Source organism: Polyergus mexicanus, unplaced genomic scaffold, assembly GCF_030449975.1.
Source record: "Polyergus mexicanus isolate NDT 795.1 unplaced genomic scaffold, iyPolMexi1.0 SCAF_15, whole genome shotgun sequence".
Taxonomy (NCBI): Eukaryota; Metazoa; Arthropoda; class Insecta; order Hymenoptera; family Formicidae; genus Polyergus; species Polyergus mexicanus.
Genome location: NW_027223335.1, coordinates 2,469,865 through 2,541,953, shown reverse-complemented (window position 1 = coordinate 2,541,953; position 72,089 = coordinate 2,469,865). Strand labels below are relative to the sequence as shown.

At 38.9% G+C, this 72,089-nt stretch overlaps 2 protein-coding genes across 3 annotated transcripts in view; one reads left to right on the top strand and one right to left on the bottom strand.

Annotated features, from left to right (window-relative positions):
- Wg (Wnt family member 1 wingless) overlaps positions 1–5,909 on the top strand; it is a 19,794-nt gene extending 13,885 nt beyond the window's left edge. The window contains exons 3-4 of the mRNA XM_070307664.1: positions 4,704–4,978; positions 5,300–5,909. Coding sequence (XP_070163765.1) covers positions 4,704–4,978; positions 5,300–5,848 — 824 coding nt within the window. The 3' untranslated portion in view covers positions 5,849–5,909. The remainder of the gene's footprint in view (positions 1–4,703; positions 4,979–5,299) is intronic.
- A 24,116-nt stretch (positions 5,910–30,025) lies between these two features.
- On the bottom strand, positions 30,026–65,424 carry LOC138940027 (protein Wnt-6). 2 transcript variants are annotated; one of them, XM_070308502.1, is made up of 5 exons: positions 64,483–65,424; positions 50,213–50,433; positions 33,632–33,751; positions 33,100–33,299; positions 30,026–32,514 (listed from the first exon to the last, which is right to left on the bottom strand). In XM_070308502.1, the coding sequence occupies exons 1-5, from the start codon at positions 64,548–64,550 to the stop codon at positions 32,053–32,055; spliced, it is 1,071 nt and encodes a 356-aa protein (XP_070164603.1). In that variant the 5' UTR covers positions 64,551–65,424; the 3' UTR covers positions 30,026–32,052. The 2 variants fall into 2 exon arrangements, with proteins under 2 accessions (XP_070164603.1, XP_070164604.1); XM_070308503.1 differs by lacking the exon at positions 64,483–65,424 and adding an exon at positions 62,712–62,769.
- Positions 65,425–72,089: the final 6,665 nt, after the last annotated feature.

The following is a 72,089-nucleotide window of genomic DNA, read 5'->3' as shown; positions in this document are numbered from 1 at the left end:
CGTAGACATTTTTTTGCACATCAATAAATCCACAGACATAATTCTATTCTCGATCTTTTTCGCCAAAACTCCGATACTCGCAATCTTTTCTAATCTTATCTTTATGAGTGATATGTTCGCCCGAACGAGAAAGAAACGACGTCCCGGATATTTTCGCCATGTACCGTGAATATCGACATAATCCGACCGTTTACAGAATAAATTCAATCAATACCTGTCCGGTGCACGAGGCGCAGGACACGTCTTATATGGCGCGACACCGGGCATTTTTTGCCGCGGCGTTACGCCGCCATAAATCGCGGCCTATGATGGGCTACATGTGTCAACGGCACGCCACGGTTTCTTGCGAAAACGTGAGCCGCGACCCAATGGGTCCCCCTGTGATTTTTACATCTTGTTTGCTTCCAAGCAGTGCCCCGCAAGCCCGTCCTTGTTCCCGCGGGTCTATATGGCGCTCCGTGTTACTTTGCGGTCTTCGAGTTCCTCAAGACTGTCCTCTGCCTGTTCTCGGCTTCTCCTTTTGTCTTTTCTTATTTTCGCCGAATATCGTCAACGATATCAAGAATAAAATAAAAGCGAAAGAAATATTTTAAATGTCTGTTGGATTTATTAATATTCGTATAATTTCTTTTACGCATACCCATTATTTTAAAGATATATATTTCGAGATTAAAGAGATTTTCTCTCTGAGAGAGAATGTGTATGTGTAATTTAATTTAATTTATCTTCAAATACATATCTTTAAAATAACAGATGTACGTAAAAGAAATTATATAAATATTAAAAAATCCAACAAAAGTTTATAAAATAATTATATAAAATTAAAATATATATATATATATATTTATATATGTATGTGTATAACATATATAATAAATGATTATATTAACTTTATATAAAGCCGTAATGCATCTTTACGGTTGCATAATGCTTATCATCCTTGGACAAACAACTTAATTTTCTGTGCGTCTGTTAAGAATAATAGCCGTTTTATAGCCAAGTTGCATTTTTCTTTACGTTGACATCTTGAGTTGCTGAAATGACAATCTCTGTCACAGCGCGAGTAATAAATTCATCTTTCCATTCTTCGTAAACGTTCGTAATGAATCATTGTAAGCGATTTTCAGCGTGCAGCCTATCATTTGACATTACAGGCTATCATCTTATGTCTAATGGCTATATTACGACACATCTACATAAATCATCACGTCGCTGATATCACGTCATAGAAGACCACCATCGCCAGTACATCGTTTTAAATTCCACGCGTAGGTGGTTGCACCATAACTCGTTCTCCGCGTCACCTGACAGAAACTCGGACCGCGTGCGACAGTAGCAATAATTCCTAATGATTTTATCTGCGTGGAATTTCAGCCGGGGCGCAAATGTCCCTCGTAAAGATGCGCGACGATGTCGCTTAAAACAATCTTGAGAACGACGCTTGGAGAGAGATCGCGGATATTTGCTCTATCGCATTGAAACTGAAGCGTCAACCGTTCTTCCCGCGAACTATAAACTATCTAAACATGGAACAATTTTTGACCAAATTGAACTTATCAGATAATCTGTGATTTGAAAGATATGATAGGTAAAGAAAGGTATGGTATAATATACATTTGGAAATCTACTCTCTCTGTTACATAGATTAATAATTTCAATTACATATTACACGTTTTTGCGATAATTAAATTTTTTCGCAATAATTTAATAATATATAATTAGTATTGTTTTTGTGATTTGAATGTTTGTCAAAATTTAAAATAATAATCGAGAAAAATTTCATTCAAATTATTTAAACAAGCAACTAATGCGAAGCGTGAAATTTTCGATAAAACATTAATAAAAAAAAAAGATAATTATGAACTGAAAATATTTATGATAGTATTCAAATTTTTTTCTTCACAAAAAATTATCAAACTTACGTTATGTTTTATTATAAAGGTTTCGATATATACCGTACGTTTGGAGCCCGAAATATTTGGAAATCTGTCCGCTGTCCCGATATATCGCCGCGTATCTTCAGGGACAGATTCCGGACCATTGCTCGAGCATGACCAAGGAATCTTCATCAATGTGTGCGCGCGCGTGTTTACCTTGCGGGCGCACTCTGGCTGCGCCTCCAACTTGCTCATACTATTTGAACGAGTTGATAAAGCCGCCGTCGAACTATTTATCGTACGCGGAACGGCATACTCGCCGAGGGCAAACAATAGCAGTACCGGGATCATCGAGTCGCGCTTTTTTCCCTCCGTCTGATACTTTCCCTCGCGCCGGATCTTTCCTCTCGTCGCGCTCCTCGTTTATCTCCTTTTCCTGCGTTTCACTCTTCTGTGCGCGCGCGCGTGTCGATAACGGCATTCTTTCGCGTCTCTTGAGAAAACGCAACTCGCTTATCTACGGACGACAGTTCGATTGTTTGAAAATCGTAAAATCTGTAAAAGCCGAGAAAAATTGAACGGATTGGTTTCCGCGAACTACGAAAGAGGAATTTTTCAACGAAGCAATATAAGTTCATCGAGGGCGTTCACCGCCTCAAACGATTAGCCTCGTTCTTATAAATATGATTCAGCTAGCGCTGTGTAATCATAATCAGGTATTCTATTAGTATACATATATGCCGATATGGTATACGTTTCCATTTGTTAAAGAAACAAACGAGATAAATTAATTTTCATTATCTTGAATAAATTTCTCTCTCTTCTCTCCTACAATAAAAATAAATATATATAAATAAATATATCGCGTGAAATATTAATGGTAAAAACTATATTATATTATACTAACTAATATAAAAATTAACGAATTTCCTTCGTATGATATATTATATTAATAATAAAATATCAAGAAAGATGGTTTTTTTCCCCCCAAAAAATAGAAAATGTATCGAAATCTACAGAGAAATAGAGATATTACATGATTTAAAATACCTCAATGATAGTGAGGAATTTTTAAGGTTGAACAATTTCATTAGTCATACACGAACTTATTGAAATGATTGGAAACGTATATAACAAATATTTCTTCCATTATATTCAAGTTTAGTTAACGATCAAATCCTCCTCGGCTTCGTGCATTCTTTCTTGTCAGACGACAATCTGTAATGCTTCTTCGCTCTCATTGTCAGTTTTCAGAACAAACAACGTGACTTGTCTGAAGGAAACGACCACGAACGATATAATTCATGGCTCTGTCATGGTAGTCTCTGTGACATTATGATAAATAATATCCGGAACTGATCGAATTTAGGCTGTGAGAGGAAACGAAGCGATGTGTAATAGGGTGTAACGGTGTAAATCTCTCCGCTTTTCTTCGCTCTCTCGCTTACGCCAACGTTATCCTGTACAGGGATTAGGGAAAATCATCGTCATTCCTGCTCTCTCACCTTCTTCCCTTTCCCTTACACGATTTCGTCCTATCCGTTCTATCCGTGCTCCGTAGTGGTTCACTACCGTGAAAAAGGAAGCACGACGTGATGTCACTGTCTCAACGGAAAAGACACGTGACGAATTTGAAAACTCGTAACCGGAGTTGATTTGTCACGAATAATCACCTGGTCATCACTATCGCGTTGACCGAAGAAACATCCCTCTTATCCGGGGTCGAACGTCTTGTTCTCGTATTTTGCCATTTCGATACGCACGCGCGTCCAATCGGTGAAAAAAAATTTCTCGCCATGTTCTAATCAATCACTCCCCGATGGTTCGAGTTCAATATCAGTGACATAATTAGAGATGCCAGGTGCCAGATGATCGCACATATATTCTCCGTATATACAACATATTTATTATTTGTATTGTTACGTTGTGATATTTAACTATTATCCTGCAAGAAACGTCATATGTATACGCGAATAATTATCTATATTTAAATATTAGTGTACTCCTGCATTATTATTATTTAAATAAAATTAAAAGACATTTAAAAATATATAAAATTTAAAAAAAAAAATTGTAACTTGAAAAGCTAAAGCGCAATGTAATATCTTTTTCACTAATGGGACATTGCCTTGGGACGGTGCGAGCTCGCAATTTACGAAATCGTTTCATCCGCTCTTCCCTCGTGATATCTTCACCGGCACAAAAGGAGCCGGCAAACACCTGCGCCTTATGCAGATAAGGTCGAGGTGCTTCAGGTCAGCCCATTCAGGGTTAAGGTCACGTACCGTCTCCTATCTCTCGCTCTGCCTCTTTCTCTGTCGTTCTCCTCGTCCCACGATCCTCCCGTTCTCCCTCGCTACCTTCCACCTGCGAGGACTTCTCGCGCAGGTAGTCTCCTGTGGAGGATTGAGATGTTGTCTGACGTCATCGCTCACCTCCCACACAACCAAACACCGTGAGTGTCCTGTCTGCGCTCTCGGCGAGTATAAAAATATTCTTATCGTTTAGTCGAGAGAAGAATAAACGTGCCTACGTCAAGAATATACGGCACTTCTCTGATGGAGACAAAATCATAACTGCCAAGAGTTGGTTTACCGGGAAATTTGCAGAAAAATATAATATATTCAATACAACTTGGTATATATAAACAAAATTAAAAATTGAAAAAGATAATAATGCGACAATAAATTACGATAAAAGCGGTAATATATCATGAATTTGAAGAAACACGTCATTTTTCTCGCTATATTTTCATTTTTCCCGCTCTGCGAGGGATTTAGTTTGCAACACGGCACGCGTCATAAATTTTCCGCAATTTTCTTGTAGGATGCCGAGAGACCGCTTTCATCTATGCCATCACGAGCGCGGCTGTGACTCACAGTATCGCGAGAGCATGTAGCGAGGGCAGCATTCAGTCGTGTTCCTGTGACTATACCCACCAATCACGTACATCATCCGCCGTTCGGGATTGGGAATGGGGTGGTTGTTCGGATAACATCGGATACGGCTTCAAGTTCTCTCGCGAATTCGTCGATACTGGCGAACGTGGTCGCAACCTCCGCGAAAAGATGAATCTACATAATAACGAAGCTGGCAGAACGGTAAGAGAAAGATCTCCCTTATCTCCACATCTCCCTTAATTTTTAATATTATTTATTATATACTTGAAAAAAAATTTTTTTTTTAAATTGTTAGAAAGGTTTGAATAATCTTCTTTATTTTCTTTAATCTTAATATTCAAAATTTATAACGTATTACATTTTTTTTTCTATTTTACTAAGTTTTTAAATTTGTCGAGTAAATTGCGTTTATTCGCGTAAAACAACCAACCGCGACAAAGAAAAAGGACGTGAGAAAGAATTATATCATCGATATTAAATGGAGGAGAAAAATTACAGAGTTCCGTTTTCGTTTCGTTACAGCACGTGTCTTCGGAAATGCGTCAGGAATGTAAGTGTCACGGTATGTCGGGATCATGCACAGTGAAAACCTGCTGGATGCGGCTGCCAAGTTTTCGCGTGGTCGGCGATAATCTAAAGGACCGCTTCGACGGCGCTTCCCGGGTAATGGTCAGCAATTCGGATCGCGTTCGTAGTAATGTACACGTCAACTCGGCGAGCAACTCCGTGCACCAGCATCGGGACGGTCTTGCACGCCGGCAGCGTTACAACTTTCAGCTGAAGCCGTACAATCCGGAGCACAAGCCGCCCGGGCCGAAAGATCTCGTTTACCTGGAGCAGTCGCCGGCCTTCTGCGAGAAGAATCCCGCGCTCGGCATCCTGGGCACCCACGGGCGACAGTGCAACGACACCAGCCTCGGCGTCGACGGCTGCGATCTGATGTGCTGCGGCAGGGGCTACAAGACTCAGGAGGTGGTGGTGATCGAGAGGTGCGCTTGCATCTTCCACTGGTGCTGCGAGGTCAAGTGTCAGAAGTGCAAGACAACAAAGACGGTACACACATGTTTGTAAAACGGACTCGATCAATTTAATATAGAAGAAATCTTGATCATTTTCGAGACAAGTTTCATAGGATTAAATAATCCAAGTTCGAACGCTTGCTCTGTTTTCACAAAAACTTGAAGTCAAAGTACGGTATGTCGAAGACAAACAAAACTATCTTTCTCTCTAGCTCGATAGATTCTAATAGCCTCTCTAGCGGACGACTCTCAAGGTCTGATCCTGCGAGAGATCCCGCCGCGGGACTCGTCCGATGGGTCCGAGGTCGTAAAACCCGCGCGAATCCGCGGGGCCTCATCATCTCTACAGTATTACGTTCGAAACCACATATATTTATTACGTCGCGTGGCGCGTATTAAAGACTGAAATGGTGAAAAGCGTTCGCGCGATCGTAGATTCTTAAGATTTTTAGACGGGAAGATTGAGAGATGCGTAGAAGTAGTGTGTAAGTATCGGTGGAAGTACCGGTATAAATACCAGTGTGACTGGTCCATTACTATCCGTAAGAAAGAAGGCTCTGACATCTTAGAGATGTCACGGTGGTAGAAGAAAATAATTTAAGGCTACTGTTATTATGCATTCAGCACAACTGTCGCTCACTTGTAGTGTTCGAATTCAGTTTATTATACATCTCTCACTCTCTCATCATCGATACATCGATTACAACTTACATTACTATTTAATATTTGCATAATTATTATTCTTCCGTGGTAAAAAAAAAAAAAAAAATATTTATAACTACAATAAATAGATCACCGTAAAGAGAAGCCTTTAATTATTTTATCCTACTGCATATATGAAGTCCATATTTAACGTGATCGATTCAACGCGAGCATCGTGGTCTCGCAAAACATTATTTATTCTAAAGATATTTTTTCTGCGCTTTACATTAGCTCTTTCGGAGATATCAACAATCTCGAATACAGAGACGCGTATTTACGCGTATTGTACATAAATAGATTATAGTGATATATTTTGCAGCAATGCGAGCCGATCGGCGGCCGTAATATATGTACTTCTCCGTAAGAAATTTTTGTAAATAAAGAATGACTTTCACACGTGCGGGATGAAGATGACACCCGAATGATGTCTATTGGATGTCATCTAAATGTCAATAAATTATTTTTATATCTTTTTAATATTCTCTCTCTCTCTCTCTCTTTCTTTCTTTTCGTTTTCTTCTACTGAAAACCGGGATTTCGAGAATCCCGCAGGCTTAAAGACATCTATCACAAAATGCAGGATAGAAAAACTACTATGAATAAGAAAACGGTGATTCCACTATTGTGTATAATAGATGTATTAATTATTACTTATAATTTATACAAATGAATAAATGAAAGAATTAAATAAACAATGAAAGTGAAGTTTCATTTATTGTAATTACTCTTAATCCTATCTGCATTTCCTATTAAAATAAATATACTTAAAAATTTTTTAAATTATTTAAAACATAATTACAGGGTGATTCTATTGCTTTGTATCGAAAATCTATTAGAAATGTGACGATCGTGGTAGCAAAAAATCTTTGCTATTCATTTAAAAATGAGACAAGAAATAGAGATTTTTGAAAGAGCGATAGATTTTGATTCGCCTATGAAAAATACCTAACAGAGACGAAGTCTCCATTCGAGTGCCATTTTTTGATAGTGGCTCTCCGCGACGAAATCTATAAGCTGCATCTCGATCTTCGGGCCTCCCTCGATGCGGCGCGCTCTGTCGCGGCGCCATACAATATTTTCTCATTACACGATGCGCGCCGCCGTCGACGTATCCTCGCGAAATGTAGTCAACTGGTTCTCCAGCTGGACGACTTCATAACTCTTGAAGCCTGAAGTGAATGTCGTGGGAGGCCTATGTCCCGCCGCCGAGGACTGGTTTGAATCTCCTCAACCTCCCTCTTCTCCTCTTCCAATCCCCCCTCTCGCTCCCCCTCCTTTTTTCTCATCGCGTTCCTTCCTCCTTCATTCCTTGCCCTCCGCCGTTTCAGCGTTCGGCGAATGCTGCACGCGATGATAACGAACGTAGGAATCCCGCAGGAATCTCCGCGCGGGATAAAAGGACCCTGACCGCATACGAACAGGCATCCGCGCTAATGGTACCAACACTCCATTGCCGACCTACCGGCTCTCTCTCTCTCTCTCTCCCTCTGTTTCATCTTTTTTTTCCACGTCCCGCTTCCCCCTCATCTACCTTCCGTTGCAGCTTCCTCTTTCCGTTGCGTATCTACCGACGGACCATCGGTTCTTTTCTCTTTTATTCTCCATCCGTAGATGGTAGGTATTGTTCTGAGATTCGTAAATATATTCCAAGATCTCTCGAATATTAATCAATTGCTGTATTAATGTATTTATTTTTATTCTTCTTCCGTTAGATTAGCTGTCTAGCAAACTTATAATTTTATCGAGTTAGCCTTATCAAATATCCTAATAAATTATCTTTATACATATACAAAATCGAGAAAAATTAATTGCTCAATCTTTTTAATAAAATAAAAATAAAAATAAAAATCTTTTCTATAGTAATTCTACCATATATACCCAAAAGCGCTTGTACTCTTAATAATAAAGTTATAAATAAATCGATTAATAAAATCGAATCGCGCAACATACTCGACTCAGCGTTTTCCTTGCCCTATTATACAATAACCGATCAAAATTTCCGCTGTCGAATTCGAGTTGAGATCCGCACAATGCAATTCGCAATCAGGATAAAAATACCGGATGGAGGAAGGAGGAGGAGGGATGAAGTGTACAAGTGATAGTAAAACAAATTCTTGCCACGAGAGAGAGGGACTCTGCCAGCGTCCCGGCAGACAAGAATCTCGGGCAGCCGGACCACTTCTCACGGCGGCCCCTTTGATCTTACTTGACCCACCCACCCCCTCGGTTCCCCACCTCGACCAACGGACACCAGCAGCCTTTTCAACCTCCTCCCTTCCTCGCCCTCGCGAGTTCGGGTTTTTACCCTGAACCAGCTCGACGTTGAGCGGCAACCACCAACCCTCCTTCTCCGTCTCCTCCCTCTTGACCTCCGCGCATACTCAAAAAGCACGAACGCGTCCCGGTGGCGAGACGGGCCGGGGATTCATTCAGTTTTACTATTATTACGCATACCGTCACGTGTGCGGTTCGTCTTCCTCCGCGGAATGTGATCCTGGATCCCGACGATCCTCACCGAGACTCTTGGCAGGGATGTCGGCTTAATGAAGCAAACGTCTGGTAGACGGAGAGTGGCCGGACGGATAAATACGACATACCGTTGAAGGATTCTTCCGTGGTTCTTGAGTCCTGATGAACGCGTGCCAATTTCGTTCCGCGTATCCTCCTCGCAATCCACGGATTCCATCGATACGCATGCGTGACAAATTTCTATTTTTTTATTCTAAGAAAAATGACATTTTTTTGTATCTCAAAGAATCTACTTTGATAAATTCTCTTCCTCTTCCATTCTTCCAGGATATGTTTCTATAATATTTTTCTACAGAGGGAGAAAATGACCGAATAAAATATTTGTCATTAAAATTAAATTATTATATAAATAGATCTCAAAAATTTGGATAGTAATTCCGGCTGATTGAAAATAAAGTGTGTCATCGCGCCATCGGCGCTCCTTTCGCCGCTTTATCGCCATTTCAATCTTTCGCATGGTTCCCTCGCCAGCGAAGAGAAGAGCGATCTCTGTCTCCGACGATCTGATAGAGGCGACGAAAACATTTAGAGGTTATAAGAGCCCCCGGAACGATAAAATCGGGGCAACCAGGCGGACGGAACGACACGCGGCGTGTCGTGCACGAATACACGCGCGTGGCATCCTGATGGCCTCTCCTCTTCACGAGGAGCCACTCCACACGCGGAGGCACTCGATTGTCGTTCCCGTGCTGTGCATTTCGTATTCTTAAAGCGAGTCGGGTACAGGCGTTGATATATGTATAAAGAATTTTCAGCTTTCAATCATTATCGTCTGCAAAACCTGCCCAAAAAATATATTTCTATATATAATCGTAGTTTTCTGTTTGCCAGGCTTATAAATTCAAAGAGAGTTTATAACAGATCTAATAACAAAAGCTTATTAATTTACGTAATAGTAAAAATATATATATATATATAATTAATAAATATTAACTCATATATTTTTAGTTTTAAATAAAATATATATATATATATATAATTTGTAAAATAATAATAAAATAATTTATATATTTAAATTTATAAATTAATAATCGTTAAATAGTATCCAAAACATACGCACTCAATGTTTCAAATAAATGTCAATTGAAGAAATGAACACTGTAGATATTTAGGAAAAGACTTAAACAAATATGTACATTGCAAGAAAAACGCGACGAAGAAATCGAAGGAGAATCGTCCGACAAAGTTCAGGATTTGTGGTGTCCCTCGCTCTACGATATCTTTCGCTCTTCTTGAAATGATTCCCGATAAAAAAAAAAAAAAAAAAAAATTACGTGCACGCGTAAATCAACTAATTTATCGTTTTTGCGATCAAGCCGAAGGTGGCCCATCTTACTTTCCTTCATCGTTCTCGTCGTGCACATCGTCGCCGATATACAGGAATGACTGGAATCCCCTTTGGCGGGACCTGGGGCTCGTCGTCGTTGCTATCCGTGGGAAAGGATATCGGCTAACGTTCGGGACCACACCGTCGAATTATCGGCGTTTTGGCATGTTATAAGGCACATCCCGACCAAGAGCGTGCTTCTCCTACCTCCGTTCTGGCTTCCTTTCGTTCCCTCGATCGTTCCTCCTTCGACTGTCCACCTCCGCGGAACTGGCAAAGAGAATCTCCAGCGGAATCCGCGTCTCCGACGACTGTGGGAACGAAAGCAGCGGTACGACCGCTGCCTGAAACCCACGTGTACCAACGTGTCGGTCGACACCCGGATTCCTTTCGTAATTCTCTTTGGCCTTCCGCTCTCTTAACTTTCGAGAGAAATTTTTCTCTATCTCTTTCTCTGTAGCAATTGCCATCCAGTCGTCTTCAGTTGTCTCGTGCGGCGTTCGACGAAATTATTAGCGGATTAAGTATTCAAAAGAGTGTTCAAAAATATCTGAATTAATTGGCAGTACCTAGAGAGGATTGCGAGCAAGACTCAGTACGTTTATTGGTTCTCTCTGATTCTCTATGTGGACAATCGTTTTGACATTTTAATGTTTAAAAATAACATGAATAATAACGCTGTAAAAAATTGCCTGTATTTTGCCAAATAGTTTTTTCGCTTGTTTGAATTTAATTTAACATCTATTTTTATTCGTAAATTAATTATATAAATAACGATATTGAATATTTACCATAAATACTAAAGAAGTAGAGGAAGTGTGACCAATCGATATTTATCGAGTGAAGCTCGATGATAAATGAAAACATCTGGTACTCAGCACGGCGACAAGATTGAACGACAGATTCGATTTTACCTGTATGAATCTTGTCGTCATACTAATTATAAGGATAATTGTCATTTTGCAAAGCAATTCTAAATTTAATGAGGATTTAATTTAGGGAAAAAAAATGTCTATGAGAAGATGAATGTCTATATGAGAAGAAGAATGTCTATGAAAAGAAATATGCCTATAAGAAGAAGAATGTCTACGAGAAGAAAAATGCATTTGCGAAGCGCGTCTAAAAAGACAACACATTCGCTTCTAGCAAAAAACCCAATGTTATTCTCGCTCTTTCATCCATGACGGTCGCAGCAAGTAAGTAAGTCATTGAGGAACCCAAAGAGCACAACGGACCACCCTGGGCGATTCCGTGGATAATCCTTCGGGTACCACCGGGTAGATTTACGTATCGCGTTCGCTACGGGTCCCGAGGGCAATACATGTTCGTGGATCCTACGAGAGCTTCATTACTTTTTTCTGGCCAGGCGCGGAATGAATGACTTAATTCTCTGAAGATAGAGACGGAGAGTCTGCGACGCGATGTGGATGAACAGCGGTGAACGCGGAGGTGAGGACGAGGAAGAAGGCAAGGAAGAAAAGGATCAGGGCGCGTAATACGTCTCCAGTGGCCGTGTCCCCTTTCGTAAGATCGAGAAGCCGTGATGATGACGCCGTGAGTGGCGTAGCGAATCACTGAGGTGCCGTCTGGGAAAATCAACAATTGGCCTCGCTTTAATTCGAAAAACACACACAATGTCCTACTCTGTTCTCAGCTCGGCAAGTCCGTCGTTTTTCTACGCTTCTTTTTCGCGGCTCTCGCGACACTCGTCTCTAATAGATTCGCGGTAGCACGATTCCCAGACGGTGAAAGCCGCCAACTTAGCTAAATGAAATGTTTATAAACTCTATATTTTTTATATAAAAAAATTATATTTAATATAATATTTTATATATTAAATCTATGTTTAATATAATGATAATTATATATTATGTTATAATAGTAAAAAATTGATGTCACTTTTTAAATGCTATACATTACATAAAAGAAAGGATAATTATGTACCTGTATCAATTCAAAAACGTATATTATCAAAAATTAAATTTACCAAAATTATAGCTGGGCGCTCGTTGCTCGTATATAATCGCATCGCCGATCTAAAATTTCACCGTTGCGTCCCTTTGATAGCGTAATTACGGACTTTTATTGACCTACGAATTATGTCTTTCAGAATCGTTCGACATGATTTTATTAGCGCATCCCTTCGACGATTATTATATACATAATGGGCGACTCTCGGGATTGATCTTCGCGCGACTACGGTTTCGGAAATTAGTTTCTCCGAAAATTATAACGGTCACCAGATCCCGCATCAACGCCCGCGAGAGGAAGAGGGGATGGATCAGAGATATATACCTGTGCGATGGAAACGGCGCGTCTTTTTATTTAAGACGCGCCGCAAGGAGAGAGGAGCGACGTCGTTATTAATGTCGAACAAAAACACCGAAATACATCAGGCAGGCGCCGGCGGCCACCTAAGTAGCCGGAGGGGGCGGAAGAATCCGATGGACCGACACCAGGAACAGGATGATAATTAATGGTTTTATGATATTGGAAATATCTCGCGTCCGGTCGAGCAGAATTTATCGAGGCGTCAAAACAAAGACGCGCTTACCGTCGCCGATGGTGGGCCACGCCGTGATTCGTCGATATACGACTTTTTCTGCCCGATTTAGAGCTCGCTCTTTTCCCTCGGGAGGATTATCGATTCGCTCCGCGTCATCGTATTTGCTTAATACGGTGTGCGCCTTTGAATAGACACGGTAATCAGTTAATGCGAGAATAAAAGTGACACATTTGTGATAAAAACGAGAAAATACGCATTAAATGTGTAACTATTTACACATCTTCTCGTCGTCGTTAATTAACATCGTGAAATGTAAAGTAGATTCACTATTATTAATATCGCAATTTTAATTTTAGATATATGTTTTATCAAAATATTGATATATATCCTTTAATAAGATTTTACATCCTTCAGAGAATATATTATTTCTTACAATTAGTTATATGTATATGAGTATATTCTTATGGATTAATAAAAGTAATTAATTATATTGCAATCTAATAAAGAAATTCCACTTGTCAACCAACGCATTCACGCGTAAAAATAATCGTTTGTGCGCGTGAGAAAATCATGCGCGTAAAATTCCGTAATCTTCACTTGACTTAATGATTTCCGAAAGACTAGGCTTTGGAACAGAATCGGGTGCACTCAATTGCATGTGCCGGCGATGGACCACCTGGCCATTCGAGGACTCGATTCATTCTTCTGTCCATGTCTATCGAAGAAGAAGCAAAGGACCAATTCCTGGTAAATTAACATACGCTACTCGGATCAGTAGCTTTAGTCGTAGCCGTTCATTCTCGCTTCTCTATATTGATTTATTTTATACTATAATGTTACATACTTCTGCGAAGAAAAATTATTACATATGATTCTGAATCATAATCATCTTTTTCACATTTTGTTCTATAAAAAAAAAAACAAAAAAAATCGATCTTTTATTATTCTCTAAAAATGGCATAGAATACGCATAAGCTAAATCAATATAAAATTTTACGCATATAACGGTCGATATATCTTCCGTCAAACGTTTTGTCGGATTACAAATCGCGATGGTATTCAACCGTATCTTTAATCGAACGGTTTCGTCGCCAACGAATGTTCCAACAGGTGGCATGCTGCAACTGTCGCCGATTAGAAGACGAGACTCAGCGTCGCGGGCAACGAAAAATTACGATGCACGATTGCATTACGCGGCATGAGTAGCAACTCTCTCTCTCTCCAGGAAGCCATCGGCCCGTAGAAACATCCATATCGCCGTTGCTATATGGCGTTGCTGGTCCCGTGCACCTCTATCCCTTTCTTTTCATTTCCCTCCTTATGCTTTGGGCCAGAGAATATGTTCGTAATTTTTATATACGCGAATTAACGCCCTTCGTGCCCGGGAATTTTCAGCGCGTCCATCTCGAGATATTCCGATATCATTCAACCAAAAAACTAAAAGAGTTTACCGCCAATTTCACGGTTTACGATTTTGTCTTATTCCGTAAAATCTACGATTCTTCCTCTTCATAACCACCAGAGTATGTATTACTTCGCGTTATATGAGTCGCGTGTTGTCCGCAACCTTTGAGCGTCTCCATACTATCGGATCGAACGAGAAGAAATGGAGATAAGTAACGGGTATAACGGGGTGCAATCTATTCGCAATTATTGTTATCACTTTTACGCGCGCCGCGACGTACGCAACGTTTATCCGTAATGAGCGGCTGCGTTTTTCGCAGCATCATTTCTACGGAGAGAATCATGTAATCGTCCTACGAGTGCGCAATTAGATGTATCGACGTGTAACGAGCATAGCGGGCGGGCATAGTACGATCGTTTTTTTTTTTGCAATGTACAATATTATTGATTATTGTCATTATCTTTTCTTCTTCGAGACGATCGTTTGTAATCGTTAACCCTGCTTGTTAACATCTCACAAATATATAATAGATCTATCTAGAGTAGATTTTGATATGGAGATTTTTTTTTTGGTGTAGATTTTAATATTATTAATATATAGATAGATGCGGCAGTTTACACGGACATCTTATAACTAATCGAGACGAAGAAAGATTTGGATACGTTCTTTCGGAAGCAAGTTCTCTCAATGCAAACGGATAATCCGTTGCGAAAGAATGTCAAAGGATAATCGATCGCTTTTATCCCTGAACAAGCTCGACTAGTCACTCCCTACACATGGGTAACTCGCTCGAAAGAAATCGAGACTAACGTGTGTGTGATAATTTCCGGATCACCGTGAGATCAGAAGAGAATCCTCCGAATCTTCACCGCATTCAACAATAGATGAGGACACTGAGATTGATGATTATATCTGTACCAGTAACCATATTCGACGGAATTGTTGAAAGATTTCATAAATCGTACTAAAAGTGAGATTTATGAAATCTCCGCGTTATCCACATTTTTTTATTCACGCTTATTCTTTTTGTTTTGCGCGTACATTCTGAATATTAAAGTTATGAAATTTCGTAAATATATGCAAATCATATTTAATAAATCACTTTGAAATTTAAAAATTTTTCATCTACACAAAAGAGAGAATACGAAATATAGATTACATGAATACGAATAGAAATAAATCCGGAAGAATGTTATATGCATCACAATAATCACATATATCGAATGTAATGTACGTAATAAAAAAAATTGAAATATTTTTCAATTAATGGCTAAAAGATAATTAGAAGAAAAGAGATGGAGCAATAGTAAGATAAAATAATTTTTGTCAATTTTCTGAAAATATATCTGGAGGAAGGAAGAGGCTGCGCGCATATTGATAACGAAGAAACGCATGAACGCCTCGGGAAGCAAGAGGATGATTGGAGAAGAAGAGGAGAGGGAAGGAGAGGTGAGAAGAAGAAGCGAGAGACAGGGCGAAGCTTAAGGGCCTGGACGGACCCACCGCCGTGTTCCGCGAGGCTCGTAATTACGCGGCAAGGCCGCCGCGAAAGAGAGGCGTCAAAATCGCCCTACGATCCTCTCTTTCTTTCTCTCCTGCTTCTCCCCCTTCTGGTTCGGCCTCGCGTGATCTTCTGATCCGGCGGCCATTATTGAAATTGATATTTTATTGATGGCCCGCACCGCATAATCCACTGGCCCTTTATTGAGTTATTTCCCGATAATTACGAATCAATAAGGATAATTTAACGGTGTCTGAACGTTAGAGAGCTCGCCATCCGGCCCCTTTCGCTCTTACCTCATTCACCTTTCTTCTCCTCTTTCTTCTTCTCGTTAGTCTTATTTTTCCCTTTTCCGTTCATCTCCCGATGTCGTTTCTTTTTTTCTTTTTCTTATATCCGCCTGATCTTGCATCGCGCACGCGACGTAAACACGTATCTCAAAATATCTTTGGCAATTATTTCGATAATTTCGGCTTTTTTTTATGCTTCCTAATAAACATTCCATCTTGTGTATGCGCATAAGATATGAATAATTTACGATGTTAAAATAAATCGGAAATATGGCAATAATTTAAAATTATCCTTATCCTCACCATTAAATCTTGCATATAAAAGTATACTAATTTTCAATAACATTATATTTAACATAAAAGGAGTCTTCTTAAATACTAAAATTAAGAAGCATCCGTCCTGTTCGTGTCGTTTAGAATTAACCATGAAATTTCAGATAGTATTCTACGATACAAGGGAGTAGCATGAAAGGACGTATCGATAAGAGTACCGCCTCATCGAGAAACCGCAGGTGCTTCCTCTAGCCGAACGATAGAAAATATTTATTATAGCAACCGGTGGAAACGCCCTCTCTCTTTTTCTTTCTCTCTTCTCTCGGATGCGTTGGTGCTCATAAACGGGTCCGTTTTACGATCCCCCCAATGGTTTTTCGCTGTGCTTTTTGCTCCATACCGAGTCTTGCGGAAGGTCATCCATAAGAGGGGGGAACACAGGCGGGAGAGGCGGGGAAGGGCACGATGGAACACCTACCGCGATAATTACGTGACATTTTGTTTTGCGACCACGAGAGATTTTTTCCTCGCCTCCGTTCCGGCCTCGTGGCGGACCCGATTGATCCTTCCCCCTAGCCTCAGGTCGAGTCGTTTCGCATCCGACGAAGGGCAGGCAGCGAGATGAGGGCGTGAACGCAAATGAATTTACAATATTACAATCGCGACAGGGAAAAAAATTACGAACGACGACGATTTGTAATTTGCATGCTAACGCGAAATACCCCGAATCCGCTGGATGTTAATTCAATATGATTAAGCGGATAAGAGTCAAGTCACAAAAATGAGGTCAGAAAATTTAACGAATGCACAATTAACGGCTCAATTTTTAGATATCAAATAATATTCTCGAATTTGTACTTAATATTTAACGCATATATATATATATAGATTTTTTCTCAGATTTTAATTATATATTTGTACAATTTCAATATTAAACGTTTATGTAAATGTTATTTTAAATCGTCATGATCAAACATTTTTCCCAAAACTGCGTTACTCCGAAATACCAAAGGAATCAACAAAGACGATTTTGTCGAATTTCGACGGTTCAGTCATGGGTGAGACGCGTGTGCAACGACATCAACTGCGATCGGTTATTGACATACAGTTTAACAATCTTTAAAGCTGTTTTCCCGGGTAGTCGAGCGTGTCTGGCACGTTCAACTGAGAAGCGTCAGCGATGGCAACGGGCAACAACGACAGGAGCAATAGCAACCATCCGGCAACATCGATGCTAATTGCCGCGGCTAACTAACCGCTCACTTAACACGCATCGGTGGTACGTCATTGTGCTCGATGATGCGTGCAAAGAAAAGACAAACTTGCACGAGAATGATAGAATAAGGAAGAAAAATCCCAGGTTGATAATGTTTCAATCTAGCATTATTAAAAATGCTATATTTATTTTATTTAAGAATATTAATATAATAAATATATAATAATTACCAGGGTTGGGAACGTTACTCTATAAAAGTAACGCGTTACAGTTACCGTTATTTTTTGTAAAAAGTAACTCTTTACCGTTACTCGTTACTGATTTTAAAAAGTAACGCCGTTACCGTTACCGTTACTTAGAAACTAACGATCCGTTACTTTTTTGTTATGTTTTTGTTTTTTATAATGCTAAAATAAGCTATTAGATTATAAAATTATTTAATAATCAATAATAAATGTAATAATCTAAGTTACAATTAAAAACTCTAAATTAGTTAGCGTTTTTCATATTAAACTTATTTAATGATTCTAATTTTTTAATGTTAATATCTTTACTTTCTAATACACTTATCTTTATAGAAATTTAAATTGTAATTTACAAATTCCAATTTTGTCGAGAATTTTTATGCAAATTTCGCGATTGAAAAGAATATAGATACCGTTTCGCGGAGGATTGACTAAACAGAATAAAATCTTATTAATCTTAAAATACCGTTATAAAAACAAAGCATTATTGCCGCGTTCAATGGAAGATAACTGACCCAACGAATTGACCAGATCAAGATCCCTCCGCCAGATAATACGCCGGTTAATATCCGACCAAGACAAGAACAATCTTAAAGATGGAGAACGATCAACTTTTTGTTTCTACATCGGACCCCGCAAGATCAATCCGCAAAGAAAAGTTAAGTGATCCGTTGAATATCAGGAACCCCATTGTAGGAGGGAACGAATCCCGGATCTTCCAGACTACTCCCGATAGCAATGATTTCGGTAACGAATCAATGACAGTTACCACTGTTATTATCTTTAATTTACGAGATTGAAATTCGCGCGAGAAGAAATGTGTTCTTTTCCATTATTATTAAGAAATATATCTCTTTAATGTAAATTAAATGAATATAACAATTTTTATGAAAATGTGGTTACAAACGATTATATTTATGGATAATAAAATATATGCATAGTGTAAGGGTATTAATCGACGGGAATCAGAAAAGGCCGTTAATTCTCAAATGCGTATTTTTGTAGCGGGCGATTTATTCGTCTTGTCTTGTCGAAGGCTCGGGACTGACTGTCTCGTCGCGTCCTTCCTTCACCTCACCTATTTACATTTTTAAATCTATCTCGCTTTGTCCTTACAATAGTTATTGTAGCTAATGTTAAATGTGCAAATACAAATCATTCTCGGGTACCAACTGTTTGAGACGAATCGAATCCGATAACGGCGAAATTAAAAAAATTTAATTTGAATACTTTGCAACAATATATATTTAAATGCTACAGAACAAAATTATTTATATATATATATATATAAATAATAAATTAAAATAATATTAAACAGAATTATAATAATTTTAAGCTATAATTAATTTTTTTCTGTAGCATTTAAATATATTAATTTGCCGATATTTCATTGACATCGGGGTACCCATTCTATTTGTCTCGAAGTTTTAAAGTATACGCACATTTTACGTTATATTCATACATAATACTTTGTAACATAAAATTTTAAAAAAGTATAAAAGTTTTTTGAAATGATATATTAATTTGCGCATATATTTTATTATATATAAAATGGCATATTTTTAAAAACTATCCAGGATATGCTCCTAAAATGATTTCTTGAAAAAGAATTTTGCATAAAATATCTCCGATGTCCGGGTTCTTATTTTGCACTTTATAATTTCAACTATAAACAATTTCAAAATATTAGTAAAAAATTTATATATATATATAATTTTTTTTAAAGACGAAGATTTTGAAAATTGAAGATAAGCTATATATTTATCTGCGGATAGATTAATAAAATTCTAACGTTTTACTCCTCAAACTACGATACGATAAGCATCTCGATGATTAAATTCAACGATGATTTCCTATCTTCGTAATTAATAAAACATACCAACGATTCGTTCCCGGACTAACATCTTGATTTCTAAGCGCAGATTCTATCATATGTACACCGACACCGTAATAAATATCCCGAGATTCCAAGACTCGAGCCGATCGCTCTGACTATAAAATAATCCATTCAACGAAATAATTAAGGAAATATCATGAATTATTGGTATTATCGTACATCAGCAAATCCGCTAGTCTTCGGTTAATTAGCGCCAATTCCACATCCAAATAATCTTTCGCTATTTCCATGCTTCGGACTATTTCCGCTCTTTCGCTTTCTCTAATTAAAATTATGTCTAGATAAAGTTCTAATCTCTCTAAATCTTCTAAATGTTTTTATCCTTATACGATGCGATTAATTATAGAATTTAATTCCAGTTTTTATTACTTGAAATAACAACAGAGTAGTGCTATGTTACATTTGTGATCTCAAACTACGATAAAAGAATTGCTAGAATTATTATATCTTAAGAGATATTCCATTAGAAATGTCATCGAATTAAAAGAATATTAACATATTTCAAAATTCCGACGAGTAGATACAAAATAATTTCGCAAAGATAAATAACGTCCATTACGTATTATGAAAAAAATTACTAAATATAAGTAACGTAATATAATAATCTATATAATTAGAGCAAAATATTTAAATAGACTCTGAAAAATAATTTAAATAATTTAAAGAATGGAATAAAAAATTTGAGAATTCGACAAGCAGATATAGAGATGACAAGGGAACGTTTCACAAGATATTCATTAATTAACAACAAGTCATAATGAATGCAAGAAATTATGTCGCCATGCAGGATTTAATCTCTCGATAGACTTTCACCCATAATAAGCCACGTCGCGGCGGTGATATCGTTCCACCACGTGGGCGGTGGGTGACTATGTGCGTGCACGCGTATACGGTCACATTATGTTACTGTCCGTGCGTGTAATAGCGACGCGGCCGTTTCGGAGGAGCGCGATGATTCAGGACCTTCCTTGTGCCGTGTCTCCCGCCGGCTAAATGCTCGCATCCATATCGCGGCCGTCGTGGGTGGACGCGCGACATGAGCGAGAGAACGACGGGGACAAGTGCAGGACATGCCGCGGTCCTCCCTTGTCCATCCTCCACCACCCCCCCCCCTCCTGCCCCCATGAATAGCCGTTTAAGGAACGGGATAAAGGGGCTAATTAATATCGCATTTCGCGGGATTGAGCTGTCACCTGGGACGGTCGTTGCTGCTCTCACCATAAAATATCTCGATAAACGCTTTTTTGTGTGTGCATGTGATAAAACTTAACACGATATTGAACATTATTTCTTTTAAAATTGCATATTTTGTAATTGCAAATATTTTATCATTATATATTTTTTTATCATTACATTTCTCTTTGTAAGCCTTTTGCAATATATAAAAGTTCTTCGCTCTTTGCAAAGAAATCATATAGAACCATAATAAGCATTCGATGCCAAGAGAAATAAAAATTCAAAGAGATTATCATCAAGCTCCGCAACATTGTCCCCGTGCATTCTTCGCATATGGAAATGCTCATCGTAATTATTCTCGTATCAATGTCCATATTCACCCGCCACTATCATCTCGCATCGTCATGACGTCGTGTCACAGCTGATAAATGGTTAATGACGATCACGGAAAGCCGCTATCGGGCTCGTTCATCGTCGAAAGACGATCAAATGTGATGGAACTATCAGCTGTAGAAAAAAAGAGAGAGAGAGAGAGAAAGAAAAAGAAAAAAGTAAGAGACGTACAGGAAATCGTGAATTACATCCGAGTACCCATCGAGGCAAAGTCCAAGGAGGATCGACGAGAACCGATCGCGAGCCTAAACGCGGGCCGATCTCAGATTGAATCTTGCCGATAAGAGATCGATTTCTCCCCTTCTGCCACCGATGGAACAACCGCGGTGGGCCCGTTCACCAAAACGACTTCATTAGGAACCGGCATCTTTCGGATACCCCACGCGAGGACATGTACCGTAACTGTCGATCCGTCGTACTCGCGTTAATAAATGTCACGTTACACGACGAATATATCGACTCATCGTGCTGCGGAAGATAATAGCGGAAGCGATCGATATAATACTAGATCCTTTATACTTTTCCGCTTCGATACCAATATATGTTTATGGAGACAAGCGATCTGATTTATGTTCGTTTCGTGATCGCATCGAACTTACTGTCGGAGCGAAGTTGACAATACAAGATTCTAAAATTAAATAATGATAAATAATATAAAATATATATGGTATGTATAGAGAATTCATAAATCTTGCAAGAAATGAAATTTGATCTATCTTATAAATATGTAATACGTATAAGTGTATGTTATTATATAATATTAAAAAAAATATATATATGATTATATGATTTATAAATCTAAAGAATTGAAAAAAAGATTTTAAACTTTGCCCTGACTACTGCTATTCTTTAAACACATTATTGTGCATTGCGCAATATCAAAATTGAATGTGCAAATGCTTTCATTATATTGATTAACAGCTATTAATAAAATCGACGAGATCCCACTTGTCAATTATGCGATGAAACATATATTACATCCTTCAGTTAATGCAGAGAAAAAAAATATACCCCCAAGTAATAAAGTTGTCGAGCGAGCGAGCAACAGAGACTCGAGTGCGAAGAAAATGACATAATTCCCCCGGGACCGGAGAACGCGAATAGTATGTAAAAGAAAGATGAACGGAGAGGCAGAACGACGGAGGTGAAAAGGAAGATGAAGAAGGAGAACACTAGAGGCCTCGCATTCGACATAGGTAGGTGGTGAAGCCCCAATAGCTCTCTTTATCTCGTGCTCTCATCGTTCCGTCGTCGCCCCTCCTTAATTCACAGCCAGACCGGCTCATAACTCGCGTTTTACCTCGCGGTGTTTATGTACTTTTAATAATGCCTGATATCTCTCGTGAGAGGGGGGAGGGGAGGGGGAGAGAGAAGGCTCACCCGCCCCCGCCCGTGCCGCTCCCCCTCTCTGCTCGATGCATCCCCCCGGCGTTGCATCGTGCACCCCGCTGCGCCCGGATGTGTGGTCGTAATACGGATCGGACCGAGAAACTTTGGGCCTGTACGATCGGAGAATCGATATTGTCTCGCGATCGCGACGTCTGTCTCGTCCATATATGCCTCTCTCGCATTTTTATATTCCACTTGGCACGTTTGAAAACCGCAATATTATCTCGCAATATGACATTCATTATCAAGTAGCTATAATACACGTGTACGTTGAAACATTATATATTGATAATCATTATAACAGTGATTAATTTACACGATCTTTTGTAAGATAAATATACGTATCAAGCTGATATTTTAAACATGATGCACATGTGTGCGAGGGGAGAGCAGATCTAAATATATTAATATATACGTATTTCTAAAACTTTTTAATAATGTAAATCCTGCGATGAAAAAAAAATGATAAATAAAATTTCGAAAGGAATAGAGTAAGTATATATACATTGTTAATTTTGGAAATTTTGGAGATAAATACACATCGATGATACGTATTTAAGCCTCCACTTGTTTTTCATTCGCAATTTCGCAGTGCAACAATAATTTCACTGTCGTGACGAATTCTCTCCCACCCTCTCGCGCATTCCCGCGGGCAATCCCGTCTCTTCCCTTCTTCCCGCTCCGGCGCATGTTAACAGGACTTTAAAGTTTTATTAATAAGGATAAATCAGAGACGCCCTGCGGATGAAGTTGTCGGTGTGCCACGAGTCCAGCGCGTATAATCTGGCATCGGGTACACGAAAGGGGTCAAGGAGAGCGCGATGCGATGGCGCGTAGGGGGAGCACGAACATGTCGGTTTACGACCATTGCCCACAATGTCGTGCGCGCTTGCAACGTGCAGCGCATAAAGATATTTATCGTCCTGTCTCGCGTACGCGCCGGAGACGCGCCGACTCGACTCGCTCTCCCGGTCGCTTCTTCTTTTTTTTCAACACCCCTTACGAGCACCTCGCGCGGTGTCTCAAAGACCATATTGCGCAGTGGACAAAATCGGCGACCAGATTTCAAAACAATCAGCTGCTATAAATGATTAAAAAAGCTTTGCCGATTTAAACATCCACACAATAATGGAAATAAATTTTTTTTATTTATTTTTTATTTTATTATATATTCTGCAAGAATATTTAATGCTGAGCAAATTGCAAAAAATGACGTCTACGTGCATCAATAATTACCGAAAGTACTGTAAAATTTATTTACACGTGGTGAGCACCAAAAGCAACACGATTTTTGCAAGATGGCTGACTTAATCAAACAGTGTAGGGCTTAATAACGGATATGCAAAAAATTCGACTCTTAAAACATAATCCATCCTCCACAACACGCATTTAGCGCGCGCAATATCTCAAAGACGTAAATATAAAGAATCAAGGTGTTTCGTTTTATTTAAAAAAACGGATGCCCAACCTCATCGCCGAGAAGTAGTTTCACGTATATATCATTTTAGACAGATTCACGGCTGTCCAGAAATTTTGCTAATTATTTACACGGGGGAGTCCCCGTTAAGGGGCCCAGGTATACAAAAGACGCGACGCAATCTCGTCACAAAAGCATATACCTCTTATGCGCTCGACTTTTACGTTATACAGGGTGTCCCCAATTTAAATGGCAAAGCTTCAGGAGCATGTAGGGGACCGAAAAGCTAAGACAGAAAGTCCTTTAGAGGTTTGCTTGTTTTTGCTCCATTTTGAAGAAAACCACAAAAAAAAAACAAGTTTTCGTTTTTTTTTTACTTATTTATTAATTTTATTTATGTTATCATCTATTTAGCTCTCTCTCTCTTTCAATAATGTAACTACTAATTTATTAAAGATATAATTTTAAGATTAATAACGATCATATTGATACTATTAATGTATTTCAATCATTAATATTTTTATTATATTTTTATATATAAATATATTTTATTTCATACATTTCTTTATTGAAATATAATTCTAAAAATATAAATAAATAATATAAACATACAGAAATAATATGAATATAAATTTCAAATTGTAATTATATATATATATATATATATATGAAAGAAAAATATGATACTCTCTCGTATGAGGTATATTTTATGCTCAAACTCGATATTTCAAAATCAATGATGTGATACGCGTTATTTACCGTATCATCGTTCTTTGCACTTTCGTAGTTACGGGTGCACTGTCCTGATGCTGAGAATTAGCCTAATCTGTGTGAAGAACGCGGAAGGTCGCTCCGAGGAAGCGCTAAACACTACTAAACGTTACTCTAATGAGTGCAAATTGCTGTTTACGCAGCGTTGCAGTGTGGAATAGCTGCATACAGAATATAAGACTCTTATATGCAGTAGACATATGAGAGAAAAATTCTCCCTGCTCTTGTGTATCGAATAAGTTTCATCGCAAATCAATATAATCAAAATTTGTACTATAAATTATATTCAATGTAATATAATCAAAATTTGTATTACAAATTATATTCGATGTAATGTAATCAAAATTTGTATTATAAATTATATTCAATGTAATATAATCGAAATTTGTATTATGAATTATATTCGATGCAATGTAATCAAAATTTGTATTATAAATTATATTCAATGTAACATAATTGAAATTTGTATTATAAATTATATTCATATTGAAAAAAAAGAAACTTATCTTCTCTTTACTATAAAGTCAAAGAAATTGAATTTCGAAAAATGGAATAAGTATCGGTAATAGTATCGTAATCAACCTTTTTCATTATCAGAAAATTTATATAAAACTTATTTATAGTTCTACGAAAAATAAAAAATCCCCATCGCCCCATAAACGAAAATTACTTTCATCGCCGTGCCTTTCCATTTGCTTCGTCGCTCGTTTCTTTCAGCTTCACTGATTCACCCGAGATAGAGAAAGTGAAAAGAGAGGCAGGAAAGGAATCTGTATACAGGCTGATAATTATGCAAGACCAGCGTATATCGGTAGGGTCGAAATTCCGAGAAGCTCAGAAAATCGTAAAGATTTCAATGATCTTCTCTGCCTACCACCGTAGTAGACCTGCGGTATTCTGCGTTCTTCGAGATGGGTGCTTCTGGCACTCCTCGCGGAGAAGGAGCAGAAAAGAGATGCGAGAAGCGCGAGGGAAAGGAAAGATGCAACGAGGATATCAGAAGATCATTTTCGAAGAAAACGAAAACGAAACGGCAAAGAACATCGTTCCATGGTGGAACCGATGACGCGGGGAGAACGTAGAGAGGGAAAGGGAAGGAAGAAGAAAAAAAGAGAGAGAGAGCAAAAGAGAAAGATGATCAGAATCCAGGACCTGCGTTCTCTTCCTCGAGAGGAAAAGGCCCCGCGCGTCGTACCCGGTGGCCCGCGTTCGGTAGAAATGGCGCAGCGGCTTAAAACCCGTGGAATTATTCTCCTGTAAACACCTACCTAATTAAGATTGGAACATTTTAACGTCCCGCTCGGGGACCCCAATAAACCGTCTAACGTACGGCCAGTTTGTTAGGCGCTTATGGGATCGTTTAATTAATATTGGCATCCGCGGGCAGCGCGCCAGGTATCTCGAAACGGTTACCGACGACCACCTCCGGCGCCTCCGGTGTCTTGGTAGATTACACTTGCAGATCGCGATTTGCGTGTGTAATTCCGCACATACGGCGAACGCCCAACTCGCGTTCGCGTGTACGTGATTATGCGTATGTCGATCCGCGACCAGTGCTCGAGCTCGGGTATATTAGTCCTGAGGCTGGTGATCATTTGCTGTGTCGCGACGATACACGTTCGATGGTATCCTCCTTATCGGACCTTCATCCTTTTTTCAAATCCTGTTTGCGTGAGCACTTAATCGATTGCGTACAAATAGTACATGTTTCATTTTTTTCGGTTTATATGTTAAATCATAGTTTGAAAATATCATTGTTCATTCAATATATATCTTATATCTTGAAATAAATTTTATATGTGAAAAACTGTGAAAGCTCTCGCTCTCTTTAAAAAAGTAACGTCAGATATTTACAAAAATATTTATAAAAAATATTTGGATTATCGCGACATGATGACACGTTAAAAGTAATATACGTCTGGCTCTAAGGATAGTCTGCGAATGAAATACCTCTCTCTGAAAATCTTATTATATTATTATGTCTTTAGGTAAAAACATATCAACAATGAACAGAGAGCAAGTATTCCTACGTAGCAACATAATATAAACAAGTAAATATGTCAACGGACGATTAAAATATTTTATCGATTCAAAAATATCATAATATCTCTGCGCATATTTTATTTTTCACGCGATACCATACAAAACTAAAATATAAAATAATTTCCAAACACAAACGTAACAAATATCCCAGCACGTAATCACTACATAGACTGTCGCAAATCTCGAATGCGTTCGTTCCATGTTACATCTCATGTAACAAGTTGCATTCGTGAAAGAAGACTGCAGCCAGAATTGCAGCTAGTCGAGACGCGCGAAAAAGGTACACAAACAGGCGCTCGTTGCCGTAGAAATTTATCATCGACTTCCACGAGACGAGAGAGACGTGGAGCGGGCAAGTGTTCGCGTATTAAGCGAGCGCTCGCGGGAGGATTGCGCGAGCGGAGCACACGGGGCCCCGGAGAGAGAAAATGGAGTCACGGCGCGTTCCCGTGGTGCCCGACGTGTTCTTGTACGCTCCGAAGAGGGCGACGAGGGTCGATTAATCACGGTCGCATTTTGCGGTTTTGTCGCGCGTCACGACCCACGTGCGTTCCACGGGCCCCATTGTTCCGCGCCTAATCGTTCCGGGAACGGTTGTCGGACAGTCGTACGTCGTGGGAGAGTTCCCGTCGTACGTAAAACTATACCCGCGTGCGGATCCTCCCCTCTCGCACACGCACATTTTATGGAGAGACTATCCTTCGGCTGAGTCCGACCTCAGGACCGACGTTGCGCCAACATTCATTTGAGAAAGCGAAATTAATATATATTTCTTTTTTTTCGTTTGTTTATGTCACAGATGGAATAATAATTTAAAAGAGAACAAGAAATTTCATTAAATTAAACTTAATCCATGTTCTATCGATGTAATCGAAACGGAAAAAATGTCATCTTAATTTAAAAATTAATATAAAAAGATAATAATTAAATTTCAGTACGTCTGTATGATACATCGACAAGTATAAAATTATATTATTTTTTTGTTCATGCGATGACGATCGGGGGTGAAACCAAGATTGAAACCGCATTCTCACATCGTTTCTGATGACCCGATGTTTTCATCAGCGCGTAATAACCGGTGTACCGCGTTTTTTCCTCCAAAATTGAATTATCGGGAAGCCTCGTCTCTCCTCTACGGGTGAGATCTTTGTCAGAGGCACGTCTGTCTAAGCTCAAGAGGAACGAAGATCGGGAAGAACGCGGGTGAGAAGGGGTGGAAAGGGGCGGACGAGGGGCAAGAGATGTGGAGATTCTAAAAATGGCGGACGACGACGGACCTACGGCGCGCGGTAACTCCAGGGCCAATTTCGAGGGGCCATTTTTCCCCCGAAGGGGAGAACGTCGACGGCAACCGAAAATTACCCCGCTCGGACCACCCAGTCGTGCCGCGGCAGACCAATCTCCTGGCCATGGGCTAATCGAGTCCAGACAGTCCCCCTTGGTGGGGCTAATTGCGCCTCACCACTTTCATACCTCCGAGAGGTCGACCTCTCTATTAAGAGACTTTTACCCGGACGCGCTCGCACGCCGTGCCGTGCCGCGTCACGTATTAAATTGGAGGGTGTAAGCTCGCCTCTCTAAGAGTCTTTTCTTTAAAGAGGGTTTTCCTTTTTCTTTTTTTTTTTTAGAGCGGCTTGTGTGGGAATGCGTGGAACCGTTGGTTGATGGTGAATCGCCAAGTTAATCCCGAGTAATCTCGGACGTTCGTGATGTTATGCGGGAAATTTATATTGTGAATATCATCAGTCAGACACAGCAATTTAACAGATGCTATGAAAACCGCTGTTTGTTTGTTATTAGATTAACGCTTTCTCTCTGATTATTTCGTAATTATAATATGTATTATCTGGAAGTATAGATATAATGTATAAAAAATCGTTGTTACAATAAAAATCATGCACGGTACATGAAAAACTTTTCTCTCTCTAAATAAAAAATTGAAAAAAGATGAAAAGAGGAATTAAATCTTTTCTGAAAAATATATTTAATTGTAAGTCTAAAGAATCTAAAAGTTGCATTATTGGAAAATTAATTAAAATTTTAATTAGTGTTCTGTACAAACGTAAAAATGATATTATTTTCGTAAATATTTCATTATTTTGTCACGTCATAAATATGTTTTAATCTATTTGTTAAAAATTAGTAATCTCAACATTATAACTACAAGACCTAAACTCTCTGCAATATTCATAAATCGAAAAGAAAATCTGCTAATTTCCAGAAATTTAGATTTGAAAAAACTGTCGACAGGGCGAAAAATGTAATAAAAAATAAAGCATGAAAGACAGGGAAAGGCTCGCTTTTTTTCGGTTTATGGCTTCCGTTATCGCCAAAACGCGGCGAGTGCACGCGATATGACGCGAGTCTTCGGCAACTTTATGGTTATGCGAAATTCCTCTCTTTTAACGGTGGCCGTAAAACTATTTTACAAGAAATGGTGGTAGCCCTTAACTGCTCGATTGTCGACTGTCGTGTATAAACCTGAATTACAGGTAAAAGTCCGTGTTTTACACGATACCTTGATATACGAGACCTCGGTTTCCTTAATTTATCCCTATTACCACGTCTTCAGGCACGTGAGAACGTAGGTACAAAAATATTCCTCGTCGTTCGGGGACGTTTTTCGAGATTAATCTTTTAGCGCTTTTTATTCTAAGTTTGACAAAAGATTTTTTTTTTTTTATCCAACGTCCTATCCAAATAATAGCTATCAACAAAATCAGAGAGAAAAACAAACTTGGCAAATATCTAACACTAACAAAGGCCTGAAGGCTGTGTTGACACGCTCAATCTCACAAACTCTAAAGAGAAAACGAAACTAATGTACAAACAGAATAAATTTTATAACACCGATATCTCTTCATCACCTTTTCTAAATTTATCTCTGCTATCTAATTTAAATATTTGAAGAGGAAAAAAGATTTCAAAAATTTCGAATGTCCAATAATATGCTCTATACTTGTCGGATCATTATATATCCATTCAACATTACGGGATATCATCGTAATTAAAAATGTATAGGATAATTTCACACTTACCTGAAATGATAAATAGCGCGGAGGATAATCGTAGAAGGATCGTTCGAAGTGAGATTTAATATACGAGTTAAATACTGAAATTTCAAATTAATCATATATTTCTTCCTTCTATATATGTTCGCATCCTAAAGTAAGTCGTCACTGCTAATAAATCCTAATAATAAGAAACGAGATTCGTCCGCGTGAATACAATTTTTTTCCGTACTTAACTCATATTACGCAAGAGTGCAAACATTAATAAATTCAGTCTTATGTACACAAAAAGGGAAGCCCTGTGACGCGATAAGGCTCGTTAGCCGATAAAAAGTAATTATTTGAGAAACGAAAGAAGCTCGTGTGTAAAGCTCGTTGATCGGTACATGCTTGACAAATATCGATCGATCGAACCGCGACGTATGGCACAAAGCTTATATATTATCACGCGAGAAAAACAAAAAGCAACATAATTGGATACACAGATGCGCGCGTGAAGCGAAAGCAAGGTCCCAAGTTTTCCAACTGTATAATCAACAAGAGAAAATTTGCATAAAAACTCGATACGACATAACGTCGAGATGTTTTTGATATGCCGTTAATGTCGAATTGATCACTCGGGATTTTGCTCGAAGCCCGACCTCGCGGCGATTCAAGCAGAAAAGCGATTCATCGAACATTACTATGCGAATACCGGCGCGTTATGATGGTCCGACGAATATACTTTACATAAATTCATCATACGACTATACGTGCGTATTAATATGTATTACGAGCACTGGAGATACGTGGAAAGCTTCAGCACGAGTAAAGGAAAAAAAAAAAAGAAAAAAAAAAGAAAAAAACCCGATCACCTTGCGTCAACGGCATCGGCGATGTTGATAACAACTATTATACGTAGGATCAATTTTACATAACAAAAACCCGTTAGACCTCGTCAAAACGATTCGTTTTTCTCATTAAAATATATATACATTTCTTTATTAAAGATATGAAAAATAGATTAATAAGGTTTATTAAATCCTGACAATATTTAAAGTTTATTGTTGTTAAAATGAGAAAAAAATTTTTTTAATTAATTAATTTTTAATTAACATTGCAAATTATTTTCATTATTTCACTAAAGTTTGAAATTAACAGTTTAATAAAAATCTGCAGAGCGATATGAATGTAGAACCGATCTCGATTATAACAATAAAAATCTTTGACTGCAACCTATATTGTCAGCGTTGATATTTTATCGATAAGATCTACATCAAGTTCTATATTGAAAATATTCAATTTTACAGCTACCGCCAATTCATAGATACACAGTCGAAGATATATACTGTTCCGCAAAACGCGAAGAAGAATCGCGTCTAGTTGCATCGCAACTCGCGTCTGACTCGGCACACGCATGCACTACTGACGTTCCCGACTCCGCTTCTCGCGTTCACGCGTACGATAAATCTTGTTAGAAATCCTAAACTCATACATCTAGTAACCTAGATTTAACTGACACCGAGAATCTCGGTCGCGATAAATCGTAAATCACATGATCATCTGAACATTCGTCGTTAAACATTCACGATCGAGCCGTAAGCCTAAAAATTCATATATATTACAAAACATTATTATATAATCGAGCATTTTCACGAAGGGATACCGAGGGACGATTGCATCGATAGCGATAGCAGTCTTGATAAAAATCGAAAAGTTTTAACCATCGAGCGTTAAGGATCAGTATTGAAATCTCAAAAAAACATACTTCATATACCAGCCAATTAATACACAAGCAATGATTGTATCAGATGGCTTGAATGGTGCAATAATTGTAAATTCATCACTAATGTCTCTTATAGAAATTGATAACGAGACAAGAAAAAGTTTGATGAATATTCGTGAATATTCCTTTTCATTGATAAAAAAAAGCAAAATTTTTAATATTTAACACTCTCTAAAATTCCGCGACTTCGTCTATAATTATATTCTGAGTCGTATCATTATGACTCCAATGCACAATGAGACTCGAACAAAAAATCATTCCTATCGATACTTTGTATCTCCTCAATCTACGTTAAGACGTGCAAAACCGATGCAAAATCAACTCGAAATATTCTTTCGAGGTTGTCATACACCTATATTTATAACGTTACATGAAAAAGTTTTTCACTTACGTCGACACTCTAGCGGCAAGTGTTGACGGTCTTCTTGACAAGGCAAGTGTTGCACGTGACCTCGCAACACCACCGAAACCTGCACTGGCAATTGATCTTCTCCTTGATGACTTTCGTATCGTAACCTCTGCCACAGCAAAGCAACTCACAGCCCTCGATTCCAGGACTAGTCGCATTGCATTGACGACCCGCCGTCCCCAGTGAACCGGTCTTACGATTCAGCTTACAAAAGTCCGGCGAATCTTCACTGTAGATCAGATCGAATCTACCGGGTGGCTTGATGGTGGGACCCTCGGTGATGAAATTGTGACCGTCGTTGCTGGGAATGACCTTGGCTGCGCCGTCAAAGGATTCCTTCAGGCGATTACCGACCTCCCGGAACGGTGGCATTTTGCGCCAACAAGTGCGCACTGTACAGGAACCGGAAAGCCCGTGACATTTGCACTCGGTCTTCATAAAGTTGCGTACAGCCTGAGGAGCGAATGTAAACAGCACGTCGAATTGCAATGTATCTCTCAACGTCATCTTTCTAACGTGAGATTTGACGGTTTTAAAATTTTAACAATGATACAAAGCAAATCGAATCCAAATGCATCGAAGAATCAATAATTGAAAATGAGAAGTCAGTTTTATGTATTGTGTCAATATGAATCACATCGCCTATTAATTATAGTCGCGATGATTTAAAAATTACCAACCTCTAATTTTATTAAAACAAGATGTCTGTTAGAGTATTCAAGATGTAAAATCAGCATCATAAAAAAATAAAATTGAAATATACATTGATTTATAGTAATTATTAAACGCATTTTATAAATTCTTTCAACTAAATATTTCCCATTACATTTAGCAATTATATGCAATTATGAGAATGATACACAATATTTTCACGAAATTGTGCAACCGTATCTTATAAAAATAATAATATAAAAAAATTATAAAAAGATTATTATCATCAAGCAATTCTAGTAAGCAATGATAACAAGCAACAGAAGAAAGACACAACGTATCAATTAGATATGCATAAAAGAGTAGATATAAAAAAATGACTCTTACCAAACGTCCAGCATCATTGTTATGAAGCTTTACTAGCGTTTTAATGTCGCTTCGTTTACGATAAGGCGCATCCATAAAATCTCGAGATTTTCGGAAGCCGAAGTTCACGTTATCGCCGCACCCACCCCATTCCCATTCTCCCTCCGTTGGCAAACTTTTCTGAGCTTTGGCCGCACGTACGAACTTAGCTAAACGATTACCTGCGCAAAAATCGCCATATTTCTCCCTTTTTCAAGATTTAATCGCGAAAATACTGATAATATCATATGTATTGTATAATGCGAAAAAAATTGCACATTGTAAGGGCAATTTTGAGAAACTTATTATCGATATTACGCTACACAATTTTTTTGATAAAAATGTAGACGTATAAAAATATAATGCTTCTTATTTATTTTGGAAAATAATAATAATTTTAGTTTATTGAGAAAATTTTTTAAAGTTTCTTGTAAATTCTCTCCTATGTAAGATTAATGAGAAATCGCTATGCGAATTAAATTATATTAGACAGATTAAAGGAGCAAGCTTTTACCCTTCGACGTCATCTTATCGCAAGAACATTCCACGAGGTCACCCATAGTGCAGGCTCTCGTAATCGCATAAGTAACTCCAGCGGCGGTGATGGCGTTCACGAAACCCGTCTCCCGCGTATCTGAAAGCATATGGTGGAGAATCCAAGATCAATTAATGGACTATTACCGTGGTAGTAGTGTGATCGGCGACATAAATCACCAATCGCGAAATAAGAAGAAGCGCGCCATGTGCACGGCAAGCGAACGGAAAAAAAAAAAAAAAAAATTGGCAAGAATCTTCTCCCGGTCCACATATAGAGAGAGTCTCGAAGAAGGATGCCGGGAGATAAGAAGCAATGTCGGCGAGTAAAGTTGAAGAAGGTCGCGCAATCAGATCGCTCGAGAAACAAATCGGATTACGCGTCGATCGGCGAATAAGACAATTCAGAGCCTTCGTATGTGTACCATATGTGTATAACGGAGATCTTTAAGATGTATTTAATTAATGATAGAGTTCCAAATAAATTTTGGAAAGTTTTATTTAAAAATAACTCTGTGCTAATAGATTTCACGAGGATTAGTTTGCTAATATATTGATCGTTCAATCGAAAAACTTTAATACTGTTACAATTTAGTTAGTATTTCTTAGACTAACAGTTTTAAAAAGACTGACTTTTCAATGAACATGTCTTGCGGAGATCATTACTTGGTTGAATGATCTAGGTCAGTTGATCCGTGCAGATATAGATCTGATTACGACAGCGTTTAACCGTGAACGAGTTATATAGATTGGAACATCTATATAATATGACATTGCAAGATCTCCGTACATTGTTATCCATATGTCAAGTATAAAATAGACATGCGATACAAGATATAATTTAATATTAGACACACTGCACATATACATATGCAGTAGTTGCAGAGACGTATCTATGGAAAATAGCTCCTATGGCAAGCACTGAAATTGCGCCCCTGTCCAAACATATGGGACATTTTTTAACTTATCATAATATCAGCTCAAAAATACAAGTCACATCATTTTTAATCTTTTATTTATCACATTATGTTACTACATAAAAATTATAACTACATTTTCCTTGCTTTCATTGATGCAAATTGATCTATGATGTGCTCTCAAAGTCAGTTTCTCCTGAGTTACGCGTATCTGGCGACTCATTACTAACGCGCTCATTACTAATGAGCGGGGGGCAATAGATGTGAGTTATGGAATCGGGCCGAAACGTGCAAATAAATCCCAGCATTGCTCTACAATGCAACTATTACAACTGCCGATAGACCCATTATTCGTTTATTTTTTTTGAAAAGAAACGGCGTCGCACTCTTAGTTAGCGCCACCGTGATACTTTCTTCCGTGAAGACACGAAAATAAAATTAATGGTTCGCTTTCTACATATATGTATGTGCGAGATTGTTGTATAACATGAATAAAATATTTAGTAATATATTGTTTTAATGAAGTAAATGGAACCTCTCGCAAAAATGTGGGTAGCAACTTGTTAGACTGCTGTTTTAGCTTTTATATGCATCGATGTGGTTGAGAAAGGACGTTGGATCGTATCAGGTTAACAAAAATTGCGCCCCCCTTCAAGTGGCGCTCAGGGCATGTGCCATACTTGCCATACCCTAGATATGACTCTGAGTAGTTGCTATATGACAAATAGAAGTTATATATGACAATTAGTCGATGTAACAGTATGCGATTAAGGCTTGTTTAAAATTGCGAATAACAAAATTATTTCAATAGCATCATGATTTCTCATCACATTACATACACGAGCAAGTATTCTTTAATACTACAATTTTTTTCAATCGCTTGATCTTGAATCCGTACACACCCCACGTCCGAGATATCAAATTGCATTATTCTATCCGGTAGTTTAGAGAGTTGTGGGTGGCGCCAATCGCAAATAGGCCTCACGAAAAGACCAGCATGAAAGGGGAATATCGTCAATGTCGAAGGTCTTGGGAGCAGAGGCCCATTGGTGGATCCCACAATTCCAGCCCACGCTTGTCTGACTGCGATAGGTGTACCCATGGGGATCCAGGGGGACTCGCGCCCGGTGCAAACTCCTCCAGTGGAGCGTGTGCGTGTATTCGGTTTCACCTGTCACGTCTCCACTCAATCATTAAGCGGACAATGCACACGACGCGGAATTTCACCCCTTTTCAAAACGGAATATCGCTCGGTCGACCATTGTCTCTAGTCTCCAACGAGCATCCGGTTTTCGCAGGATGCATGTCAGATCACGTTTTTATTTTCGCATTCTACGTGTGCATTTCACACGTTTCTTTAACTCTTACTTTATACGAATCATTCTAAATGTTAATATCTCTCTTTCTTGCTTATAATTTATTTAGAAGTTTTATTTATTTAGTAAATGCGTACTTAAAAAACAATTTATAATGCTTAAATATTATATATAATGCAAAATTCAAATACGGAATGTCGTCTCGTTAAATTGACATCGTCCTTGTGAAATACTCGTCGAGAATCGAGATGGATCTCGCGGATCTTGAATCGTATCGATATGATCTCCGCTCCGACGCCGGTACGTCGGAATTAACTCATAACGTGGTATGCCCGCCCAATTACGGATTCAAGCCAAAGGAGAGAAGAGCAAAATCACAGTAGCTATCGTGAATATCGAGCAGGGATGCATGGACGATGCGAAATTGCGTCGCGATCGCATCTCGGTTTCTCTCTTTTCAGAAACTTGTGCGATTCGCTGTCAATTATCTCGATACAGACGGTGATGTTGATAATATCGACCGTCGCCGACGAGACGAACAACACGTATTGTTCCGATCGTTCTCTTTGCATTTATCATCTCCTTCCATTTTTGACTTATACATGTCTGTCGTATCTTATATATAAATTTTTATTATTACATATAACTCTCCTACAATTTTTGAATTTCTAAAATAATATTATTGTCTCACATTACTTATAACATAATCTCAATAAAAAAAAATATATAAAAAAAAATTTGGTCAAGTGAAAGAAAGAGAAAGCATATATGCGTATCAAAGTAGAATACCGGAGGCAAACGCGGAGATGAGACGTACGAGGTCCGGATGGTGGGCTCCGCTGCGACGCTAGGGAGGAGTTATACGCGTTAAGCCTGGTTCTCCGTGGTTCCCATGGATTCCAGGCGGATATCTTCAGCGCGGATCGACAGCGCGGACGGAACGGGAGGACGCAGGTCTGGGGAGAGAGAAGAAGGCTGCCTGCCACCGCCCGCGTATCTTCTGATGCATCGCCTCACCTTTCAGTGCGTATTTAAACGATACGATAGTTTTATACGAGCGATCTGATATCGGTACCTCGAGAGCGAGAGAGGCCTGGCTGGGTCTCCTTCTTCTTCCCTCATGGCCGATCGATCGCTCGTTCCATCTCGTTTCGGCTCCGTTCGAAACGCCACATCGGGCCCTTTAACATGACGGAAGCATCGAGCTCTTTCGAGCTCACGCGGCCGGATCGTTTACGAGAGAGCGCGCGTCCTCGCTCCTCTTTTTTCGCAGCCTTCTCCTTCACTCGGATCTCCAGGCGCCGTTGAGATCGGTCCTAAATCTGAACGAATCTCAAAAAAGTCGAAAAAAGGAGTACTCGGGCAATTTTTAAAAATATGACCGAGTGAGACACACATACGCAGTCAAGAGATTTTTTTTCTTCAACAAAGAAAAAATTATTTCAATCTGTTATATTGCAGCAAGATAAGATAACATTTATATATAATATATTTATTATCTAAATTAACGAATCTCGTGTTAATCAAAAATTTTCATTAAACCATAGATTATAATAGAACGCGCACGGATCATAGATTGATCAAGGAAAGCTTCAATCTCTGTCTCGAAATATTTCTCTGAACGACAATTCATCTGAGCATTTCGACGATCACCACGATGCGCGAGGAATGCCGGAGGTGCAGAGGAACGGCAGATAATATAAATCACTTCGAATCAATTAGACACGAGGGCCGATGATCTCTTCGCGATGCCGCGCCGCCAGCTGCACCTGTGAGCCCTTCGTCTCGGGTCGCCTTCGGACGGTTCGGCCAATTATCAGCATTCCGGGGCATTATCCTCGGAGCGGGACTTACGCCGTAATTTAATTGCGCGAGTAGCCTCCTCTTCTTCTTTCTCCATCTCTCTCGCGGCCTTCTTCGGCTCCCTTTTTCGCAATGTTCTCTTCTCTGTCTCGTTCATTATTCTTCATTATTCCAGGCGAAAGAATAACTCAGACGACAACAGAACAAATAGCGAATAATTTCACTTTCGGAAATCGAAAAATATCTTTTCGTCGCTTTTCTAAAACGTACAATCGTCTCAATTCGCTCGTGTCATGTTGATTCCGTGAATATATGAAGGTAATACTACACGAATAACGTAATATAGACATATGTAGCTCAGATGTATGACTTGGAATGACTTGTTGAAAAAGATATTGATAGGCAATGATATCGTATTGTAGATATAATGCTTTATACGTCATGTAACACCGAAATATACGAATGTTTCACTCTCGATTTACGTCACGTAATATTGAGGCAGTGGATCCTGTCTCTCAAATTTTGCCTTCAATGCATGGAGAGAGAGATAACTAGAATATACTTTTTAATTTTATGAACTGCTCGTATGGCTAATAATATCGAACATAATCCCAAACACTTTAACGGAGGATTGAGTCATGATCCTTTTATGGGTAAAAGGAGATTATATACCGCCTATCTCGCGCAGATTACTCACGTTGCATCAGCGTCGCCGACTGACATATGCATAAATATACATGGTGCATCGGCGGCATTCTTTCAATATTGCTGTATATTGGTGAAAGAGGAATATTGCGAATAACGTTCCACTTGCCGCGAACATATACATGTGTCGAGATGATCGTGATCCACTTGCTTGTCAATTATGTAACCTCGTGGATTATGCGAAATATCCTTCATGCTGTGTAAATGTCGCAGGTATGTTTTTATTCACTATGTGCGGCGTTTCAGTGTGACGCAATCTTAATACTGATCAATCTTAAGAAACCAATTATGCTAGCTAAACCTATATTACCGGATCGAATAACGCCTTATTCAATTTTTATCAAATTTTTGCATTCGATTTCCTCTCACGATTTCCTTCGATGATCTCCTCCCATCGTGCATCGCAATTTTTTCGCAGAGAGATCCGCGAAAGCCAATCATAATTTACAGATACATCGTCAACTTTATAATAAAATTTTCAATGTTAAGAAATAAATAAATGATATAAAATTTTTTAATATAAAAAAAAACAAAACGAATTCATAGTTCTCAAAAATAAATCATTAATATTGACATTCTCTATAACATTACATTAACGCTATCGATAGCCGATATACATTTGTGGAAATATGCGAGAGCATGCAAATGCGCAATTGCATTACACAGTCGTGCAAGTCTCGTAAAGGTTTAACAAATCCCTCGTAAATCTCGCGGTGATTAATCGATCGGTCGGATCATGCAAGCGCGCAATTTGCGGCGATGCGTCGAACCGCCATTGTAAGAATTATGTCGCCGTTGTGCCCGATCGACGCACGTAGATGCTATCGATCGTTCGTTCTCAACCGAGTGATTTGTTTAGCCGCGAGACGATCTATCGGGTCGGATGTACCGATTCATGTGCGGTAGAGATCTCGTTTCGTATCAATCCTCGTTCATTCTCGCCGAGTCTTCTTTTCGATATTGCAATTTGTTCTTAACACGTTTACCGCAATTTCTAATATATTATTTTTTTTACACTATATATATATATATATATATATTTTGCCCCAAATAAAATAGTTTATACATATCATGTATCTAATAAAATATCTCAAAAACGTGTTGATAAAATTATAAAAATAATTAAAATGTTTCACGAATAACTGTATATTGTAATTGCACATTTATGAAGTGTTATAATTGATAAAGAAAATATAGGAGATATTTTATCATATTTGATCTAGTCAGACTAATAAAGTAATTAATTTAAAGCACATTAATATTATTCTTATTTATATAATACTTTCCTAGAGTAATCTACGTGTATTTCTTACTCATACGCGCATCATTTTCGGCGTGGTACCGTCAAAATATGACGTACCCAAGGGTATAGAAAAAGAGGAAAGAAAGAGGGAAGAGGAGGAAATAACATTAGACGAAGTAGGCGAACGCGAGAAAGGAAAGAGCAGACGACACTGAAGCAGGTTAAAGAGAAGAGAGCAGCGCGAACGACGATAAATCTCGATGGGCATTCGTAAATAAAGTGGAGATTCAATGAGAGAGGAAGATAGCGCGTTTAGGGCCGCGGGACGAGTGCATCCGCGACGATGGGATCGGAGGAAGGCCACGAGGATCGACTCGATCGCTCGCGCGAGTACCGCAGATCGTCTCGACGCGGGGCCCATTTCTCGACTCTCCGAGGGCTCGCGTATGTACGTATATACATATAACGGGGGGGGAGGGAGGGAGGGAGAGGAGGAGAGAGGGAAGAAAACCTTTCCAATAAATACCGCGCAAGGAACGGACGCATGAATACCGGCAAAAATCGCGGAGTGACCAATTGCTGCGGCGGGAGCTCCTTCGGCGCGCTCGCCTTTTCTTCGCGCGGATTCCAGGAGATTTTTGAGCGCTACCGTACCGTATTACCGCTGGATTCTGCGTTCTTGCAGGAATTTCTCTATATTCCTTTCCTCTCTCTCTCTCTCTCTCTCTCTCTCTCTCTTTCTTTCGCCGTTCTCGCTAAGCGTCCGAGTTCTAAGCTGCGTTTCGCGATGCATCAAGCGCGCGAAGAAAAGGCGAGTACGATGAGATACCGTGGCAATTATCGAAGCGATCGAAGGTAAGTCGATGGAAACGATCTCCTCCATCGTACTGTCGTTTTTTTTAATACCCTTTGTCGAATACCCTTTATCATATATTGAGAGTGAAATTATTCAAATTAGACGCTCTCCAAATTTTCTTAAAATTATCCGATTAATATTATGCATTGAATAGACGAAGCAATCGATCGTCAATGAATATTTTAATGAAAACAATGCAGAATTGTTAAAGGACTCCCCTTTCTCATTTTAATTAAAATTATTGCTAGATATGCAAAATATCGTTAAAATTGAGACGAGATGTTTTATAAAGCATAAGAAATGTGCAAGCACATTAGAAATGTCACATGGCTAGATTTGTGATTTGAATATAATGCACGCAAGAGAGTACGCGAGGAGAAGAAGAGCACTTACTCGCCCGTTGTCCAGTCTGTAAAACCCGCGAACGAATGCACCAAAGTTTGACAAAAACCCATAAGATACGATGAAAAAAAGACAAAATAAAGACGACAATCGCGCGCCGGTAAGTCCTTCCTCTCCTTTCGGTTTCTCCCATTCTTCTCTCGACGCCGTAGAATCGACGAAGCATTCAAATGTCAGGCCGACAAGATCTAACGGAGTAACAGATCTGTCCTGGTCCTTTTTTTCGTCAGCCTGTCCTATGCTATCTCCCCTTCCTCTCCCTCCTCCTCCTCCCACACCCTCCCGCGCCCAACGACGGAAGAGTTAAACGTACGGTAGTCGAAATACAATAAACGCATGGAACGCTAAACTGTTTGCTGTTGTCAATCCTTTGTGGAGAGAAAACCAGTTCGACTATCCTTGCAATGCAGTGAATCTATTACTTTTTCAGATGCAGTTCTTACAAAGAGTAACCGCACGAAAACTTGGTTAAAGTTATACATATAATGTATATAAAATTAATATATATACATCGATAATAGCTAACAAAATCAAAGATTTATAATTGAATAAATAAAACTCACACGATACCTCTATCGTTACTTTTTTAAATATCAATTAAAACACTTTTGTGTGATATCTCAAATTGATTGTACGCGGATGCACGTGGTTGCATCTTACGTATTCTGTTCCATTTATAGATTTCGTTCGTCGAGAGTGCGCGCACGGTTCATGTTCACGGTTAACATCGGAGCTAATAGTGTTAATAAAATGACACGGGCTTTCGTCTTCTCGGCAAGCAAGATGAGAAATATTTCTTTTCTCTCCCTCTCTCTCTCTCTCTCTTTCTCTTTATGCGTTTATTTCTCGCGAGATACCGCGATACGGGATACCCGCCTGTGTCGGGACCGGTCCGTCTTTAGTCACGGATAATTTCCTTCCTACCGGTTTTTATGACCGCTAGAAAAGCGAGAAAAATCGGGCTTTCCCTTCGTCTTCGTACTTCGACACGCTTCCACCATGATCGACGCTCATGGTTGCCATTGTTGCTGCTGTCATGAGGGTGCCACCGCCTCATAAATATTTCATATGAATCCGAGTTCATTCCGGACCCGGTGCGCCAATAGTATTTTGCGTATATCTTTGGCAATATTGTGCGAGAGCCGAAGACGAGCAAACCCCCCATAGCGGTCTCCATAGTGGTCTTGACAAGTAGCACCGCAGGCGATAATGATGGTTACTGTGAATAAAATGTTCTCGATGAACGCAGCTTGCAGTCACGATTGCGTTTGCTTCATTAACCTACTTGGCGACAAGCAAGCGAAAGGTCAATGTACCATCACGCATCGTGAATATGATTTATTTTTAAATTTTAGTTTAATTATCGCTAAATTCTCACATTTTAGGTAAAAATAAAATGATGACGAAAATATTTGATATTTGACAAACTTATTTTTTGCAATTATTTAAAAATTAATATTAATCGTAGAAATAAAATTAAATCATTTTTTCGAAATCGTCCTACGTTCATCTAAATTTAAATGTACATATCTAGTTTGAATAAAAAATCTTTTATACGATCAAAATGTATTTTAAAGTCAAAATAATTATTTATTTGCTCATAGATTTAAATAAATATCTTTACTAATCTTTATCAAATATAATTATAAACTCATCGCGTTTTTAATATTTCCCTCGCGCAAATAAATTTTTCCAATCCTGCATGCACTTGAATTTTAATATTTCGTGACAATGATTCTCGTACAGATTCACGAGAATCGGCGCGAAACCAACTGACGAAGCTCGAACGACGCGGTGGACAAACATCTTTTAAAGGCCTTTTAGTAGGTGCTTGACACGTATGCGTGACGTTATTTAATTCCCGTACGTGCGAGAAAGACGGGAAATGGCAGAGGCGCGAAAGCGGGTAAGCCGGGAACGCTATACGGAGCGCATTAGTTAGCGCCGCATTCGCGAGGCGACGAAACACTTAGCGCCACGCCGCTAAATCCGTTTCAGTCCCTCTGATTATCGCTACTTCGCGTTCGCGCAAATTTCAGCGCACGGTCTTAATCCGTTTAAGGGACCTGTCAAGGCCGCAGACCTCGCCGGACAATATTCCCGCAGGTATTTCGATTGATTAAGGTATGGAAATTCCAACAAAACGTATAAAATATTATTTAGAAAAATCAGTCTCCATTATTTTAATTCAATAAAAATCAATATTTTTTTTTTAATATTTAGAAAAACATTTGTATATTTCTCGTTGTAGAACTTTCCAATCTTGAATTTTCCAAAAATATTTGAAATTTTACATCCTTGCCCATTTTTCATGCTCTGTGTATTTCTGTGTTTTATAAGAAGTCATCCAAGGATCGTAAAATAGGATGAACCGAAGATTTTACGGGCGATATTAGCGGGATCGTCGGCGCCCTCCCTGCCAAATAATTAGTACCCGATTTAGTGGAGATTCCATTAAATTTGCCGCCCTGTCCTATTAGGGATAAAACTCAGGCAACCCCGCGAGGAAGATTCGGGAAGCGCGGGCGTACCTGTCGGACCACCTTCGTGGAGGAGCTGCGGTAACACATTTTATTACGCGTAAACTGTCCTTTTTATTTTCATCAGGTATACCAGCGCATCGAAGGATCCTACCATATCTTTCTACTCTTTCCTTCCCTTCTTACCGTTCTCTCAGTAATCTCGTATATATTTCTCAATTTACAGCACCACTCTTTTGACGCGATGAAAGTTAGTTATCGTGTAGAAAAGTTATTGCTAGTGTGTGTAATTATAAAAATAAAATATATTTGTTATACCGGTGACAAAAAGAACAAATAAAAAAATTTATAAAATTATATTTTAGTTAAACGTTTTTCATTGCTGCATTCATCATTCGCAAACCGCATCTTGAAAGAAATTTCAATTTGCAGAAATATAAATGATTTCGCGATCGTTCTCGCGGAAGAAAAGCATCGCGAGTGAACGGGCAAAGGCATGGACTCGGCTTTATTAATGCCCTAAGGTGAGCATCCTCGTTAAAGAGTTGGGAAACGGCAAAGAAAAAGAGACGTCTCCATGAGGTAATCCCAAGGTAGCAGAGAGCGTTCAAACGCAGTAAAACAAAGTCGTCGCGAGAGCGAGGCAATCAATCCAATTGCTACCGATAAATCGTGCATCGCGACACTTCAACGTCAAACTTCGACTACTTGGAGAAAGTTTTTCAGGATTCGAAAAAGCACACACGGTGTGTTCCAACCATTAACCTCAAGCTTCTTCTTAATGAAAAAATAAAATCATTACATTGATTCTATGGTTATATATCCTCCCTTTCCCTCCCATCAACGCTCATACCGTTTTAGAGAAAAGAAGTGGAGAAAGAGAGAGCAATTTGTTGATTCGAGAAGGCGACCACTTAGGCGATTGTTTCCTTCGTCACTCCGTGGAATCTCGGAATGAATGAAGAAAAAACCACTCTCTTAATTTGGTCGAAGCTCATCGATTCGACGATCATACCTTACGAGAAGAGCCGGAGGATCTCTGCGCGGAGCAGCACCACAATAAATTCCTGCCTCCTCCGCTTCTCCCTTTATCCCCAGAGGTAGCTCTTTCCACGGGTTTTTGACGCCCGTGTTCGTCTTATCGCGACACGCGGCACCCCTCAATTAAGAGGTGCTGCTCGTCCACGAATGTTATACCAGGCTCCGTGGACCCCCGGGATCCCCGCAGGACCACACAGCGGGAGCTACCTGCCGGGTCTAACCTATCGGCCGCATCGCGCCCATAAAAATTAAACGTCGCCAGATAAATAAACGTCAATCGGGAATTAAGATAGGCGCCGCCGGTAGCATGCGAGGCTCACATGCGCTTTTTCCCTCTCTCTATCCGCTCTCCAAGATCAGGCATCCGTTAGGAATTTTTCCCCAGAGCCGCATCCGGGAGTGGACCATAGATAAGCGACATCGACTTTTGATGTATCGTCAGTCGAATTTTCGACTTGGGAAAAAGAAGCCTGTTGATACATCTCTCCGTGAATAATGGAAAATTATCGAATAATCTCGAGTACGTAACCGGACAATACCATCCTCTGGAAAAACTATTTTCAAATAAAATATCTTTTTCTTATGTTGCATTGAAACGACTTTTTTCAAAGAACACTAATTCAAAAATTGCCACAAGTCCTTGCTTATACAATACATATGGAAAATGTTGTTATAGTGCTACGTTATTGCTTTCTCAATATTGGCATTTTTTTAAACGTTTCTGCTATTCATAATAAAATACTATTTTATTGTTACTGCTTATTACTTTAACCTGTTTTTTTTCAACGAAGAACAACCAGCTGAGAGCAGTCAGAGTTTTATCTTCGTTACCTCCGTCTCTGTTCTCATTTCTGTTGAAAGAGAAAAGACATTTCTCATGAAACTATTTTTTCTAAACTCTCCCGAAGAGAAATTACATTGGTGACAGGTCGAACAGCACGTTTCGGTAGCTAGACTCCACGTGTTCTTTGAAATCTTTCTACTCAAGACGGGTGGCCCTGAAAGTCGTTATTTCTCCCGCCTAGATTTCTAACGGCGATCTGTCTTTAACTTGTAACAGATAATAGTCTCGACGTGTATCAATGGACCCTATTCACCATATCCCACAAATTCTGCACTTGTAACATACGAGCTGTTACGGCTGAGAATTAAAAGCGACAGTTTGATAATTAATTTTTTCCTTCGGTATAATTTCTGTACGCAATTTCAAATTCATACATTTTTAAAATATATATGATATATATATATGCTCTAATAATTTAAATATTATGTTCTAATTTTTATATATATTGAATAAAAAAAATTTTCAAGGCCTCAAAGTTTTTTTATTAATAACAAAATAATAAATTGCTTTACGAATAATCTGACAAAATTCAATTCTTGGCTAAAAAATCAAATGCAAACAAGAAAGCGTAACAAATTAATAATAATGTTATTCTTTAATAGTGACAATTCGATATAAGTACAATCATTCCAAAATATGAAAGTAGGAACATATATAAGGACGCTATGGGATGATCCAATGAAAACGGCAGATAAATGACGATGGCGAGAATTGTCATCCGGAAGGACCGGTTAAACACATCGCGTCCCTGTCATCGATCCGCGTCATCCAATAATGTATCCAGTAGACGAGATTTATATACCTGCGATCCAGCCTTTTACCAATAGATCTACTATCTAAAATATAAATTTTTGGCTCCATTGAATGCTTTGAACAGAAAACGGTTCTCGCCAGGCAAACTAATTTATCATATGCTTTATATTCTTAATATTAATCTTATTGTTTATTATTTATCTATATCTGAATATATTTATTTATATTACATATATATGAATATTAATATTTCTCTCTTATTATATATTTATATAGTGATTCTAATTGTGTCTCATTATCATTAATCGTGCGCGTACCATCATTCGATGCGAAAAATATTTGTAGCTTTATCTGACAACCGTTGTGAAACAATAATTCATCAGATACGAAGGTGAATATATTCGTACTCGATAAAAATTCACCGTTGAAGCAAGGACTACAAATTATTTACAACGCGGCGCAGATGTCACGAATATAAAGCGTATAAATCTGACTTTGTTATTTTTATGATGCGGTACTGTTTTTATGGGGTAAGGGGCAATTTGTTGTTAAGTGTCAGATAGAACGCAAATTAGATCCTCACCTGTCCATTGCATAAGTTTCGACGCCTTGAACCAACCCTGATAGCGATGTTTTTAATCAAAGCAGAAAAACTAAAGGCATGTTTTTTTTATTTACGTTAAAGAAAGAGAAAAATAAACAATTATAATTAAATTCTCTGTCTCTAAATATTGGAAAATTATTAGTAATAATAATAAATAACGAATATAATTATTAATAAAAAATCTAATTATTAAGGAAATAATAATTAATAATTGTAAAAAAATTATTATAAAATTGCATCCTAAAAAAGAATCTAAATAAAATAATTCAATACATTAGTAAGAGATCAAAGATTTGCTAAGAAAATAGGATGCATGAAAGTATTTTTAATTATTTCTTTTATTAAAGCTAGATATGTGATAAAATTTCAAAAATGGCATAATATAGCGCTTAATTAAATGATTCGTAATATCGCTCGTTTATTGTTTATACGTCACATATAGTGTCACTTCCAATTGATTCCCGGAGATGTAATCAACGCCCAAGCAGCTTTCTGCTCTTGCATCTCGCACGTATTACGTGCTACGTTAATTAGAATTCAATTAAAGTGCCGACACGCTCAGGATCAAGTATTACGCGTCATTAATCTTAGATATTACAACGCGTTCGAGGATCGCGTCGATCTTATTTCGATCGAAGACACGCGGAGCATGTCAGCGAGATTCGTTTAAGCGCAATTTGTATTCGATTATTCCATCAGCTTATCTCAGCGATACCGAACTGATCGTAAAACGCGGTATTATGAAATTTATCTCGCGAGAAGTATCGTAATTAAAATATCGAACAATCGCTGTGTCCACCATTCAATACGACAGCACAGCCATACAGCCATAGAAATATTCAGATATTTATTCGATATCTTATATCGTAATATCTAGATGTTTCATATTTTTTAATATTGCTTTTTCCTGTTCTATGAGAATGTTTTCATGGCAGTTGCTTTATATGAATTATACAACATCGAACATTATTATATTTGGTAAAGAATAATAAAAAATAAAAAAAATTATAACGTTATATGATGTATTTCTTCTCGCACTCAATAACTTTTTCGTATAAAACATGCCGTGATATGATAGCAAATAACGACAATGTCCAAAAATCTGAATATTGCGGAATAATTGGATATATCCGAGATATTAAAAAAGAAAGATATAGAAGCACAGAGTGTGCGATGCTAATTCGCTTAATTAAACTATCGTTTTATTTGGGCCAATGGACGCGCTGTCTTGTTAATAATATACTATCTCCCGCATCTCACGAAGAGAGCGAATGCCGATCGTCAGGCATCCTCGGCGGTGTCGTGGTTAATTCGATCATCGATCGTCGGGCGTGGATTCCACGCGCGTTCGCGTTTAACATCTTACCTGAGAGGCCCCCGACGATCCCGCATCGAATCACGATCGATGGGATTGACGGCGATCTCTAGATCGCGAGAGCGCGGATAAAGGGGAAAGCGCGGGGGACGAGATCGAAAGACGATCGATCGCAGTCTGTCCGTGGCAGTGAGGCTTTAATTAAGGCAACATATAGCCACTAATATCCGACGGACAGTGTCAATCTGTCAAGCTACCATAAGACACCGATCTGATAGCGGATCCTAGAGACCAGCATGCATAGTCTATTGGACATGATGTCTTCGATTTGGTTGTCGTGGCCAATCATCCGGAATTAATATATCGGACGGCGAGCTGCGCGAGCGAGCGAACGAGCCACGCGGACAGTTTCACTTTTCGTCAAGTGTTTCAAGTTTACAGGTTTACCTCATGGAGGAGGAAAGAGAAAAGAAAAAAAGTATTTGATTATGTATGAGAGTCAATCGATGGCCGTGATCGAGATGAAATTCGTTCACGCTTGTTTACCGATTCCCGCGATTCAATAGACGCATTGGTATATATTTGTTTATGCAAAACCGACAAAAATGATATTCGTAAAAATTTACATTACAGTCTCGTGATAAAATTAGAAACGGAAATTTAAAAAATAGATTTTTCTGACAAAAATAATAATAATAATAATAATAATAATAATAATATATGCAGCTTTATTTCTCTGTGTGAAAAATGTTGCCATATTTTTATAAAAAAGCGTTTTAGAAAAATAATAAATTAAAAATATATATAAAAGTTTTAATTAATTCTTTACGAACAATTAAAAAAAGGTTGAATAAAATTACTTTATATTTAATATAATCGTGTAAGATGAATCAAAGAGAAAAATAATCTGATATCTCTATAAATGGAAAACTTGATATAAATTTTTCAATCGCTGACGACGAAACAAGCAAGTCATCAAGAATCAATTTGTTAACGGATGATAATGACACGAACACGGATAAAGACATGAATGATCTATAATTGACATAGTTCCTTGAACTTTTATTTCCCAGCGTTCCCATCAGTACACCATCGTTGGTAATGGTGATTATCATTATTATCATTATTATCATATTACTACACGCTGCTATTTGCTGTGACACCTTACAGTTTGATTTCATAGTTGTATACGTGTCGAAACGGTCCCAGCATTAAAGACAGTAATCATTATCTCTCTTTCCTAGCCACCGAAATTCTACATCTAAGAGATCTCCCATTAAGGTTAATTTAAAAATAATTACAACCTATTCACGCGCGCACGTCTGTAATGTATCCGGATGTAAGAATCGACGTATATCTTTTTTAAAATATTTCTCCCTCTTTTTCTTTCAATATTTTTATAACTTTTCTGTCATATATATCATTTTCGAAGAAACTAGATGTGAATATAATTAAAATATAAGTGAAAAATACAATATAAAGACCATAATGTTTAATAATATGCTATCTTTTTTTTAATCCAGTAATCGTCGATTATCCGTAATAAAAACACGAAAATATCGAAGCTATTATGTGCATCGTGTTCTACGATCGTTAATACACTTGAATCGATATAGAGTGGTCAACGTCACAGGCTCCACACGCGGAAAGGCCTCGCACGTAGAAAGGTCCTTAAAGATCCTAAAGAAGGAGCCCATTCTGGAGGTGTGTCGATCGGAGGGGTACCGGCATTTAATCGTAACGAATCGCCCTCAGGGCTCGTAGGGGAGTGTGTAATCGACATCCGGTTCGCCTAATGTCGAACGAGTAGCGCCCTGTAATCTGCCGCTAGTGTGTGCATTGTCGTGCACAGGCCCCTTTCTCGCTCCTGAAAAGGGCTCCATGGGACCCAAAATCCTTTTCTCGGCGATAGGGCGAGGCCGGTGCCCGGAATAGAGCTCGACCTTGCGCCCATGACTCGCGAATAATACGACCGGATTCACGAATTATTACGGGATCGAGTATCTGACGTACGTAAAAGGATCTAAACCCGCGCGAATGTTTGGTTTGCCCCTTTCATTTATATGAACAAGAAGTAGTAATATTTAGTAAAACAAAGAGGAAAAATCTTGCTCTACTTTCATCGAGCAAGTCTAACTAAAAGATCGTGATTTCTCGAAAATAAATATAAAAGCTCGAATTTAATCGAACTATCTCTGGAATTGATTGCTTTTAGAATTATGGGTTTGTAAATCTGTTAATTACAATTTTGCATCAGATTTGTATAATTCGAGGAAACTTACCGCGGAGCAGCATCTTCTTGAGAGATCTTCTGATGGTTGTACAGTTCCATCTCCGGTTCCGGAATTGGTATTGACATTCCCTAGTACCTACTTGAACACCTTTCGCAATTTCTTTCAACAGGGATGGTTCCTTACGACAAATGTCAGCGAGTTTCCCCTTCAGCCTCCGTGTTTTCTTGCAGACGAGCATCGGATCCATGACCAGTGTGCTTCCTACAGTCCTGTAAAGATAAACGCATTGATGAAAATATAACAATTAACATATTAATATATCGACAATTTTATTAACTAAAAATTAACCAAAAATGTAACTGTCATAAATATATATATACAATATATATACCAAAAAAAAAAAAAAAAAAACGAAGCAACGTCAACATGGAAATTTCTGCTCAATACTCGAGGCGAATAGATCGATAGAACGTTAAATAGAACGATATAGTTGCGCGAAATAGCGAGGAATTCAAAGCAGCGTCATTTCCTTGAGACGCGACACGGGTTAAAAAGAGAGGAGAATAATTTACGAAAGCTACAAATCCCGTTGGCACGATGTCGGCCAAGTTACCGGTTATTTCGTGCGATATCTTTCGGATCGCAATGTGGAAAGAGACGATTTTGCGCTCGCGCAAAATTAAGCGGAAAGATTCTTCGATGCCGTTCGCTTATTCGTTTCTCTTAGAGCTTCGGTATTTCTATAACGGGCAAGTGTTGTGTCTCGTCGCAGCCCTGATCCTCACGATTAACCGCATGCGTTTGGATCAGAATTTATTTCTCTTTAAGCGCATAACCACCGTGTCTCATAAATCAGTCAAAGCATCGCCATTTGCGGAGAATTTTCATCTACTTTATTATTGCCTGAGAAATTTATCATTCACATCTGTTACGTGATTAATTAAATCTTGAATTCTAACGAATTATATAATAGAGCAACAAATCGGCAAGAAAAACGCTCTAAGTTCCTGTATATTTCTTTCGATTGTAGCTGATTTTCTCTCCGTGATCAGTTTAATGGACATAATTTATTATGGTAACAATGAGTGAATTATACCAATTGTATCAATGCCATGCAATTGCGATCGACACAATGTAAAATTATTTATTAAGTCGTTATTATTCTCGACTTTTTTTTTCTTTTGCATTCCAAATATAAATCAGACATCTTCAGGCATTATCCAGCGGTAATAAACGAACGTACGTACGAAACGGTCAGAAAAAAGTGACGAAGAAAAATAGAGCGAAATCGTGATTGTATCTTGCGAAGCCACGTCATAGTTTTTCACGAGAAAGAAAAAAACTCGGTGACAAAGGCGAGAAAGAAGAACGATTACGCTGCGACTAGTAGGTACAATACTCGAATCTCAACATGCTAACGCCATTACGATAATTAAAGCTCCAGCGCATTATACTCGTGGCGACATAACCATTCCTATAAAAAAGAAAGAAAAGTAAGAGAAAAGAGAAATGTTTCCGAGGGAAAGGAAAGACGATCTAGAAACGGAAAGAACGAACGAATGTGCCGAGGGTGCGAAGAGGCAAGAGACAAAAAAAAATATGAAGAATAAAGCGGAATGGACTCCGAGTGAACACACGAGTGGTGGAAACTACGAAGTTGAGGAGGACGACAACTTGGAAGCAGAAGAGTACCAGGAGAAGAGAAGTAGGAAGATGAGCGAGAAAGAAGCGCGGATGAGCCCGAAGACGGAAAGATAAAGAGAGAAACGATTACGAGCGTAGGCAGGGTTAGAGAAGGAAGGGGAGAGAATGGAGAAGAAGAAGAAGAAGAAGAAAGAGGACAGTCTGGGCGACCTTCGTTACGAAACGTTAATTAAGATCATTAGTTCTGCGTCGGTAGGATGCCGGGGTGCGTACATACGACGGCCTCTTGGGAATGCAACGACCTTAATGGCAATAATTCCGTTAAGGACGGTTGCTCGCGCTGCCCGACGTGCCCCTCGCTCGTCCGCTTTTCGTTCTGCACGAACGGGGAATAAGAAGCGATGGAGATAATACGACGTGGAGAGTCGTGCACGAGAGTGACATCGTCATTTGGGCGAAGAGAATTGCTACCTCTGAGAATGGCGACTATAACCGAGAAACGACGATGACGACGATGATGACAAGAAGACGAGACGATACGCAAACGAAAATTCACGAAAAATTCCTCGATCCCCGAAGAGCAATTTCGTGAGCGAGACAAAGAGACGGAAAGAGATATAGGCAGAAAAGAGAAAGAAGAGAAAAACAAGTCTTTCTCTCTTTCTCTCCTTGGAGCAAAATATAGCGCGTGTAATGTCTCGCGGGATGATCAGACCCATTGACAGATTACAAGCCGCAGGAACTTTGACTTGTCGATATTTCGGACCCCGGTTCCGATAAAGTCTGACGGGCGACAAGAGTCGAAGCTTCTTCACTATGCTAAGGAGATTGTACCGAAGAAAACGGTACCTTATTATCGTAATGAAAAACATTCGCATATACATTATTCTATAAAATCATATGAGATCATATAATATTCAACAATAAATATTATTTAATTCTCAACGTTACTAATATATACCTACATATTCCTTCCCTCGAGTGCAATTTTAACTTTTCATCACGCGATTCGATATGATTCATTTTTCCTTAACATACTTAATCTTCTATCTTATACGTATTTTCCAGCTCTCTTATTGTTAGATCACGACCAGCTGTTGCGAAGTCTTCTTGGAACTAACGCGTGTACTATTTCTCGACTCGGCATCAATCTGCGCGAGAATGCAACGAAACTTTTAGACGCAATATAATGAATGAGCGACATAGATATAGCTCTTCTGAGAAAAAGTCGCACTATGCGCTCACATGCAAGAAGTTAAACATTGTATTAAATGTGTCTTATTACGATGGTATAGAGAAGTCTCGTGATGAATTTGATAAAAGTGACAAAAGTGGAAGTGTGGATATGCTTGCTGAGAAGATGAGGTAAACATTTACGCGCAGTTTTGCACACGTGGCTTGTTCAAATAAATTTTTGATCTCCACGTTTTGTGCAAATTAAAAAAAATATGGTTTACATTTAATTTCTGGTCATATAATAAATATACTGATATAAACAATTTGAACTATAACAGGCTGATAAGCTAGATCTCTAAATAGCCTAATAAAACAATATTCTTATTTGAATATTCTGCTACGCGGATATAAATTGTATGCTGCCGTGAACTTTATGATTATGTTATGAGGTTACCAATCGATTGCAAGATTTTTGTTGTTTTATTAAAATTAATTATAATTATTATAATATTTCTTTAATTAAATTATATATAATGTCAATTAATTTTATTAAAATTAATTAAAATAAAACTTGGCATCGTTTGACAAAAATTCATCACGGTGTATATTTCTCTACTTTGTTATTGGCTTTATTAATTTCCAATGATAGTTTTCGCCGCAATAACGCATACTACGAGTAAAGACGAAGGTCTAAACGAAGGTTTATTCCACCTTCTTGACTTTAAAGATCGTTTCCTAGTGGCCATGCGCATCTCACCCTGTTTAGTCAAATAAACGACAGGACCGCTGAGCATCGATACTAAAAGACCAATCCGCAGGAGCGGATAATAAAGTTACGACGTTATAGTAAACACGTCGTGTTTGACGAGCGCCGCAAACGTTTTACACCCGCGACTATTAATATCGCCAAACGCAAGTTAATGGAAGTTAGAATAGTCAGGAGTTGCCATTCTCTCGTCTTCCGTCTGTGCCGATTGCGATTTTGTAACTTTCTGCGGACTAATATTATTCGTTTTTATTTACACCAATGCTTTATTCATTTCATTTAAGATAATTGTCAGATATATATATATATAATAAATAATTTAAAAGAATTAAAGATAATGGAAAAGAGAGAAAAGTATATAGAATAAAGATAAAGATTAAGTAGAAAAAAAAATTAAATCTCGAAAAAATCTTGTTATCGAAAAGATAAATAAGCCAATTTGAGCAAAAATAAAAATATCGTAAGATCCAAAAAAATTTATTTCTTTATCTATAAATAAAATTACTAAGTGCCTTTTTTCATATATAAAATATTTAATTATAAGAAAACATTGCTAACTTATCTATAGTTTTCTAGATTACAATAGAAACGAAATCTAACATGCCAAATTTAAAAACGCAACGGGCTTAACAGTCCTGTCAATCGTATGCTTGCATCTCTTTTCTTAGGAAGCAATCCTCGCAAAAATATCGCGGAATCTGTTGTGTTGGACGAAAAAACGAGGGAAGACTCGGTTTAATCGACGACAATCGAGTCAGCGAAACGCTTGAGAGGGGTAGGAGAAGAAGACCCGACTAGAATCGAGGAGATGGGCCCCACCTCGCGTACGCGGAGGCAAGAAAAGAACTCGAGGATGGACACGTCGCGTCGCGAACGAAAAGCGTGGAGAGGCCGGTTAGAGCGGTCGACTTATTTATTGCCTCATTAGACGCCCTCACTTTGCTCGAAGGCAGCTCCACGCTGTCTGCTCGGATAGACAGTGACGAGAGAGCAACGTTGCTGGCCTCTTTCGGTCGACCGGCCGGTTTGCAGAACGAACAGCGAACGGAGGAGAAAGAAGGAGAACGGGAGAGAAAGAGAGAAACGTCTGCCATAGATGCGGGAAAAAGAAAAGGGATCGTTTCTCTCAGCGAATGAGTACGCTAAAAGAAGCGAGGCAACAAGAGAGAACGAGAAGACAAGTTGATAGGCTCACAGATAGATTCCTCAAATATTTCGCACAATCGTGAATAAAAATTGGGACAGAAAGAAGGAAAAAATTAAAAATTTCATGATCAAGCAGTTTATCATTACTTCTTTAATTTTATATGATATACTTAATGCAAGAAACTGGATGCTAAAAAAATTCTATTGCGACTTTTATTGCTCAGTTATTTTAATATATATATATATATATATATATACAATGAATTAATGAGATAGAGATCGAAAGGAAAAATTTCTGCTTCATATTATGAGGGCATGATTATATATAAAATAAGATTTAAAATAAGAATCATTTTCTCCTATGCAAAGGGAGAAAAAAAAAATTCTGCATCAAGGGTACATTCGGTAAAAATGCAAAAAAAAAAACACACATCTGAAACGTGATGCGCACATAAGGCTGCCATTCATTCGGTTTTCCCACAGATTTCGCGATATTTGTCCTAGTTTTTCGAGCATCCGGGAAAGTCCGGGGGGATTTTTCAAAGTAATCCAGGTTTTTTAAGCGCGTGACACAAGACGATGTCGCATTTTGAGGCTGTATCTGTGTATGTTGTACGTACGTTATTATCTTAGGGCATTGGGATCATTGACAGCAAAAACATTATTACTATTATCAATAATTGTTAATAATAATGACTATTGATAATATTATTGATTATTAATAATTAAAATAAAAATTATTCCGTTTCTATCGCTTTATCAGCAGTTGTAATAATTTCACATAATAAATTATGTGAAATGTCCGGTTTTCAATTGGAAAAGTCCGGGGTTTTACACCTTTAAGTCCTAGATCTGTATAATTACATATGGCAGTCCCATGCGTACAGAATACGAGTGATTACCTCGTAGAAGTCGATAGAGAAAGAAAAGAGAGAAGGAGAGAGAGAGAGCGCTTTATGAAAGACTGCAGAGCGGAAGTAGAAAGTCACAACAGCTCGTAGCTGCTAAATATGCGCGTTCGATCTAAATCATTCTCTTGTTGCTCGACGACGCGAAGCAGACAGCGGCGTCATGCCACGCAGATGACGAAAAAGAGTAGCACGACGAAACGAAGCCACTCTATCACAGAGTTTACATGCGCTAAAGTGGTTTTGGACGCGTGCTCGTTTTACGTACCCGTTCCATTCCGTTCCCGACTTTAGTTCACTTTCTTCGCGCTCGCGAATGATGAAAAAATTCTCGCCGAAAAAATCGAACGACTTAGAACAATAACATATCTACGATTCCTTTAAGTTTAATTCTGCAAAGTCAAAGTCGTGAAATTTTGATTAAGCCACGATATTATAATTAAGCTGTTTAAATCTAGAATATAAGCCCATATTTGCAGCACAATCAAGTTTATGATAGTTATAGACGAAGAAAAAAAAAGAAAAAAAAGAAACGGATAATATAGTAGCATGGAATTTATACATGGGGCGAGAACCATGAGTGGGCAAAAAAAGCAAGTCGATTCCATCTGAGAATGTCCCGAACAAATTGGTGGCAAGGGTCACCGGGACCGGGTTACATTTTGGATAGTCTTTTTTGTGAATCGCGAAGAATTCGTGCTTTGCTTAAACTTGGACGTCGAATCGTGTGGCAGAAAAAAGAAATATATAATCCCGTCATGATTTTGTGCGAATTTTTAATCAGCTTCTCCAAAGTCGAGGATTCGGAATTTATGCGCGAATTTTCACGCTCGTCGTAATAAATTATTCGTGGTATGCGTTCGCCTTAATAAAACCGATAACAGAGCCTGATCGTTCGAGCAATCTGTTATAATGCCGAGATCTGAAAATTTCGTACATAGCGGATACGTCGCTGCACACGTTATTAAACAATTTAAAATTCTTCTGCTATGTCCAAACACACAGAGAATGATGTTTTTTTCTCTCTCTCTTTTACTTTCTCCTCCTCTTTCTTTAAATTTAACATTCCATCAAAATCGATCATAGCCTATCGTGCCTGCATACAATTACAGGTGCAATAACATGCATTCCAGGAATATAAATTATCTTACTCTTGGATTAATTAATTATGAATGATAAATGCAACACATTGAAAGAGCATAATCTATAATATTGTATTAGTAATGTATCTCTCTCGAAATTAATTGAAAGAATCCTTCAAAGGATATTATCAATTATTAAACTTTAAATGTAGCATTTTTACGTGGAATCGATATTATAATTCACAAACAGAAAGAAGCGTAGCAAAAATATTTATATAATAATAAAAGTAATAATTTTTATCTAACATATATTTCGTTTATAAGGATACCATAATGAAATGAATAGAAAGAAAATGATGTAAACGCGAAGAGAATGACTGAGAGTTCAAATTGAAAAAAGGGTTACGTACTTGTTCACGGCCGACATAAAGTCGCATCAACACCATACCATTGGCGCAACGAAACCATAACCAATTTTGCACTCTGTAGGGGGAACGTCCGGTAAATCATTTATAGGCACAGTAATACACGAACGCGATGGTAACGGAAGAGGACCAAGCGTGCAAGAGTTCCGGGGAGGTCAAGGCGAAGAAAGAGAGAGAGAGAGAGAGTGAGAGAAAGAAAGAAACGAGAACGAGGAAGAAAAAGGGGAAAGAGAGAAGCGGAGGAAGGGCAGAAATAAACAAGAGCGATAGCGCGAAAGAAGGAGAGAAAATTATTATGAGCATTGTGCGTGGTCCGCACGTGGTGCGTGCCGTTGCGTCACGCTATGCTGCATTTCGCGCAAAGAGAGGAGCCAGTGTGCGAGTATGAGGGGCCAAGGGGCCCTCATTTCCCAACCGCGGACACCCGTCGTTAACCACCCCGTTTCTGATACCCGTGTCATTGCCGGTTCACTGCCGTTATTATGTCCGCCGTATTTTGACCCGGCCATGATTGACATGCACCGCGTCGTGACAAATCGAGCATTTCTTTAGAGTGCCGCTCGCCAGAAAGAAAAAGGGAAAACAAACTACGGAGAGCAAACTATGAGAACCGTCTTTTAAACTGCTTAAATATTGTACCGTTACTACGGAACGTCGATGAAAAATTTTGAAAAGGATAAAAACATAAAACAAAAGCGTGTTCAAAAAAATAAAAATTTGTTTTCTGTTTGATAAAAACATAGATCGTTATATAATATTTTAGTATCGCATCAAATTACTCCTTATGCATCTCTTATAATATACATGATATTATAATAATTCATAAATTGTATTAACAATAATAATAATATTAATAATGAACAAATAAGTGCAATATTTATTACGATAATTATATAAATTTTTTAATACGTACGCAAACGCGCGATAGATAAGATTTCAAAATAATCCGCAATTGCAAATTTAAATTGCACTGGTATATTCATATATAAGATCGAGATGAATCGTAAATTACGAAGTAGTGGACAATAATTATCAGTGCTCGATGAGAGTGAGATTAAACGAGGCAAGTCGAAAACGAGGCAAGTCTGATTCTCGCCGCATAAGATATTTATATCGATTAAATCCGCCCGAGATATCGCGGTATTATTAAAACTTCGACAAAATCTTAATTAGAATAGCAGATTCTCACTGTTATCATCCGCGAAAGTTTTACGATTCATCTTATCGCGATGCACTTATGGCAAATGTCACCATAAATTGTCGGAAACGATCGTAATTACAGCTTAACCGAGCGGTCTTGTTGATTACAACAACCATTAAATAATCGCTCGTATAAAATCTTTTGTGATCTGATTTCTCTCCCAATATTAAATATTATTAACACTCAACTGCGCTATATAAATTAATATCACCAAATAACTTTTACCGAAAAATGTAACGCTCGCTAAAATCTCATTCTACACGTATCTATCAATCTCGCCTGCATAATGCATAGCGAATTATACATACATTTGTATTTCCGTCTCACAAGTGATAGAGGTTGTCTGGCGGATGATCTCGCGTATTCATGACTCCGAAAGTGGGGCTATATTTAATTCAGAAATTTTGCATCAAAAAGGGAATGAGTTATGCGTGTTTTGGCGTTGCCATCGCAAGACAACAATCCGCTCGCTTCACCAAGATCGAGGATTTCACGTTGCCACCCACGCGAAGAAATATTCCGAGATAGAGAGAAGAAAGATCTGCGATCTCTCACTTGCGATTTGAATCGATCTCCACCATAGAAATGTTCTTGTTTTTTTTTATACTTGTAGCAATAAATGAAAGTATACATTATATTCGAATTGTCTACACGGTGAGAAGTTGTATGATTAAATTGAACACATTAAATAAAAAATATAATCGATTTATGATATCTCTTGGATCCTGCTTGACATGTATTGAGAATCAAATTCGTACCTATCATTATAAGACCGCCTTAGCATCAACGTCATTGCTTCTGTATCGATACGATCAGTTACGTTAAAATTATACTGTGTAACTACATCGCATAATTATAGTAATCAAGAATTATTACGCGCTATCCGGACTAATAATATTCACATTATACGAGCGTGTCGTAAGATATGCCTTTCCGCGCAAAACGTAAATTATTATAGAGGACATGAAGAGTGTGTAATAAAATTGATTTTAATTTAATCCAATTTATAACAAACCCACCGTCTCTAATATTGATATTGCGTTCATAAAATCATGTGCACATTGGCAAGCGAAAAATCATTGCTTATAAATTGCTTACGGCGTACATTTACTCCATTTAAAAAAGCGATGAGAAAGAACTCGTATTTTCTTCATATTAAAACGAAAAGTATATTTAAATGTATAATAATTTTTTACCGAAATTTTTATATTAAAAATATTTTTATTACAAATTTCAAACAAATAAGTATCTATTCGTATTATTTATGCAAAAAAGAATACTTAAAAAAAAAATCAAAAAGTTTAAACAAATAATTCAAACTGTAAAAGAAAAATATCAAGCGCAACAGCATTGCATAATACAGATTCTCGTCATCGACAGACTCATTTCAATTACACATTTTGTGTAATTGAATTTTTTTAAATAAACAAATCTATACACCTGTGCTCTCCGTCGTTCGTAATCCGCAGCTCATAATTCTACTGCCCACGACGTATCTAAAAGCGCATGCGCCCGCTCACGCACGCGGTGAATTCAGTCTTATGATTATGAATATACACGGCAGGTGAGAGAACGCGCGAGAGAGAATGGTCCAGGTGAGAGCGTGGGGGAGCAGATCGTGTTGTCCAACCAGCGGGATGGTAGCCGTGGACTGCCCACCGCGGCCCATTGGCCGGGTTTGCGAGTCCGCTATCGTATTATCGCCGGGACTCGACGGGAATCGCCGTTACGATACATCGATGCGGTCCATTTATCTCGCCGCGCTCTCGAATCTGCTTACGCGTCGCGAATCTGCGATCGATCTCGCGCGACTATCCGCCGCTCGATCGCATCGCGGAGACGAAGCGGCGCGTGAAAACGCCGCGTATCATTAACGCGAATCGCGGACATGATAACCGCCTCGTATGAAAATCGGAATGGTCCGTAACGTAATTGATAATCGCGGTATAATCCTCTCAATTTCACGCACAATTTTATAAAAATGTAATTCAAGATCGTAGATTAAGAACGGAAAAATCGCATCGAACGAGAAGCTGCGCAATCGCAAATTAGATAATTAAAAAATATGACTGTAGGAGAAGAAACTATCTAAAAAAATTTGTTTCGATGCGCTCTATTTGTATTTAAATGTCATTCTTTTCTGAGAATACGCTGTTATATGATTCTACTATTAATACTATGATTGTGGAATCATGATTTATATCTGCATGATTCCTCAATACTGTGATTGATATTTCTAGAATAATTATTATACGCTGGCAAAGAGCCAGCGCAACTTTCTTCATTTTTCCAAGTGAACACAGTATGTGTACGTTTGACAGCTGATTATATAGGAAAAAGAGTATGTCATTTAATTACGCTTTAAAATTATAATCACCTCTTTTTTTTAAAAAAAAATTTGATCTTTGAATAAAAAGAGATCTTGGAAAATAAAAAAATAGCATTGTCTGATAGTTTCGCGATCGAGCGTATTGTTTTTCTACCCTTGATATACATATCAATATAAAAACCGACAGTATATCGCGTTCAATATGTAACACTCCGAAGAAATGCACAAGTCGCCAAGGGATACGCGATTGGAACGAAAGCTGCGTAGGAACGTGGAACAAACTCCGTGTATCTCCGGTCCTTGGTTAAAACTCCCCGGATCTCGGAGCGAGAAAGGGAAGAAACGCAGGCAAGGCGGTTGCCGGAGGACGAAAAGGATAGAGGGGCGAGGGGAACGTAAGGGGGCTCCCGCCGACTTACAAATTATACGCGCTCAACGAGATTTACGGGTGACGCTTTGAGCGAGACCATTGTCCATCCTCGCTCACTTCTTTACCTCTTTACTCCTCCACTTGGTCGTCTTTGTCCCCTCGTGAATCGCCCATCCTCCTTCCGTCTTCTCCGCGAGTCCCTTCGTTCCCAGAGGACCGCGCGAGAAGGACGGAGGGACGCGGCGTTCGCGCGAGCACATGAGAACGAGAGGGAGATGGAGCAGTATTCGACGCGAAAAAACCGAGGAATGCCGATCGACGAAAGGGAATCCGGTTCCAATCGGATAATCGGGGCTCCGGGTCCTCGCGGGCCCTAGGAGGACTCGCGAGAAGGGCGTAATGCGCGACTCGATGACGAACGATCGTACGAGAGACTGATTTATGGAGCTCGCGATATTTTCGGAGCAGGGATGGCATTCCGCAGGAATGAGGATCGCAGAGATGACGAATCTCGCCGGCTCTCGAATGGAAACATTTTAGCGAATCTCCGTTATTTAATTTCAACATTTCTTAATCTTATATATAACTCTGAATTATCAAGATACTCCAAATTCTTTTCATCTAATTTGAATATATTGACGTACAATGTGCTAGTATAGAATCAATAAAATTATAGCAAATCAACGCGTAACTCTAATCGTTTCACTTGATCGCTTTTTCACATAAAATAATGAAGAAATTTATCGATGTATCGCATCGATGTTAATTTATTGATTCTATTTATATTCCATTACATATATCACTGTAATGTGATATGGTCAAGAGCTATACTATTTTTAGCAATATCAATCATTCAAAATATCATAATAAAATAATAAAAAGAGAATAATTTTGCTGACATTTATAATACCCAGTACATAGATATAAATAATAATTCTAGTAAATTTATAAGATCTATTTATACATGCGAGATCAAATTTATGTGCCTGTCATATGCACCGCTATTACTGCTGAAACACATAAAACAATGCGATACGTATCTTCGTACGATAGTAACCGTAGATTAGCTTGTACATAATAAACAAAGCACGCGGAAAAGAAAAGAGCGAAAAGTTTCCAGTCTGACCGTTAAATACCTGTTATCGAAACACACCAAACCGTCATCTTCCTAATATATTTATCAAACACACCGTAAACGACGGAAAGCAACGAGGTGCGGACTCACAACATAGTCAGAACGCACAAATCTGCTTTAAATCGAAAGCAAATATTTAACGGATCTCGAGAGGGTCTCTCCTTCTTCGTCCCTAAGAGGTATCCTGCGAACAATCCTTACCCCGTCGTATTCGAAAAACCATTTCACTCGTACAAACAAAAAAAAAAAAAAATTTACGATCCAACAGAATGTGTGATTAGAATTGTTTTGATAACATTTATTTAATAATCATGTGTGTAGTAATTAATGTTTGCGATACGTGATAGTAATTAAATAATTTTCACCTTGTTATGATGCACGCAAAGCTCACGCGCGCGCGCTGCGCTCGTTAAAAGATAGTTACGAGATGGTCCGTCTCCGGATGCTGTGTAATCCCGAGTGACACGGACACGATAACGGTCTATCATCGTGTAAACATTTGCATAACAAAGTATAGTAGACAGTGAATGTGTCGCACTACCGAGTGATTTATTATTACTCGTCGAGATAAATTGAATTTCAGCCACGCAGCTACCGAAAGTGTCACCTGATTTCGCGCTACGCGTTCGATATCCCAGAGAATCACATTCGTCAACCGAAATGACTTCATAATATTATAATTTAAGAACAAGCTGAAGTAGAGTAATTTCATAAATAGGAAAGATTTAACTTAGGATCATGCTAAGAAATAAAGAGATATTTAGAGAAGTATCTTACACGCCGTTAGTAATAAGCGATTTGCGTTAGCGCAAAATGAAGCTATAAATCTCGAGATACAGTCTGCTTATAAGAGCACGGATAACTACCAAAGGAGGATTTATAGCGCCATTACTCATCTCTTACGTGCGCGTAACGTGCGATGTAATTGATAACCCAGATGACGCACCTCGAAACTGGAGCGCATTCGTTAGTTCTTCATGTTCACCAAGTATTGGCATTAATGCAACTAAGCGACAAATCTCGTATGTAATCCATCGCAATTCTTGTACAAGATTTAAGATACGATTATTGGAACGTTATTGGAGCAGGAACATAACAATTAGGTAAAAGGAAAGTTATTTAAATACAATGAGAATTTCCTCACATAATTTGCTGCGTAACGAGACCGTTAAAATATATGAACTAAGCTAGGTAACATATGATACTTTGATATAGAGAATTTAACGCGAGCAAATAAATTTCGTAAGACAGAGAAAATTGTGACGAAAACAAAGTCGTGACGTCGGTGGAATCGCGTCGAAACGTATCACTCGTATCTACCATATACTCGTTACAGCAAGTTAAACACGAATCTTAAATGGACTTTCTCTTTCTTGAAGAAATTATATTTCCTTTTTTTTTTTCTTACCTAGTGCAAGCAGCGCGAGCTACCAGAGATACCAGATACATATAACTTATGTTTGTTTTAACCCTCGTTTTTATGGCCGTCACGTGTTACGGCGTTAAGGACATGCCGGGATGTTACGTGTCACTCTTTATCTCACTTTTGAGAGACTTCGACGAGGGAAGTGAGAACGCGTTGTTATTCCTATCGTGGAGGCAACCGTCGTGACCGAGCGTTTAGATAATAAAGTTGAAAATAGTGAGAAACGTTTTCATTTACTATGCGTCAGACTATGCCTCATAAAACCGAAAGGTATTGTGCAAAGATTTTGTTTTGTTCGTAAGGTGTAATATAAATTTTCCTTATGCGCGCAAAGCAAAGGCTACCTGTACCTATACGATCTTGTACAGATACATGTCACTGTGATTCTTTTATCTTATGTTAGACATTTTGTGTCGTGACTGCTTGCACAATCTTCGATTAGACAAATAAAATTCAGATGCTCACATTTAAGGCACAAATGCAATAAAGTAGTGAATTACTTACTTTTTTAACAAAAAAAGTAATAAAAACAAAATAATAAACCCTTTTTAGAGGAACCTTGACATATTCCGTTTAGGTGGTCCCGCTACAGGCTCTACTTAATGTAAACGAACATAAATACATGATTTTACGATATGATGAGGATATAATCAAGCGGTAATCAAAGCAACAAAAGAAAGATATATCGCAGAACGAGATGAGTCACTCACCAGAAAGAGCCGGTGATAGGAGTGACGAGAAGGAGGCAGATCGCCACGAAAACGGAACGCATCTCCATCCCCTCCGCACCTGGTAGCACACTTCGGAAGATTACCGATTATGCTTCCTTTGTCCGCTCTGCTCACTGATTATCGATAAAAACCGCGAAACAAAATCGAATAATACAACAGCAATATTCACGAATTCACCGAGTAGACTTCGAAATTGATAGGACGCGAATCGCCGCGAATTCACCGTGTATGCCCTCTATTAGATTTCAGATATACCTTTGTATTCAAATATTAGCACGCGAACTGTCACCTTTACCGCGCGACTCCCTTGTCCATCCATCCAATAAAACTTGACATTGCGACGTGTGATTATTCGCTCGCAGAATATCGTGGATTCTCTTGAAATCTTCGAATCAATTCCCACGATATTTTCTCAGTTTTCCCGATAGACTAGATTTTTTTTCAGAACTGATGTCAATAGAATAATATTGAAGAACGATCACATCTCTTGCCGAAGATTTATTTGCCATACGCAAAGTTCTTCGTTCTTCTCGGTGTTGCGTTTCTTAACACGTCTTGCAAAGCGAAGGAACGGCTTCAAAATCACGCAACCACGATGATCGTGACGTGCGCTTGATTCTCATGATCATATCGCACTGAGGGTGTTTGAGGGCAATGCAAAGTTTGTTGTAAGAGATGCGTCTTCAAGATTGCGAAAAAGCAATTCGAGAAAGATCCGGAAGAGAGAGGACCACTGACTTCCGGTTCTTTGAATCATCGGCCGCTTCTTTTTTCCCCCACCCCAATCACCCTCTCTCTTCTCTCTTTCTCTCTTTTTGGCTCTTTCTCTTTCCCACTAACTCCCTCTTCTTTTTTCTCTCTGTCTGTCAAAGTATTTGACGTCCTTTTCCTCCTCCTCGCTTTCTCTACTTCCGTGTCTTGTTCCTCTCTCTCTCTCTCTCTCTCTCTCTCTCTCTCTCTCTCTCTCTCTCTCTCTCTCTCTCTCTCTCTCAAAAGTGCCGACTATGTAAGGTACAGACAAGACGTAGGAAACTTCTCTTTTCTTGCTACGTGGACAAAAACGCGTCGCGTTCCTGCCAGAACTACGTCACCACGATCTTTGAGTGTTGCCTTACCCCCACCAACGGAATTCTGGGGAACAGAGAGAAGAGCTGCCCCACCAACATGCGTCGTTTTCTTCTTCTTCCTCTTCTTCTTCCTTTTCTTCTTCACCATGCACCAGCACCACCATCACCACCACCACCAGAACAACCATCACCACCGCTGTCGCGAGACCACCGCCACCGAAGCCGGCAACGGGTGCATCCTCGATTTCGCCGTCTTTCAAAAAGATGCAATCTTCGGGGAGGAGATCATTCCCTTGAGAGAAGACGTTGAAGATTTTTCAATTCCGTATTCAAGCAGATCGATCGCGGGAAGTAAATTTGCAAATTTCGTGCAACGCGTGCAAAAAATTGTAAGCGGAAACGAGTACGGAGGGAAGCTGACACAAGAATGGAAATTAAAGAGAGGGGAGAGGAGTGGGGAAATAAGGGTGGAAAACCTGTGAGAGGGAGGCTGTGGAGGTGGAAAAATCGAGATGGTAGGGGAGACAGCGAGAGATGTCTGCGATCGCCAGCGAAGCTCCTGGCCGGAGCGAACTGTATGAGACTGTTGCGGACTAGGCAGGTGAGCGCCGCTCGGCGGCAACGAGTCGCAACCGAACCCCTCTTTTCCTCTTTTAACTCGCCTACGGAACCCGCTGGGCACGAGAAGCCGCTTGCGTGGGCTTCTCTCTGCTCCAATGCCTAGGATCCCACGGAGGGAGGTACGATCATATGCCTCGATCTTTCGGATTCGAATGCGCAATGTCAAGGTGATCAACCCTAGGCGATGCGAATGACAGTGTTACGATCTAGAATCGTCAACAACAGATCGCAAAGAGAGAATACAATTTTAAAAGGATATTAAAAAATGATCTAATGTATTGTACATGACGTACATATATGATAAATTTTCGTAGCACGATAAAATATATCCAACATAAAGATTGAAACTTTCAAAAAGCGTTCTGTTACAAAAGTTTCGATGCAATTAATGTTGAATGAAAAATCATGACAGTCCATACAAAGTTAATTCTGAAAATGTATGCCAATATTATAATAAATATATAAAATATATTAAAATATCTCAGCTATGTAAGCTTAAAATACTCCGGCTTGTACTTTTTACAGAAATATGTTTAATAACGGTTAATATTTACATATATATAAATTTTATTTTATTTTAATTTATATCTAATTAAGAAAATTACGTAGAATTATTATTTATGAAAATAATTATTAATTTATCGTCGCAAACACATGACGCAACGAAATTTTGAACTGAGAACCTAAGGGAAAACTGCGAGTCCATGATTTACTGTTCCTAAAATAAAGGATTCCATTGCAAGATTATCCAGAGATCTCTCGATCTTACGCTCGAATATACCTTTTTTACCTCTCTCTACTACCCTCTTATCCTCTCTCATTCCCGTAATAAGGATTTCGCTGCGTCTTGTCAAACGAATCTCGCCCGACGTGTCACTCTTCTATCCCTCTTTCCCTTTGCCAATAGCGCGACAAAGAGAACTCTTTTACCGGATGATGAGTTCTCGAATCGGGAAGCGCCACGAGAAAAGCAGGTATCAATGACACTGACATTTTCCGCACCATCGTCCGTCTTCACATAAGACACGAGAGTGGTTCGCGCGTGTGTATGCGCGCGCGCGCACACACGTTTGACGCGAGATCTGTGATCTCTCTCTTTCTCACGCGACCCTTACCAATACGAGTATGAAACGAGTAAGGGCTAATAACGGGGCCCCGGTAAGTCCCATTCCGATGCTTTGTGAAGGCGAGCTCTCCGCTCGGTAGCCGAGTCTCATGCCTCGTCCCCCTCCGTCCCCCGCTGTCGCCTCGCCACGGCCGGTCCCTTCTTCGCATCTCACCCTCACTTCTTCTTCTCTTCCTCCTTTTCGACCTGCTCCTTCCATCTCGCCTCTTCCCGCCGTATCATGGCTTCGGTACACGCTGCACCATCGTAGAGGGCTATTGAGGGCTTAAGCTGTCGGCGTGTGGCTCGCTACATCCTTTTCATCTGTGCCGCCACGACAAAGCCGCAAGCGGCTCGCGGCCGCGGCCTTTACCGGTTCCCGAGCACTTCACCATTTCACAGAGTATCGGCCGTTCCGAATTCTATTACAGCACAGACGCGGTTCGATAATACACATGCAAGTTTCTGAGCTTAGCGTCCTTCTATTTCGGCAGCGATGTTTACACCTTTAATGGCCGTCATTACGCATGTATAATATACGATAATTATAGCTTTCGAAAATATGTTTATTGCCCTATAGTGATACATGACGATATTTTGCAATCAATCTATGCATCCAACCTTGTCTGCGTAATATAACAGTCACATCTAGCTGATGAGCTGAGAATCGTTAAGAGCTCATCGACTTTAATTTCGCGAATTGTCATTCATAATTGTAGTGTGCGATCTACGACAGAAAATCGGTAATCGAGCTTGAGAAATTTTGCGCCTTTAATAAAATCAACAGAGTTTTATTAAAAGCTTAATTAATCGTTCTTTGCTATCCGTTTTCCTATCATCGATTGCAACGCCTATCGAATGATTGGCCTAATTGCTGGATCGACCGGCGAACCGTAGGTCAATTGCTTCATTGACCGAACAGCATTGCAAGAAATAGTTCTCGGTGTCACGACCACATTCGCCGTTACTTCCCGGAATAATAGTCAGCAAAAGAGACTGTGAGCTAGTTTGCTCAATAACAAAAACGGCGTTTCTCTTATATTGTTAGATTTATTCTCTTTTATCCTTAATTTAACCGTCAATGAAAGCAATGACTTTTCAGAAATATTTTCATCCGACAAATTTCTCTCCGTCTCGTAGTATTTCCATAAATATTTCTTTTTTTGTCCTGAGCGCGTAATCTCAGAAATGGAGCAGTCATTGATGCGGTCCCAGTGATAGAGACGAAAGCGATAATAGCGGCGATGAAAAAGCAAGAGATAAAAAAAATTAAGGAGAGCCGGGAAGCAAAAATATTGCAGGAAGAGTCGACAGCAGAAGAAGTCGTCTCATGTGGTCATATCATAACCGGCGGGCCAAACAGCGTGAGTGGTTTTAAGCGGCGACGAAAGGAAGGAGAAATGCTTCGAAGTATGGTTCAAGGAGGACCGACGGGAAGAGGGGAGATTCAGCGGGGGTCCATATTACAGCTCATTTAGCAGCGGGGTCTTGTGCCCCTTTCTTCGGCGCCCCGAGAGATCCGCTCGGTCCAGAACAGGTCCGCGGACCTACGGCAAAGATGGGCCCGTTTCGTTCCCATAGAAAGAGAGTGCCGGATCTCCCGGCACTTAGAACCTTCCACCGCTAAATAGTCCATCTATTTTTATCTAGATGTTATTCATACGCGATATCGCGCGTAGGAAAAATGTTGGCGTCTTTCTTGACAGATTTATTAAGAGATATAATAAATGATTGTACAATTTTGTAATAAAATTATGTAGATTCTTATTCAAGAGAGAGAACACAATTATGTTCAAATCCATATTTAATCAAGAGATACTGGAGAAAATGTATAAGAAATAATTTATAGATAATACGCATAAAAGAAAAATGTCAAAACAACAAGATGTAACGATCAAAATTTTACGCTCCTGAGTCCTGAGATGTTACGTACCGTCGTTGCATCTTTCGTTACATTTCCACGAGAGAGAAATTTTGAGTGACCAACACCAGACGAAGAAGCGTAGGAAGAGCAGGGGGGGGAGGAGGGGGGGAAGTTGGAACGTGGCGGGACGCGGGAGGAGGGAACGGGTGTTACCGACTCGTGACCAACACAGACGCGAAATAGCCAGTAATTTATGGGTGAGACTAATTACTAGGGAATGCAGCTCCTTCGACTCTCCTCTGTTCCTAAGACCGCAACTGCACCACAGACCAGTTTTCAGAGATGAGGAGAATCGCTTCTCTTATCCCGCCGTCTCTTTCGCTCTCTTTCTTTATCGTCCCAATTCGTCCCTTCGCCCTACCTTTCTTGCATCCCTTCGCGAGCGTTTATGCGCTTGAACTTGCATATTAATTCTGCTATTACACCCATCATTTCTTATTGCTAAATGATTTATTTGTCCTCATATCTCTGTATATCAGACAGAGTATAATGTTTACAATATGCTTTATTTCTACAGAAATACGTACATCAAACTCATAAAGTTTCAAAAATATGAATTAACTATTTAATAATAAAAATCAATTTTCTTTTTAATTTTCAATATATTTTTTAAAATTAAATTAATCAATTTTTGACTTTAAATACAATCTCGATTATCGCCGATAATTGTAAGCTTGACTTGATTTGTTAAACAACAAGTTAAAAAATTGAAATAAATTTTAGAAGGAACCTACGAAAAAAGGCGGGTGTCAATATCCAAGTAGAATAATAAATTGAAAAAAGAGGTGGATCGTGTTCTCGCGGAGTAATGTACCCGGAGAAAAATATTACAACAATCGGACATCATTTGTACATTAGCCCGACCCGATAATTTGGATTGCGCTCGATGCACCCGGTGCAAACGCGATTCCTATTCGTTAAATGCCATTTATCCGTTTCACCTGAACATCCGGTCGTCGCATGAGTCGTGAATTCCTGAGAACCTGCTCGAACACGCTGCCGTTGCTTGCTCGAAACGATAGAGGCGGACCGGCGTTATAGAGGGAGGAACAGAATCTTTTATTATGACGAGAATATCGAGAGGAAGGGGGAGAGAGAGAGAGAGAGAAACGTGGAAAAAAGGGACGCTAATGTACACGCGCGATGTGTGAGCGCGCCTCGACAAAGCTGCAGAATGTTCCATGGTCCGATTTTTTTCAGTCCCGATTCTCGTTGTATCCTCGCTGTTCTGCATGCCGCTTGGCCGATGGCACGCTAGGCATTCGGGGCAAGTAATACGAGTGGATCGTTATAACGACCCAAGTCACGGGTGTCTGGTAATCAATTCGGCTAATTGACTGCACGAGAATAGCAAGAGCTTTCGCCTAGCTCCGCTACTAATGATCTGGACTTTACGGAATGGATTTTGTGATTACGTTCTCGAATTCTCGAGAGGATCGTTGCATTTTTACATATTGCTGGCATTGATCTCGGCGCGCGCGTTAATTCATATGTTATTTAAAAGAACACACACAGAAATTTAAATAACTGATTTAAGGTTGAACGTCCTCTCTTGACATTTGGTAGCATGTGAATCTTTTTTATATTGACAATTATTTAAGATAAGTAACAAATGGAAAGAAAATCTTTTAAAAGAAAGGGCGAAACGAATTGTTAAATATATTGTAGATATTTATATTAGATTATTTAGATTTTATACAGAGAAACATAATTGCGATAAAAAAAAAAAAATTTACTTTATGAGATAATAAGCATGCACTGATATCATCTCAAGAACGATTTATCGTATTTTAGAGATCTAATCTATTTTCTTTTTTGTCAAAGAACTTCTCCGAAACATATTCTGCATCAGAAACCACATGCGTCTTTCGTATTAATTTTACATATACGTCATAACTTGGAGTAGTAACAGTATTATCTGTGAAATCTTAAAAGCAATCTTGACCCTAACCGAATCTATGAACGAACGGAGAAACGAGGTGAACAACGGCGGGAGGATAAGGAAGAGGGGATGGGGTGAAGGGGGATCTGCAGACATTTTTTGCCACGAATTTCGCAAGGCCGCGTCGCAGACGGTCGAGCTGGGCCTTGTGATCGAGCAATGGGTCCAGAAGCATGGTTGAGACCAATGGTGTGTCATCGGTCCCACGACGAAGAAACAGTGGGACGAAGCGAATCCGTCTGTTTTTCTGTATCGTGACATTTCGCCGATTTATTGCGCGTCTCACTCTATCATCCACCTTCCAATATCCTTTCAAATCTTCGCAGTCGTCGATTCGCGTTAAGACATACGATCCTCAGCCAACGTTCTCTTCTTCTAGAAAAGATATTTTTCAATGTATGAAAGAGATTACTAAACGCGCGATGTTGCACTGTTAGAATCACTTGATGACCAGGTTGTCGGAATAATCAGATATTAGAAACCGAAGCTGGATATATCGAGATGTTACTAGAGATCGATGCGCTTTTCTCGCGATGTCGGAATCTATCTATCTATCTCATTCGGCAATAATATTTTTTTTCCTAATTACCAAAGGCACTTACAGCAAATCGTTGCGAAATAACTTTGTAGTAGCGTCATTAGTACGCACCAGATACCAATCGACGGACCGTTTCTGCGGATAATAAGCACGCTCTTTTACGAAGATAGAAACCGATTCGAATCTCGGATAGGCATTTACAACTCGGCGCATTTCGCGATCGAAGTGGGTAAACAGATGCCCGAGTAAACGCACCGTAGCAATTACACACAGCCTTACGGTCTCGGGCTACAAAATAGTTTTTCTATTTCTTTCTATGTTTCTTTCTACTCCTTTCTCATTTACTTTCGTATCGCATACCTCCCTCTTTTTCTCTCACAAGAGTTTCT

Excerpts from the sequence above, each read along its gene's own strand:
- LOC138940027 (XM_070308502.1), bottom strand. The coding sequence starts at position 64,550 with ATGGAGATGCGTTCCGTTTTCGTGGCGATCTGCCTCCTTCTCGTCACT. Across the intron at positions 33,752-50,212 it reads CAAGAAGATGCTGCTCCGCG|ATACGCGGGAGACGGGTTTC; the intron begins GTAAGTTTCCTC and ends ATATGCTTTCAG. Across the intron at positions 33,300-33,631 it reads CGATAAGATGACGTCGAAGG|GTAATCGTTTAGCTAAGTTC; the intron begins GTAAAAGCTTGC and ends ATTTTTGCGCAG.